Source organism: Notamacropus eugenii, chromosome 2 (assembly GCF_028372415.1).
Source record: "Notamacropus eugenii isolate mMacEug1 chromosome 2, mMacEug1.pri_v2, whole genome shotgun sequence".
Taxonomy (NCBI): Eukaryota; Metazoa; Chordata; class Mammalia; order Diprotodontia; family Macropodidae; genus Notamacropus; species Notamacropus eugenii.
The window spans coordinates 384,320,616-384,392,704 of record NC_092873.1 but is presented as its reverse complement, the minus strand read 5'-3'; the positions used below and the strand labels follow the sequence as shown (position 1 = coordinate 384,392,704).

Sequence of the window (72,089 nt, the reverse complement as noted above, 5' to 3'; positions counted from 1 at the left end):
TAGTCTAGAGCATGGAGCTACGGGTGGGTTGATATGGTGCAGTAATGGAAGGAAATGTTCACTAGGAGGGATGTTTTCATTCCCAATATTTAGAGTCACAGAGCAGGTGAAACTCTACCTTCTGAAAAGTTAAAAGAAGGTCCTACTTCTAATCCTCTTTCTCTATTGCAGACATGAGAAGGAAAGTGTTTGTATTCCCTAAAGAATCATCTGATGCCCATGTCTTCCTAATCCTTCAGATGGAGAAACCACTGCAGAATCTCACTGTGTGCCTGCATGACTTCACTGACCCCATCCGTTCCTACAGTCTGTTCTCCTATGCCACCAGAGCCAATGACAATGAAATTCTCCTATATAGGTCCAGGGTTGGGGAGTACAATCTGAACACTGGGAATGAAAAGGTTTCTTTTAGAATCAATAATGACCTTTCTTTCCCAATCCATATTTGTGTAAACTGAGAGTCAGCTTCAGGCATATCTGAACTGTGGATAAATAATAAGCCCCTAGTGAGAAAGGTCCTGAAGAAGGGGTATTTAGTGGGAGCAAAGGCAAAGATTGTCCTGGGGCAAGAGCAAGATTCCTTTGGGGGAAGTTTTGATAATAAACAGTCCTTTGTGGGAGAAATTGGAGAAGTTCACATGTGGGATTTTGTACTTTCTCCAGATGAGGTTCATTCCTCGTACAGTGATGAGAACTTTGGTGGCAATATCCTAAACTGGGAAGCATTGAATTATGAGATAAAAGGTTATGTGGTCATCAAACCCCAGCTGTGGTCCTGAGTCTCTTGACCATTAGCATGCTAGTAAACATAACTGATCAACAGTGGATGATGTCTTCCCTAGGAGATTAGATCTCATGTACCTAGATCTGAGGGTCTCTGTGCTACCCAGTTGAATAATAAAGAATTAAAATACCCTTAATTTGTGTGTTATAGTATGATAGTAGCAATTCAGTTATTCACAAGTTATTTATGTGAAATCTCAATTATCTGGACCCTATCCAGAAATTAAGATATTGATAAAGAACTCTAATTAACATGAGTTCCCACTGCACTGATGTACATTTCTTAAAAGTATTTGTGATTTTATTTTCTTTTTTGGTATGGATATGTACTTCACTGATACTGATCACAACCTCTCTATAGCTTAGTAGATGGTCTACAAGCTATCTTATGCCCTTCCTCCCACCCCAAATCATGACTTGAAACAATCAGAGTATGAGTCTCTTTGAAGAGACTTGATGTAAGGGGGGAAAGTTCCTAACAATTAGAGTTATCCCAAAGTGAAATGAATTTCTGTGAGAGGTAATAGGTTTTCCCTCACAAGAGAACACTGAACAGAGCTGACTTGTTGCCTAACTAGCTCACTAACAGAACTGACTAACCCATGCTCCTGTGTGTTGTAGAGGAGTTCATTTCCCAATCATGGATAGCTTGAGTTGACCTCCAAAGTCCCCTTTTAACACTGAGGTGCTGCCATTCTAAATTTAACGAAACTTATATGGAAGACATAGTAAATCATGGAGACAGGGTAATAGAGTGCCTAAGGAGGGGTAGATCTAAAACCCATCACTGAGTTCATTGTGGTACCTTTCCTCCATGACAGTTCTTGTTTTCTCCTGGCATAGTTTTTGAGAACCAGAGTTACTTCTTTTTTTATTAATTTATTTTTAGTATTCAACATTCACTTCCACAAGATTTTGAATTACAAATTTTCTCCTCATCTCTCCCCTCTGCCCACCCAAAGGCATCACGCATTCTGATGACTTCTTCCCCCAATATGCCCTACCTTTTATCACACTTCTCCTTTCTCTAATTCCCTTCCCCTCTATTTTCTTGTAGGGCAAGATAGATTTCTATGCTCTACTGCCTGTATGTCTTATTTCCCAGTTGAAAGTAAAAATAATTTTTTAACATTAATTTTTAAAACTTTGAGCTCCAACTTCTCTCCCTTCCTCTCTCCCCACCCATCCCCACTGAGAAGGCAAGCAATTTGATATAGCTTATACACGTATAGTCATGCAAAACACTTCCATAACAGTCATGATGTGAAAGACTATATTTTCCTCTCTCCTAACCTGCCTCACATTTATTCTATTCTCTTTTTTGATCCTGTCCCTCCTCAAAAGTGTTTACTTCTAATTACCCACTCCTCCCATTTGCCTTCCTTTCTATCATTCCTCCTACTTATTCCCTTCCTCCCTACTTTTCTGTAGTGTAAGATAGATTTTCATGCCAAATTGAGTGTATATATTGTGCCTTCCTTAAGCCAAATCTAATGAGAGTAAGGTTTACTCTTTCCCTCTCACCTCCTGCCTCTTCCTCTCCATTGAAAAAGCTTTTGCTTGCCTCCTTTATGTGAGAGATAATTTACCCCATTCTATTTCTCACTTTCCTCTTCTCCCAATATATTCCTCTCTCACCCCTTAATTTTATTTTTTTGGATATCATCCTTTTACATTCAACTCACCCTGTGCCCTCCAACTACCCTAATACTGAGAAAAATCTCAAGAGTTACAAATTTTGTCTATCCATATAGGAATGTAAACAGTTAAACTTTAATAAGTCCCTTATGATTTCTCTTTCCTGTTTAGCTTTGCATCCTTCTCTTGATGCTTTTGTTTGAAAGTCAAATTTTCTATTTACCTCTGGTCTTTTCATCAAGAATTCTTGAAAGCCCTCTATTTCATTGAGTGACCATTTTTTACCTGAAGTGTTATACTCAGTTTTTCTGGGAAGGCAATTCTTGGTTTTAATCCTAACTCCTTTGACCTCTGGAACATCATATTCCATACCCTCTGATCCCTTAAAATAGAAGCTGCTAGATTTTGTGTTATCTTGATTGTATTTCCACAATACTTGTTTCTTTCTGGCTGCTTGCAATATTTTCTCCTTGACCTGGGAGTACTGGAATTTGGCTACATTATTCTTAGGAGTTTTCCTTTTGTGATCTCTTTCAGGAGGCAATTGGTGGATTCTTTCAGTATCTATTTTGCCCTCTGGTTATAGAATATCAGGGCAGTTTTCCTTGATAATTTCTTGAAAGATGATGTCTAGGCTCTTTTTTGATCATGGCTTTCAGGTAGTCCAATAATATTTAAATTGTCTCTCTTGGTCTGTTTTCCAGGTCATTTGTTTTTCCAATGAGGTATTTTACACTGTATGCTATTTTTTCATTCCTTTGGTTTTGTTTTATAATTTCTTGATTTTTCATAAAGTCATTAGCTTCTATCTCTTTCATTCTAATTTTTAAAGAACTATTTTCTTCAGTGATCTTTTGGACCTCCTTTTCTATCTGGCTAATTCTACTTTTTAAGGCATTCTTCTCCTCATTGGCTTTTTGGATCTCTTTTGCCATTTGGCTTAGTCTATTTTTAAGGTGTTATTTTCTTCAGTGTTTTGGGAGTCTCTGTTAGTAAGCTATTGACTTGTTTTTCATGATTTTATGATATTGCTCTCATTTTTATCCCCATTTTTTTCTCTATTTCTCTTACTTGATTTTCAAAATCCTTTTTTGAGTTCTTCCATGGCCTGAGATCAGTTCATATTTTTTTTTGGAGGCTTTGGAAGTAGGAACTTTGACTTCCTTGTCTTCTTCTATTCACATATTTTGATCTTCAATGGCACCAAAGTAAGATTCTATAGTCTGATTCTTTTTTCCAGTTTTTGCTCATTTCCCCACTCATTTGTTTCACTTTTGAGTTCTTTGTCAAGGTAGTTCTCTGCTTCCAGTGGGGTTTGGGGGTGTACTGTCACCTGCCTGATCCGCCCACAATCTGTGGGTTTAGCACTTCAGAAATAACTGCTGCCTCTGCCCTTGCTGCAGCTCCCACGGGGTCTTCCACCTCTTCCTCCCCTCTGGGGCTGGATTTAAACTACTTTACTCTCTCACACAGGTCTGACACGTTTTTTCCACTGACCTTCCAATTTGTCCTTGGTGTTTTTGGGTTGTGAAGTCTGGAAACCACCATAGGTGCCAGAGATTCACTTCTCTCAGACCTGCTCAGGTTCCATCTCTGCTGGCACAGCCCATGCTGGACTGCACTCAGCTCCCTGGTGTGATAGATGCTTCCTGTCAACCTTCCAGGCTATCTTGGGCTGGAGATTTGCTTCACTCCATCATCCTGGGGGTTCTGCAGGTCCACAATTTGTTTAAAGTCACTTTTTATAGGTATTTGGCTGGGCTTGGGGGGAGAGCTTTAGCATATCTCTGCTTTTATTCTGCTATCTTGGCTTCCTAGAGTTACTTCTTTACTTTGATGAGAAATCAGGGTACGACTTCAGGGGACAATTGATAGGGTTATATGATGTTATATAATATTAGTAGTAATCAAACTTTACATAACTAGTCAGTTAAATCAAACATTTTATCAGTGCAGCACACTTGGGAAAGTTCCATTCATACAGAACTTCAAGGTTTACAAAATATTTTATATTATCTCCTCTGATCCTCACACAAAAACCCTGTGAGGTAACTAATACAAACTTATGCCCATTATTCTACAGATGAAAAATCTGATGCACAGAGAAGTTAAGTCATTTGTCCTAAGTCACAAAACTGTTAAGTGGTAGATTTGGGGATTTATACTTGGGGATTTATTTAAGGAATGTTTGAGCTAGATATAGAAGGGACCTCAGGCATTAGCTAATCCAATTCTTATTTTACTCATGAGGAAACAGACTTCGAGAAGTTTAAATAACTTGTCCTAAGTCATGGAAGTATCAAGAAACAGAAACGAGGATTAAGGGGCAGAATCCAGTTAACTCTCTGATTCTAGAACCAGTGGTCTTTTCATTATACCTCTAAACACTGGACTTTTAATTTCTGGTTCACTGTACTTTCCATTGCACATTGCTGTCTCTCTAAATGAGTTATTTCCCTTTTGGGAAGATTGATGTGTCCACTACCTCACTACCTATTGTCTGCTCTATCCTTGGCAAACAAGCTTCCTCTTCACGTACTCCAATGAACCTGCTCTCTCCAAGGTTTCCAATGACTTCCTTGTTGTCAAACCTAATGGTCTTCTTTCAATCTTCTCTCTAGACATCTTTCTAGCTTTTGCTACTGTTGATTACTACTCTACTGAAAACCCAGAGAGGAGCTTTGTAATTCTTAAAGTTTTTTATACACTTAGGTAATATTTTTATTCTTCAGCTACAGAGGGGGGCCACACTATTCTGGGTTTCACTACACTCCCCAAATTACTCATTTTCTGTCTCTTTTGTTGGCTCCTCTTCTTCCTCCCAACACCTCAATATAAATGTTTCCCCATGATCTGTCTTTTATGATTTATCTTCTCTCTATGTACTGTCTCCCTTGAGAATTTCATTTACACTCTAGAGGTAACCATGCCAATGATTCCAAGTCAATATATCTAATCTTCACAACTCTTCTGAGCCCCAGACCTGTATCTGTATCTCTGATTTCAGGACATCTTCCCCTGTGTGTTGCACCAGCAGCTCAAATTTACTAGAACAAAGAAAGTTATCATTGCCCATAAGCTTGTTTTTCATTCTGATTTCATTCACTATATTAATCTGTAGCTCTTTAATAATAGCTGCCTTCCACATTTACAACTTTGGAGATACAAATTCTTTCCTCTTCATCTTCATATCTGACCATTTGCCACAAGATCATGCAAGTTAATTAACTTCTGTCTACTTCTGCTACCATTAACCTAATATAAATCCTCTTGGACTATTTCAATAACTTCCACTTTTATTTCTGGTCTCTATTCCTTTCTCCCTTTAATTCATCATTAATGCTATTGTTAAAATAATCTTTCTTTCACACTAATTTGGTCATATTACTCCTCTACTCAAAAATCTTAGGTGGCTCATTATTACTTCCCAAAGAATGTTCACACATGGAAGTCTAATCAAGGACTTCTGTGACCAAGAGATACCCTACATTTTCAGCTATATGCCATGTCTGTGTACTCTTCCATATATTCAGTACTACAGTCAAATAAACAAATGTTTAATCCTTAAATATTCTCTGTGCTCTCTTATTTCCACACCTCAATTCAGTCTGTTCCTCATGCCTGGAACCCTCTCACTCCATTTTTCTACTTGTTGATTCTGAACCAAACATTAAAACAGGGGTTTTTAATCTAAAATCCATGAAGTTGCTTTTTAAAAGACTTTTAAAATGTATGTCGTTTGGTTTCATTTGTGAACCTGTGTATTTACATTTTGGGAGTGAAAGATATTATTCCAAGAAGGGGCTTCATCAGACTGTCAAAGAGATTTGTAATGAAAAAAAAAATGGCTAAAAATCTTTACTTTCAAACCCTGGTCAAATACCATCTCCTCAGGAAAACTGATACCAGTTCTTGATAAAAATTTTCCCTCTCAGACCTCAGGTAGAATTTTTAGATTCTCTAATCCAGTAGCCTAGGAGCAACCTGAGTGTGGAAACTGTTTAGTTTTTGTCTTTGTATCACCAATACCTAACCCAATGAATGTTTAATAAGTGCTTACTTGAATTATTCATCAAAAGTGCTACCCTCAAGGCAAAATGACTACCAGAAGAATTAATGTCAACAAATTAGAACTCTTCTCTGAGTATGAATAGTTTGTTGCTAACTTGGAGGGAAAGTTGAGCCAACACATAGCTGGCAACAGTGGAACAGAAAAGGAGTGGGCAGCTTTCAGAGCTTTGGTATATGGCACTGCATTTGCTCATCTGGGTCAGAACGCTCGCAAACACCAAGACTGATTTGATGAAAATGATGGGGAAATTCAGAAGCTGCTAAACGAAAAACAAGAGCTCCACAGGATATACCAGCAGGATTGCTCATCCACCTCTAAGAAGGCAGCATTTAAATCCACCCAAAGCAAAGTATGAGCAAAGCTTAGGATGCAGTATTCCTGACTCAGTAAGAAGACAGATGAAATTCAGTATTGTGCTGATAATAACAATTCAAAGTGCTTTTATGATTCCCTGAAAGTTAGTTGTGGACCAAAAACCTATGGTGCATCACAACTACTCAGTTCTGATGGAGCCAGATTGAATAGTGGTAAGGATGTGATCCTAGAGAGATGGGCTGAACACTTCCATAGTGTTCTCAATGCTGAGGCCATTGACTGTTTACCTCAGGTTAAAGTCAATCCCTTCTTAGCTAAACTTCCAACTGAAGAAGAGGTTTGGAGAGCCATTAGGCTCCTTTCATGTGGCAAAGCACCTGGTGCTGATTCTATTCCAGCTGAGATTTACAAGGTAGGGGGACCATTACTCATACAAAAGCTGACTGAAATTTTCCAGGTTATATGGAAAGAGGAGGTTATCCCCCAGGAGTTCAAAGATGCCTCCATTGTCCATCTCTATAAAGGTAAAGGGAATAGATTGTCCTGTGACAATCACAGGGAGGTCTCTCTGGCAAAATTCTTGCTAGAGTCCTCCTTAATAGGTTGATCCTTTACCTGGAAGAGGGTCATCTACCTGAGAGCCAGTGTGGCTTCAGAAAGGGCTGAGGAACAGTCGATATGGTGTTTGCTGCCCATCAACTCCAAGAGAAATGCCAAGAGCAGGACAGAGGTCTCTACACAATGTTTGTAGATCTGACCAAGACCTTTGACACTGTTAGACATGAGAACTTATGGACAATTATGTCAAAATTTGGTTTCCTGGAGAAGTTCATCAATATTGTATATCAATTGCATGATGGCATGTTTACCCAGGTTCTGGATAGTGGACAATGCTCTTGTGCCTTCCCAGTCACCAGTGGAGTGCAACAGGGCTGTGTGCTTGCTCTCATGCTTTTTAGCATGGTGTTTTCAGCCATGTTGTCAAATACTTTCAATGAGGATGAACACAACACCAAGGTCAACTATGGTACTGATGGTAAATTCTTCAATTTGCAAAGGCTACAAGCCAAGACCAAAATGGAGGGAAGGTTGATGCATGATTTTCTGTTTGCAGATGATTGTGCACACAGTGCAACCTCTGAAGCTGAGATGCAACAAAGTATGGATCAATTCTCTGCTACCTGTGCTAATTTTGGCCTAATAATTAACACCAAGAAAAGACAGGTGCTCCATCAGCCACCACCTCACCATCCATATGTGGAAACATCAATTACAACAAATGGAGAAGTTTTGAATACTGTGGATAAGTTTTACCTTGGTAGCATTCTTTCCAGGGATACACACATTGACAATGAGGTTGATGCATGCATTGCCAGAGCTAGCTCAGTGTTTGGGAGGCTCCGAAGAAAGGTTTGGGAGAGAAGAGGTATTAGATTGGCTACCAGACTGAAGATCTGCAGAGTCATTGTGCTGATCTCATTGTTGTATGCCTGTGAAACATGGACAGTCTACCAGCACCATGCCAGGAAAGTGAATTGCTTTCATTTGAACTGTCTTAGGAAGATTCTGAGGATTACCTGGCAGGATAAGGTACCAGACATTGAATTCCTTGCTTGAGCTGAACTGCCAAGCATTCAAACTATGCTTCAGAGAGCCCAACTCTGATGGCCTGGCCACTTTGTTCCAATGCAAAATGTACACTTGCCAAAAAGACTATTTTATGGAGAACTCACATGGGGCAGGTGATTACATGATGGTCAGAAGAAGCAATACAAGGACACTGTCAAGGTCTCTCTCAAGAACTTTGGATTTGACTGTGCAACATGGGAAACACTGGGATAAGACTGCTCAGCATAGTGTGCTCACATCAGAAAGGGTGCTGTGCTCTATGAGCAAAGCAGAATTGAGACAGCACAAAGTAAATGTTGGATGCACAAATTTGGAGTATCCACTTCAAATATTCACACAGACTATCTGTTTCCAACCTGTGGTAGTGCATTCCGAGCTCATATTGGTCTGATCAGCCACAGTCGGACACACTGAAATTTTATTTTATCATGTTGATGTCATTTTGGTCCTCTGAGAATGAAGGACAACAACCAACCAACCAACAAACTTGAATTATTGTGTAATATTGTGTATTATAGCTATGTTTGTGTCTTGTATGTTCTAGACTAGAAACCCTTTGAAAAATGAGATCTTCTCCTTTCCAAACTTATAACTATCTACTGGTAGATGGTAGTTCTTACTAAGAAACTTTTTGCTTTACTCTCTTGTCCTTTAACCTAGCAGCAGAAAACAGTCTTTTCCTCTTTATATAGTCTTTCCTTATGGCTGCTTGTTTGTATTATTCCAATTTTGTACTCACAGTATTCCATTTTCTATGATTGCCATTTGCATATCCTAATAGACTGATCTATCATCAAGAATAGGTAACCAGCCTTATTTCACTACCTATCCCAGCCCCCAACCCCTTTCTACCATCCAGTGACTTAAATGGTAGATCTGAGATCTCATCAACATGGGTAATAATATATTCACAGGTGCAGACTCCTACAAATCCATACCTCTTCATCCTGTGCTATTTCCGTCTATGTTCTTTCATAAATCTTCAAGATTTTCTCTGTTTATGGAAATGTTTCTCTAGTTCTGTTACTCCTCCCCCTTGAACATTTCTTCCTTTCTTTACTTTTAACATTCATTTAAACTTTTTTGAGTTCCAAATTCTCTCCTTGCCTCTTTCCCTTCCTCTCTCCACTGAAAAGATAAACATTATGATGTCCATTATACAAGTGAAGTTATGCAAAACATATCTTCACTTTAACTACATAGCAAAAAAGCAAGAAAAAGGAGAAAAATTATGCTTCAGTCAACTCAGAGTTCATTTGTACTCTCTCTAGAGGTGAATAGCATTTAAAAAATCATAAGTCCTTTGGAATGATCCTGAATAATTGTATTGTTCAGAGTAACAACTATCACAGTTGATTATCATTATCATGCTGTTACTGTGTATAGTGTTTTGGTTCTGTTCACTTTGCATCAGTTCATATAAACCTCAGGCTTTTCTGAAATCAGCCACTTCTTTATGTAAACAATACATTTGATTTGTCTTGGCAAGTAGACACCCAAATGTTTTATACCATTTACATTTATTTTAAATGGAATTTATTCATCTCTTTCTGCAGGATTTTGTTGGTAATTTGTAGAAATGATGATACTTATGGTTTCATTTTGCATCTTGCAACTTTGTTAAAGTTGTTATTTATTTCAACTAGTCTTTTGGTTGATCCTCTAGGGTTCTCTAAGTATATCATTGTATCATTTTTGGAGTGATAGTTTTATTTCCTCATTGCCTGTTCTTATTCCTTCATGTCTTTTTCCTGTCTTATTGCTGTTATTAGCATTTCTAGTACAGTATTGAATAATAACGGTCATATGGACATTTTTCATTTACTCTTGATTTTAGTGAGAAGGCTTCTACCTTGTAACCATTATAGATAATGCTTGCTGTTGGTTTTAGATAATACTACTTATCATTAAGAACAAAACAAAACAGAACAAAACTCCACTCATTCTTATATTTTCTAATGTTTCTTTTTAAAATAGGGATGAGTATTAAATTTTGTCAAAAGCTTTTCCTTCATCTATTAATATAATCATATATTTTTGTTGATTTTATTATTGATATGGTCACTTACACTTGAAGTTTCCCTAATGTTGAACCAATTCTCTATGCCTAATATCAGTCCCATCTGGTTATAGTGCATAATCTTTGTGATATATTGCTGTGGTTTCCTTGTTAGTATTTTATTTAGAATTTTTGCATCAATACTCATTAGGGAAATTGGCTCATAGTTTTCTTTCTCTGTTTTTGCTCCCCTTGGTTTAGATATCTGTACCATATTTGTGCTGGAGAAAGACTCCTATTTAACTCTCCCCCCAGTAGTTTGTATATAGTATTGAAATTAATTGTTCTTTAACTGTTTGGTAGAATTCACTTGTAAATCCATCTGTTCCTGGGGAATTTTTCTTAGAGTGATCATTTATGACTTATTTAATTTCTTTTTCTAGGATAATGTTATTTAAGTGCCCTATTTTAATTTCTGTTAATCTGATATATTTATATTTTCATAAATATTCATTCATTTCACTTAGTTTGTCAGTTTCATTGGCATGTAAGTAGGCAACCTAGCTCCAAATAATTCCATTACTTTCATTGGTGATGTATTCACCCTTTTCATTTTTGATACAAGTTATTTGGTTTTCTTCTGTTAAAAACAAATTGACCAGTGACATATTTATTTTATTTCCCCACATAAAACCAGTTCCTAGTTTTTTTAGTTTAATTTACTTTTACTTTGAAATTTATTGTTCTCTAATTTGATTTTCAGGATTTCTATTTTTGTGCTTAATTCAGGATTTTTAATTTGTTTTTCCTAGTTCTTTAGTTTGACTAATTCATTGATCTGCTCTTTTTCTCTTTTATTGACATAAGTCTTTAAAGACATAAATTTTCCCCTAAGCATTCTTTTGGCTTCATTCCACAAATTTTAAAATGTTGTCTCATTGTTGTCATTATCATTATCATTAAGATTATCAAATTATCATTGAGATTATCAGTTGTTTATACAATTTGTTCTTTGACCCACTTATTCATTACAATTAGATAATTTAGTTTCCAATTAAATTTTAAACTATGCTTCAAAGGTCTGCTTTTCTGCATTTGTTTACAAGGTTTTTACGACCTAATACATGGTCATTTTTTGTAGAGGTGCCTTGTACAATTAAGAAAAATGTGCTTTTTCTATTATCATTAATTTTCTCCAGAGATGTAGCATATCTAACTTAAAAAATTCATCTCCTTAACTTCTTTATTATTTATTTTATGGGTCAGACTTATTTGGTTCTGAGAGGAATAAGTTGAAGACTCTAACTAGTACAGCTTTATGATCTAATTCTTCTTGCAAATCATTTACCTTTTCTTATAAGAATTTGGATACAGTACCATTTGGTGCATATATGTTTAATATTTACATTACTTCATTGTCAATGGTGCCTTTTAGTGAAATGTATTTTTCCTGATTATTGCTTTTAATTAGGTCTATTTTCATTTTTGCTTCATCCAAAATGATGATTGCTGCCCTTGCTTTTGTTACTTCAGCTGAAACATAACAGATTCTGCTTTAGCCCCTTAGTTTAACTCTGTGTGTATCTATTTCAAGATGTCTCACATAAAGAACATATGACTGGATTCTAATTTCTAATCCATTCTGCTACCCATTTCTGTTTTATTAGTGAGTTCATTCCATTCAAATCAAGAGTTATGTTTATCAACTGCATTTTACTCCTTCCTATTTTTTCTATTTATCCTTCTCCCCCTCCTCTCCTTTCTTCACTCCTCCCCCTCCTCTTTCTTCTCCTCCTCCTCCTGCTCCTCCTCCTCCTCTTCTTCTTCTTTCCCCTCTCTCTTCAAAAGTCCATTTTGCTTCTGATCACTGGCTCCCTTGATCTGTTGTCCCTTTTATCAGTCTTTTCTTCTCTTTTCTCCTTCCCCTTAAAACTTTTCTGTTTGGTAAGATAGATTTCCATACCCAAATGAGTGTGTGTGTGTATGTATTCTTCTCTCTTTGAACTAGTTCAGATGAGAGTAAAGTTTAAGGTTTATCGCCTACCACCCCCACTTTCCCTCTCCACTATAAGAGCTCTTCTTTGCACATTCCCTCTATGAGATAATTTTTCCCATACTTATTTTCCCTTCTCCCATCTTCTAGTACATCCCTCTTTCTCATCGTTTCATTTTTAAAAAGGATCATCTCAACACAGTTGACTCACATCCATACTCTCTCTTTGCGCAGACTCCTTCTAACTGCTATAGTAATGATGCTCTTAGCAGTTACGTGTATCACCTTTCCACAAATGAATGTAAACAGTTTAATAGTTAAACTTTAACCTTATTAAGTTGTTTATGATTTTCCTTTCATGTTTACCTTTCTATGCTTCTCTTGAGTCTTGTGTTTGAATGTTAAATTTTCTATTCAGCTTTGATATTTTTCTCAGGAATACTTGAAAATCCTCTATTTCATTAAATGTCCAGGTTTAACCCTGAAGTATTATATTCAATTTTATTGGGTAGTTTATTCTTGATTATGGTCCTATCTCCTTTGCCTTCCTGAGTATCATATTCAAAGCTCTCCACTCCTTTAATATGGTAGCTGATCAGTCTAGTGTGATTCTGAATGTGGCTCCATGGTATTTGGATTATTTCTTTCAATATTTTCTGCTGAACCTGGAAATTCTAAAATTTGCCTACAATATTCCTGAAAGTTTTCATTTTGTATCTCTTTAAGGAGATGATTAGTAGATTATTTTAATTTCTACTTTGTCCTCCGAGTCTTAAGATATCAGATCAGTTTCTTTGATAATTTCCCGAAAGTTATTTTCCAGACTTTTTATTTATTGTGACTTTCAGGTAGTCTAATAATTCTTAGATTATCTCTTAGATCAGTTTTTTTTTTATCCAATGAGACATTCACATTTTTTCCTCTTTTTTTATTCCTTTGACTTTTTAATATTATTTTTTGATGTCTCATGGAGTCAGTAGCTTCCATTTGTCCAATTCTGAATTTTAAGGAGTTCTTTCTTTAGTGAGATTTTGTACCTGTTTTGTCATTTGGCCAATTGTGTTTTTTAAGGGGCTATTTTCTTTAATTTTTATGCCTTTTTTTTTTTTTTTTACCAAGTTGTTAATTCTCTGGTTAATTTGTTTTCATTGCTCTCATTTCTTTTCCCAATTTTTCCTTTACCACTCTTATTTGATTAATTTTTTTACTCTTTCTTTATATTTTCCAGGAATTCTTGTTGGGTTTGTGTCCAATACACATTTTTTTCTTGAGATTTTGCTTTTAGATTGTAAGACCCAAGAAGAATCCTGGAAGGGTGGAATGTGATGGCAATCAAATTAGAATCTTTTGCTGTTTTTGTTTTAGTATAATCAAGAAGTATAATGTCTCTATTTGAATGTGATTAAAGATCTTTCCCACCCATTGATGGACCTGGGAAGATTTATAGAAAGGCCCACACCTTTTGTAAATAAGGCACTGGTTCTCAAGGGATGTGTTGGCCTGTGGCTCTAAAAAGTGTATAAGGACTCTGAGATGAAGTTTTACTTTGGGGCTTAGTTTTTGAAAGGTTTCTTTCAGATGAGACTCTGGGAAGCCACTAAGCAGCCCTCCAGCTTTGAAAATCTAGATGTTGGTGCTTCCCTCTCTGGTAACTATGATCAGACTGTTGGACCAATCTGTTGATTTATCATGTATGTATTGCTTACTGTTAGAATCTTTGGAAGATTTGTCTGCTGATTTTGATTTTTCTGTACTTTCTTTGAAGTTCAGGGTTTTGACTTATTCCCCCGAACTAACTGAATGATACATGTGCTTGATTAAAGTGATTGTTAACCCCTCAAAATGTGCCTTTTCTTTTAGAGAAGCAGATCAAAGAACCTGTGATAGCAGCTTCCCCTGTGTATGTTGGGTTGCTTACGGATACACTGCTTCAGAATTTGTTTTGAGGCATTATTTTAAAGAAGCTTGAGGGGAGTGTTGGAAGAGTTCAATTGGAATACTCCTTCTACTCTGCCATTTTAGTTCTGCCTACTTTAAAAAATGCCAGTTTGTTACTTTTTAACTTGCCTTTTTAAAAAACAACAACAAAAAAAACACTATCTCTTTCCTTGCCTGTGGGGCCAGTCATCTTGCTTGCCATATTCTCTAAAGCTTATACCAATGATTCTTACTGTGTAGTTCATAGACTCTTTTCAGGGGGATCTGCAAAATCAAAACTATTTTCATAATAATATTAAGATGTTACATATCTGTTAAAATATTCCTCCTTTTTCCAACTACATATCTGTGTGAAGACAGATTTTCTTTACATACTTCAAAACAACATATCAAAACAGATTGAATCTAGAAGCAGATAGGAAAAATCTAGCTGTCTTCTATTAGGTCAGACATTAAAGAGATTTACAAAAAAAAGTGAAAGGGTACCATTCTTTTCACTATTTTTTGGAAAGTATAATTGTTTTTCATAAAAATGTTATATATGTTAACACATAATGTGTTTGTGATTCTTTTAAATGAATAAACATATTAAAATTAAAATTTCTGATACATATCTGATGCACAATGTCTATTGATATTTACCAGTATCTCTTGGTAAATGGATAGAACTCACATGAGCACAGACTCTTGGGGGTCTTTAATAATTTTGAAAAGTGCAAAGGGATTTATGTTATGGAGTTTTGGCAGAGAGTAAAATGTTTAAGAACTGATGCCTTCTACTATGGTTTTCTGAGCCTGAGGTTCTTTTGTTTCCCTTCATGCCAGGGCATACACATTGTCTTGAAACTTTGAGGAAGCTCAAGGAGACCTTAAGGAAGCTATGAAACATTTTTGGAAGAGGTACAAGCAGTGAGTTCTCTGCCAGCATGTCGGCCTTTAAAGGAAAGTCCTTGTCTCCCTTATGTGGGCATATGATAACAATGACCACATATTGATTTTGAAGAGATGGGCTTTGGGGGTAAGGAGGAATTTGGGGAAATTGAATGAGAGACACAATTACAGAATCCTAGGATTTTAGATTCGTAAAGGGCTGAGTAATACAATTGATAACTAATTCCCCACTGTAATATACCTCATAAGTGGTTAACCAGCCTCTTCTGGAATACCTTCACTGAGGGGAAGCCCAGTACTTCCTACTCTACTTTTGGACAATTCTAATTGTTAGGAAGTTTTTCATGCAATCAAATCTTTTTTTTTTTTTTTTTTTTTTACTGCTTGTAACTATCACTTTTACTTCTTCCATCTGGGTCAAGAAAAACAAGTATAATTCCTCATCTAAGTACCAGTCCTTCGTATATTTGAACACAGCTATCATCCTGTCTTCCCCTTCCCAAAATCCCCTACAGAATCTTTTTCTTCAAGCTAAACATCCTAGTACCTTCAGCAAGTCCTTAAACAACAGAGATTCAAAGTAATTGGCAATTTTTAAAAATTCTCTTCTAGATGCCCTCCAGTTTATTCACATCCTTCCTGTATTGTGGTGCCCAGAACAAAAGGCTACAGTCCAAATATCATCTGAGCAGGCCTGAAGACAATAATATGATCAGTTCCTTGTTCCTGGAAGCCATAATTCACTTTAATCAATCAATCAATAAATCAACATTTATGAAGCACTTGCTATGTGCCAGGCACCGTAATAAGTAAGCATTGAGGGCAGAAAAAGAGACAAAAGACAGTCTCTTGCCCCCAGGGAGCTTATATGAGAGCTGTGATCATATAAATTTTTAGGCTGCTACTTCACATTGCTAATGTTATTATTAGTCATAAATGGCAGGGTTGGGATTTAAAACCAGGCCTCCTGATTTTACAGGCAGCAGCATTCTTTCCATTCATTATACTACACTGCAGAAGCATTGTTAACTCTTTGATAACCACTTCATGAAGCTAGGTGGTGCAGCTAGGTGGTGCTATAGAGTACCAGTGCAGGAGTCAGGAGGACCTGAGTTCAAATCTCACCTCAGACACTTGACACTCACTAGCTGTGTGACCTTAGGCAAGTCACTTAGCCCCAGTTGCCTCATCCTATGTCATCTCCAGTCATCCTGATGAATATCTGGTCACTGGATTCAGATGGCTCTGGAGAAGTGAGGCTGGTGACCTGCACAGCCTTCCCTCACTCAGAACAAAGTCAAGTGCAAGTCATGTCATTACTTCTCTGATGGCATGGTCTTCTTTAGCAATGAAGGATGAACACACACACTATTACTTTAATAATGATATTATAGAATCTCTCCCATTCACCATAGTGTATAAAGGATCCTTGGCAGTGGTCAACATCAGGTCTGCTAATTCTTTCATTACCAAGGGTATAGCTGAGTAGGCCAGTGGCTTGTATTTGTAAAAGGCGACAAGATGCTCTCCTACTTTCACCCTACTTAGTATTAGCTAACATTTTCTTATTATCTTTTCTATTCTTTCTTACTCAGCGATAATTTTATTTGGCAAAACCATGCATCAGAAGTAAAATGAGAGTTAAATAGCCTTACCTTTCTTTTTCACTCCTTATGGCCATACCACCCATCTTATTCAGCCCTTCCATCATTTCCTTAATTTTTTTCTTTCTTTCAATATAACAAAAATAACAAAATACCTAAATTGTCCTTGTTAGCCTTGTCTCATTTTGAGTTTCAATGCTTCAGATCCAGTTCTTATGGTATTACCACACACCTTTGTATTTATTCTTCAGTATATACTCTTTCTTCAACTTCTATGTCTTGTTGAAATTTAATTTGGTTTATGAGCATCTTGTAATCCAGTTATGTCTTTTAACAATTTCCTCTTTTTTATCATCATCTGTATACTTTTTCTAAATCATTCTTGAGATATTCCCATTCTTCCTGGACTAACTTCTCATAGACATTAGTTAATGGGATCCTATCTGTTCTTTCTCAAATATCTTTGAAAACTGTTATACCAAAGTCTAGGATGAAAACCCAAGTTTCCCTACTACAAATTCCAATAACACCCATGAAGTCAAATTTTCCTTCTTGTCTTAAAATCTCTGAACAGATCTTATTCATTATCTATTCTTTGTGTATTTTTGTAGAGCCATCTGAGGTTATGGTTTCTATTGATGATCCTTTTCTTAGATGTTTTATCCTGTTCTCCTTTCCATTGTAGCTATTCTGTAATGTATTTGGCTTGGTGAGTATATGTCAACAATCCCTTCTCTTTCCCCTTCTTTTCAGCTTAAAAACCCTTTAAATCAGTTCAGCAGGACTTCTTATTACACTTCCTCTACCAATTGAGGTTTCACATTTGATACAATGGATCGCTCAGAGTCTCAGGGATCAAATAAATTCTACCTGTAATTTAATTTAATAAATACTTTATTATAAATTTAATTTAATAAAAAATTTAATTTAATAAAAAAACATGTTCAAATACCCTCAGGTAAAAATAGCTCTGAGGTCATTAAAATCAATTCACAGGAAGATAAAAGCAGGGAAAAGTCACTAGCAAGGTGGTTAAAACCATAAGATGGGAAGTCTCTGAGGTCTCAAGAGCTCATCAACAGAACAAAGTCCCAGGAGTGACTTTATATCTTCTTTTCTCAGAAGTCCCACATTTGGATCCCAAATGAATGTATTTGGGGCAAAATTAATCCAAAGCACTCCATAACTTCTTCAATCTCCACAATTCCAGCTAGTGGTGCGGAAGTTTGAGGCTTTAACAAAAGCCTTACTACAGACCCATGACTTTCCTTATCTAGCTTAATAGGATTTCATTTTTATATTTTAGTTATTTTCCAAAATTCAAATCCAATGCTCAGAACCTATCTTTTTCAAAAGCTGTTCACTTCCCCAAACAGCTTTTCTCTTTTGAAGTCTTTCTGCCTTTGATCAACAGCACTGATGAGGATACTAACCCAAGGCCCTGAACCCCTGAGGTCTTCCATTACCTGCCTAAGGCCTGAAATTTAGCAGTATTTTCTAGGGTCCTTCCAGAAGTACAACTTGTAATCACATGAACTAAGAGAAAAGGGTAGTAGTCATTTTCTTCAACAAATTTTTGGGGGTTATCTCTCAATCCTGGATTTATACCCTAGAAAGCCTGTTTCTCTGTTACGAGTAGATAGTCAAAGAACTTCTTAGTCAATAGTTAGTCAGTAGAGATTTATTAAGCACCTATTATGTGCCAGGCACTATGCTAATTCTCTCTTTTTTAAATCCCTCAGTATGGATTCATCAAGCACCACTGCTCTTCTGTTCTTCCTAGGAGTCTTAGTGGATAGTTTGACATTTAAAACTCTATATTGCCATTCCTTGGTGAGTGAGTAGTTGCTTCTTCCTCAGTGGATTCTGATAAGAAAGCATTATTTCTCTTGTTCATCTCTTAGTGTTCAATGGTATTTCTCTTCTTTCTCTTCTTTGTGATATTTTTCCATCTTTTACTATTAGACCAAAACCAGAATTCCACTTTGCTTTGTTAAACTGTTTTTTTCATTGTTTCTTTCACCTTGAAGCCCTATTCTGTTAATTTTGTTAAAAAACACATTTTTTTTTTATAATGTGGAAAGTGGAGAGGTGTTCTACAAATCTCTCTGCCATGTCTTGTAGAAGATAAGCAAGACTAGATTTTGAGTTCAGTCAGTCAGTCAACAAATATTTACTAAAATCTTATTATGTGTCAGGGACTGTACTGGAGACATAAAGAAAGGGAAAAAATAAAACGCTTGCTGTACAGGAGCTCACATTCTAATGGGAGAGACAACATGCAAATAGTTATATACGTATATTTTCACACAAAATATATAATGTAAATGGAAGGTAATCTTAGAAAGGAGGAACATAATGTGTATTTGTATGCAAGTGTGTATGTTCCAATAGAGCAGGTGAGTGGTGATGGGGGTCTGAACTAGGATGGTGGCTCTGTGAGTAGAGAAAGGGAACTGATGTAACAGAAATGCAGTTAGAACCAACATGATTTAACAGTGGATTGGATTTGTGGTTTTGGGGTGAGATAAAGTGAGGAGTTAATGATGACACTGAGATGGTGAAAAACTGGCTGAGTGGAATTATGATGCTGACTTTGATGGTAGTAAGAAGTTTTTGGAAATTCCTGGGTAGGAAGGAAAAATAATATGTTATATGCCATCCAAATCATACTCCTGGTCAACCTGCTCAATCGCTCACTTACTCAACTTGTGTGACTCTGTCACAACCAAAATGAAAAGGGGCAAGGTACTGCATGGCTCTTATTTACAACCCACTGCCTCTCCTTGTGTAGAACCTATCGTCCAAGGAGGAAATCAGTTGTAGTCCACAGGTGATCCAGATATTAGGAAGGGCATGGTTTGTTTTTTTTTTTTACTGGCACCTGCATAGTTGTTGTGGGTAATAGTGAAGATTATAACTGTTTATAGGGGCTGACACCCATATAGAAAGGGAGAGTTTGGGAACTTGTCCAAAAAAGAAAGGAGTTGGAGTGGAAAAGTGTTGGTGGATAAGTGTAGGTGTGTTTCTTTTTTTTTTGGGTGGGAGAGGAACAAATTTCACAATTGGCTACTAGGGGAAGGATCAAATGAGATTCGTTTATCTGTTCTCCAATTGTTTGATCACACTTGGGGTGTGTGAGGGACCACAGTCCCTCTTGGGTGATGACAGTGGCTTCCATTTTGGAAACTTCTGCTCTAACAAGGATAGGACTTCCTCTTGGGATAGATGGAATGACATATGACAGATAGGTGACAGAGGTAGAATTAATCAACTCATTTTATTTCTGTTATCTCTAACAAGGGAAACTATCTTTGGATTGGCAAGAGCAGAATGAAAATGGACAATAAGAGTTCATACCCATGATAAATAGGGATATAAAGAGTAACTAGTTACCTTTGACGAATTTAAGGTACTAGACACTAATCAACTACATTGTTAGGTACTGTAATCTCTTTGCCATGGCTGCCAGAAACTCTACTTCTGCCTCTTCCCACTACTTCCAAGGTAGACTTTTTACCCTATCTGGGAACCAGGTCACCATGCTCCCTCTCCATCACTTCTAACATGTTTTTATATATTTTCTCACTCTGTTAGAATGTGAATTCATTGAGACCAGGGACTGTTATTTTTGCTTTTACATTATTGTTATTTTTAATTCAAAGTTCTTGAGAGAGAGAGACCTTGAGAATGTCCTTGTATCACTTCTTCTGACCACCATGTGATCACCTTTCCCATGCGAGATCTCCATAAAATAGTCTTTTTGGCAAGCGTACATTTTGCATTTGAACAATATGGTCAGCCCATTGGAGTTGTGCTCTCTGAAGCATAATGTGAATGCTTGGCAGTTTAGTGTAAGATAGATTTTCATACCAAATTGAGTGTGCATGTTATTCCCTCCTTAAGCCAAATGTGATGAGAATAAGCTTCACTTTTTCCCTCTCACCTCCACCCTTTACTCCTCCATTGAAAAAGCTTTTTCTTGCCTTTTTCATGAAAGATAACCTGCCTCATTCCATTTCTCCCTTCTCTCTCAATATATTCCTTTCTCAGCCTTTGATTTTATTTTTTTAGATATCATCCCTTCCTTTTCAACTCACCCTATGCTCACTGTGTGTGTGTGTGTGTGTGTGTGTGTGTGTGTAATCCCTCCAACTATCCAAATAAATATATCCAAAGAAAAGTTTCAAGAGTTACAAATATTATCTTTCCATGTAGGAATATAAACAGTTCAACTTTAGTAAGTCCCTTATGATTTTTCTTTCCTGTTTACCTTTTCATGCCTCTCTTGATTCTTGTGTTTGAAAGTCAAACTTTCTATTCAGCTCTGGTCTTTTTGTCAAGAATGCTTGAAAGTCCTCTATTTCATTGAATGACCATGTCTCTCTCCCCCCCTCCCCCCACTGAATTATTATACTCACTTTTGCTGGTCAGGTGATTCTTGGCTTTAATTCTAGTTCCTTTGACTTCTGGAATATCATATTCCAAGCCCTTTCGATCCCTTCATGTAGAAGCTGCTAGATCTTGTGTTATCCTGATTGTATTTCCACAATACTCGAATTGTCTCTTTCTAGCTGTTTGTGATGTTTTCTCCTTGACTTGGGAACTCTGAAATTTGGCTACAATATTCCTAGCCATTTCTCTTTTCAGATTTCTTTCAGGAGGTGATAGGTGAATTCTATCAATATTTATTTTGCCCTCTGGTTCTAGAATATCAGGGCAGTTTTCTTTGATAGTTTCATGAAAGATGATGTCTAGGCTCTTCTTTGATCATGGCTTCCAGGTAGTCCCATAATTTTTAAATTGTCTCTCCTGGATCTATTTTCCAGGTCAGTTGTTTTTCCAATGAGATGTTTCACATTATCTTCTATTTTTTCATTCTTCACTCTTTCTCACCCTAGGACTATCACTCAGGGCTGAGATCCAGATCATCCTTTCAATTCCCTCATGGGCTTTAGGCCGAGGGCTCCAAGAAGGGATGCTGCCACTGCAGTGGCTGCTGCTGGTGGGGCCAGTTCAAGTTCCCTTCTCCCTCAGATGAAAGAGCTTTCTCTCCGACCTTTGAAGCTATCTTTGACGTTTGTGGGTTAAGCAATCTGGGAATCACAGTTGCTGCCAGGGATTCTGCCCCCTGAAACCTGTTCCAGTCCTGTCCCTGCTGTGCTGTGGCCAAGGCCAGGCTATACTCTGCTCCATGCTCGATGTGATAGACCTTTCCTGTTGACCTTTCAGGCTGTCTTGGGCTGGAAATCTCTTTCACTCTGTTGTTTTGTGACCTCTGCTGCTCTAGAATTTGTTTAGAGTAATTTTTTTACAGATATTTTATGGACTATGGAGGGGAGCTTCTACAAGCCCATCTTTCTATTCTATCTTCTTGGTTCTACCCCCTGCTTTGCAGTTTAGTTCGAGCAAGGACTTCAGTGTCTGGTACCTTATCCTGCCAGGTGATCTCCAGAATCTTCCTAAGACAGTTCAAATGGAAACAATTCACTTTCCTGGCATGGTGCTGGTAGACTGTCCATGTTTCATAGGCATACAACAATGAGGTCAGCACAATGACTCTGTAGACCTTTAGTGTGGTAGTCAGTCTAATACTTCTTCTCTCTCAAACTTTTCTTCGGAATCTCCCATACACTGAGCTAGCTCTGGCAATGCATATGTCAACCTCATTGTCAATGTGTACATCCCTGGAAAGTACACTACCAAGGTAAGTGAACTTATCCACAGCATTCAAAACTTCTCCATTTGTTGTAACTGATAGTTCCATGTATGGATGGTGGATATGGGAGACACTGGTACAGGACCACTCAACATGGTGTGCCCACATCAGAAATGGTGCTGTGCTCTATGAGCAAAGCAGAATTGTAACAGCACAAAGGAAATGTAGGATATGAAAATTTGGAGTAACCACCCCAATTGCTCACACAGACTTTTTATGCCCAATCTATGGTAGAGCATTCCAAGCTTGTATTGGTATGATCAGTCACAGTCATACACATTGAAACTTCATGCTGTCATGATGATGACATTTTGGTCTTCTCTGAGAATGAAGGACAACAATCCACCAACCAACCAACCAATTATTCTTAATAGTATATAAGAATAAGTAGCATTTATATGGGTCTTTACATGCTCCTTCTCATTTCATTCTCACAATAACCTTGTAAAACAAATGCTATTATTATCCCCATTTTGCCAGGAAAGAAACTAACACTAGAAACTTGCCCAAGGTTGTATAGCTAGAATGTGAAGCAGGAATTGAACTCAGGTTTTCCTGACTCCAAGTCCAATAGTCTAACTGCCTTTATTAGCATACCTAATTCTTAGCATAGTGCTGGCACATAGGGAGTGCTGCTTAATAAGTGTTCTCTCTCTCTCTCTCTGCCTCTCTCTCTGTCTCTCCCCTACTATTTATCTGAGCCACTATCATAAGGGACAATTTGTTTAGTAAAAGTCCCTACCTCCAAACCCCCAAATCTGTCCCCATCACAATGAGTGGATTACCTTGTGGATACCTTTTGGGAGACAAGGAAAAACATTAGACAGGAAGAACAGGCATGGATAGAGTTCCATTTGCCTTGTTAGAAGGGTATAACTCTTCATCAATGAGATCTTAGGTCCCTCACAACATTAAAATATATTTTAATATTATTTTATTTTTTCCAATTATGTGTTTATATGTTTCCAATTATTTTTAACATTCATTTAAAATATTTGAATTAAAATTTTCTCCATCCCCCTTGAATCTCCACTTCCTAAGATGGTAAGCATATATATATCATATATATAACATACAATATATATTACACACACAGTCATGTAAAACATATTTTTATGTTAGCCTGGCTGTAAAAGAAGAAGCAGAAGAAAAGAAAAAAGCCATGAAAAAAATACTTTGAACTGGATTCAGACTCCATCAGTTCTTTCTCTGGATGTGTATAGCATTTTCCTTCAAGAATCCTTTGGTATTATCTTGGATCATTGTATCGGTGAGAATAGCTAAGCAATTCATAGTTGATTATCATATAATGTTGCTGGTCCTGTGTACAATGTTCTCCTGACTTCACTTGATCAAAGTATATTTTGAGGAATAGTAAGTGAAGATCTGGAAGAGTCAGCACCCACAAATATCCAGGAAAGCTTTGTCAAGAACACTTTTTTAGATTAACCTCATTTCTTTTTCTTAAATTCATCCTAACATTGTAGCTCATTTAGAACTTTTGGATTTTGATTCTGTAATCAAGTGTATTGATTATTGTTCTCATCTTTTAGTCATCTTCAGATATGATAAGCATACCATGGATGTCTTTAAGTCCTTGATAAAAACGAGAGACAGCTACGAAATAAGAATAGATTCCTATGACATTCCATGAGAAAACTCTTAAATAGACATAAAACCACTAATGAATTCTTTAGATCTGGTCATTTGGCCAGTTTCAAGCTCTTGTAATTGAACTAGCACTTAACTCCTATGCTGCCATCTTGCCCACAAGAGTAACATGAGACATTTTTTTCTAAAGCTTTGCTAAAATCTAGGCAAACTTTATTTATCCACTGAATTCCTTTCATCTACTAGACTAGTCACACTGTCAAAAGAGAAAATGAGGTTAATTTGGTACAATATAGATTTTTCTTGAGGAAAACTTCTAATTAATACCTCCTAGGAATGTAATTGTCGGTTCTGGTGCTGCTAGTGCTGCTGGTGTTGCTGGCCTGTTAATGGCTTTCTGGTAAAGTGTTGGCACACTGGTTGGAGTGTAATTGTTTTTATTGTTGCTGCTACTGCTCATTCTGCTGCTGCTGGCTTTCAACATGAAGTGCTGGGGTATAGTTGGCTTGCAATTGGTGTGTTGTTGGCTTTCAGGTAAACTGTCAGCTTGTTGTTGCAGTGTAATTGCTGGTGCTGCTCCTGCTGGTACTAGTGCTGGTGTCTTGTTGATGGCTTTTACTGTAAAGTGTTGGGGTGTAATTGGTTTGCAATTGGTGTGTTTTTGGCTTCCAGGTAAAGTATTAATTAGCATGTTGGAGTATAATTGTTGGTGTTTATCCTACTGGTGCTAGTGGCTTGTTGCTGGCTTTCAGGGAAAGTCTGTTGTTGAAGTACAATTGCTGGTGCTGATAGTGCTAGTGATGCTGGTGGTGCTGGTGCTACTGCTAGTGCTGGCTTTCAGGTAAAGTGTTAGCATTTTGTTGAAGTCTAATTGCTAGTGGTCCTCTGATTTCTTTCTTTCTTTTTGAAAATCTGTATGATGATTTTTGTAGAACCTCTCCAAACAAAATTTGGAAGTTTACGGATAATTGTAGCAGCATGACATCTGCTAGTTCCTTCAGTACTACAGGGTGGGCCTAGTGACTGGAGCTTTTGAAAGGCCAGCAAGTCATTCTCTTGCTCTCCATGTTGGCTATCAGTTTCCTATTATAAATTTTCGTTCTCTTCTTCCTAGATGAAAAATTATTTATCTTAGTTTAAAAAAGGAAAGCCCAAAAGTAAAATAATCGTTTAGCAGTTCTTCTTTGCCTCTATGATCTCTCACCATGATACCATCCATCCCAAACTGTTTATCCCTTCTTTAATTGTTGTCTTCCTTCTAATAGCAACAAGAGGTGCATGCTTTTTGTTGTCCTGAACTTTACTTGGAAGGAACTTTCTAGGTTCCTTCTGCTTCAGTTCATTCTGACAATATTCTTTCTTTTATAAGACTGAGTCTCAAGGGTCCAAGATGGTGGAGTAGAGGTATCAACCCCAGCTTAATTTTACCAACATTCCCTCCCAAAAAACTTTAAAATACTATCTCAAATCAAATCATGGGGTGTCAGGGTCAACAAAAAGTCAAGGCAGACAATTTTGCAGCTTAATGCAACTTATAAGGCCACCAGGAGAGGTCTGTGACTCTGGAGGAGAGGCCTGCTCAGAGCACATGCCATGCAACATCAGAGGTGAACCTTGGAAGTGGCTATAACATTGGCATCAGTCTAGAGGGTTAGACAACTGGTCAGAAAGAGATTACAGGGATTCTTTTCTGGTCCTGGGTGCAGCTGGTACTGATTGACAACTCTATTGCACATGTGAAGTTCTGGGTCACAGTTCCCTGGTAGAGAGTAGGGCTTGTGGTCAGTCATGAGGGAGTAGGAGCCCTGGTCTAAGTTTCAAGGCAGAGAGAAGCAGTAGTGCTGGTGGCTGCAAAAGATCAAGAGACATGATCACAGTTCCATGGACAATAAGATCTCTGGTGCTTGAAGCTTCAGGGGAGCAATGAAACTTTCCTGGGTAAAGAGCAAGCTATCAACCAAGAGAACAGTGACTACACTGCCTTGGAATCTTGGAAGTGCTGAAAATAAAATACTCTGGATGCAAAGGAGCTAGGATTACAATCAAAGATAACTTACCCAGCAGAACAGTATAATCCTTCAGGAGAAAAAAACCAGATATTTAATGAAATAGAGAATTTTCAAGAATTCTTGAAAAGGTTAGAATTGAATAGAAAATTTGACATTCAAATATAATACTCAAGAGAAGCATAAAAAAGATAATCATGAAAGAGAAATCATACGAGATTCAATAAAGGTAAACCACTTATATTCTTATATGGGAAGCTGATACTTGTAATTCCTAAGAACTTTATTATTAGGGTGCTTAAAAGGAGCCTACATAGACAGAGGGCATGGGTATGAGTTGATTATGTTGGAAAGATATAAAAAAATGACGGGATGAGAAAGAAGGATCCATAGAGGGGAGTAACAGGTAGAATGGGGAAATTTTCTCACTTTAAAGAGATATGTAAGTTCTTTTTGTGGTGGCAAAGAATTGGAAACTGAGGGCATGCCCATCAATTAGAGAATGGCTGAACAAGTTGTGGTATGTAAATATATTAATGTGCTACAAGAAATGATGAGCAGGCACATTTCAGGAAAACTGAGACAGACTTAAAATGGATTGTTGCAAAGTGAAGTGAAAAAAACCAGAAGAATGTTGTACACAGTAACAGCGACATTGTACAACAATCAACTATGAATGACAGCTAATCTCCGCAATACAATGATTCAAGAAAATTCCAAAAGACCCATGATAGAAAATGTTACCCATATTTAGAGAAGGAACTGATGGTGTTTGAAGGTGGCTTGAAGCATACTATTTTCACTTTTTTTACTTTTTATGTTTTTTTCTTTTGGTCCATTTCTTCTTTCACAACATGATTAATATGAAAATATGCTCTATAGCACAGTCCATATATAACCTTTTATCAAATTGCTTACCATCTAAGGGAGGGGAGAAGTGAAAGAAGGAAGGAGAAAATTGAGAACTCTAAAAAAGTGAATTTTAAAATTTGTCTTTATATGTAATTGGAAAAAAATAAAATATTATTTAAAAAAAGAGATTTGTAAAAAAGAAAATGGGGGTAGTGGGCTGTGCTTGAACCTCACTCTCATTGGAATTGGTTCAAAGAGGGAAGAATATATGCATACATATATACCTACACACACATATACACACATATATACATACATATACACACAAACATACATAATACATATACACATTCAACTGGGCATAAAAATTCATCTTACTCAATAGGGAAATGGGGGAAAAGGAAATCAAAGAAAAAGGATCTGTATGATAAAAGGGAGAACAGATTAAAGGAAACAGTGGTCAGAAGCAAAACAGACTCGAGTTTACTGTTCATAAGCTAAAAAGATATAGAGAGCAGAATAAGCAGGAGAAAATGGAGAGGAGGGAAATATTCAGTTAGTAATTATAACCATGAATTTGAATGGGATGAGCTCACCCATAAAACAGGAGTAGAATGCAGAATGGATTAGAAACTTAAATCCAACAATATGTTGTTTATAAGAGACAAACCTGAAACAGAAAGACACAGACATGGAATTAAAATAAGGGGCTGGAGTAGAACCTATTATACTTCAGCTGAAGTGAAAAAGACAGGAGTAGCAATTGAGATCTTAGACAAAGCAAAAGCTAAAATAGTTCTAATTAAAAGAGATAATTAGAGAAATTATGTTTTGATAAAAAGTATCATAGATAATGAATTAATATCAGAAATTTTTCAGCAAGTTTCTCTGATAAAGACTTCATCTCTCAAATATATAGAGAACTGAGTCAAGTTTATAAAAATAAGAGTCATTCCCCAATTGATAAGTTGTCAAAGAATATGAATAAGCTGTTTTCAGAAGAAGAAATCAAAACTATCCATAGTCTTGTGAAAAAATGCTCTAAATCTCTAAATTAGAGAAACGCAAATCAAAGTAACTCTGAAGTGCCACCTCACACCTATCAAAAATAACAAATGCTGGAGGGAATAAGGGAGAAGAGGTACACTAATAAACCATTGATAGAATTGTGAACTGGTCCAAAGATTCTAGAGAACAATTTGGAACTATACCCAAAGGGCTATAAAACTATGCATACTCTTTGACCCAGCAATACTACTACTAGGTCTGTATCCCTAAAAAATAAAAAAAAAGGGACCTGTATGTACAAAAATATTTATAGCAGGTCTTTTTGTGATGGCAAAAAATTGGAAGTTGAGGTGATGCCCATCAGTTGTGGAATAACTAAACAAGCTGTGGTAACAATTATGACAGAGTACTATTGTGTTATAGGAAATGATGAGAGGAATAGTTTTTTAAAAATCTAGGAATACTTAGATGAACTAATGCAAAGTGAAGTTTCCAAGAGACCATTATACATACTAACAGCAATATTGCAATGATGATCAACCATGAAACACTTAGCTACTCTGATAAATACAATGATCTAACACCATTCTGAAGGACTTGTGATGAAAAATGCTATCTACCTCCAGAGAGAGAAAACTGATGAACTCTGAATGCAAATTTAAATATAATTTTCTTATATTCTTTATTTTTCTTGCTTTTTTTGTGGTATAGCTAATATGGAAATATATTTTGAATGATATCACATGTATAATTGATATCATATTGCTTGACTTCTCAGTGGGTCAGAAAGGAGCAGGAGGGAGGGAGAAAATTTGGAACTCAAAAATTAAAAACAAAAGAATGTTAAAAATAATAAATTAAAAAAAAGAATAAGTCACCTGATCTCACCTAGGTTGGAAGTGCAGGAGTTACCCATGGTCCAGTCCCACTACTGATCATCATAACAGTTTTGAACTGCTGCTTTTCTGATATGAGCTACTTAGCCCTCTTTTTGGCAGCCTGATGTCCCTCCTCCTACTCTCAGATGTTTACCATCTTGATTCTGAATTTAATGTAGTCACCCAATCTGCACAGGCCACTCAAAACTCCTGAGCTTAAGAGAGCTTCCAACTTCAGTCTCCTCTATAGCTGGGATTACAGGTGTCTGTTATAAAATCTGGATTCTGACAATATTCTTACAGGACCATGGCATATCTTCATATTCGTCCTTTGATACCTACTCTTGATTTCTTCATCTGTTTATATCTTTTAAACATTTAGTTTGTTAGCTCCTTATACATTCCCATTGGTCTCTTAAGACAATTGCCCATCCGTCTCCTTATCTAAATGGTTCTCTTCTTTTAAAATAGGGATTCTCTTCTGTCCTGTGCTGTCTTCCAGAGAATTTAGTTCACGGTATTCTCCATTTTCTTCCTTTAGGCACTTCAAAATCTGTTTCCCAAATTCTGGGATATGTATTAGATAGTGGCTGGCTTTTTTTTTTTCTACAGAAACTCAAAGAATGGTTACTTCCCTCCAAGATTCTGGTCATTTTACACCCTAGCAAATAGCTCCTCCTTGTTGATGAAAATCAAATATATAATAGACTTTCCTCCTAATGGATCATCTACATTTTGAAGGATGATATCATTAAGGCTAGTCAAGAAGTTAATAGCTGCTTTTCATTTACCTGAGAACCCTAGCAGATAACCTGTATATTTTCCATCTGTTTTAGCTTGAGATCTGTCTGCTGAGCTCCTTATTTATATCCTCTTTCTGTCCAGATGGTCTGTAACAAACCCTTATAACAATAACATTTTTATCTCTCCTTGCATTGATTTTTTAAGTAAAAAAATTATTCTTAGATTAACAAACATCAAATGAAATTAATATTTCCACATATATAGTAGAATAGAAAAAAAGAATATACTAACCTATAGATTTTATCCTATGCAGCTTTCTGTTAAAGTATTGTATATAACAAATTCAATCTATAGCTTTCAAAGAAGTCCTACTTGTCTCTGAATTCTTTCTATTTTCTTCTCTGCCTTTTAAAGAATTTAAAAATTTTAAAGAATATTTAAAAAATTTTTTTCAATTACTTGAGTTCCAAATTCCCTTCCCTTTCCTTCTGTTCTCCATTCCCCAAGAAAGCAAGCACATTGATATAGATTGTATGCATGTAGTCATGCAAAGAAAATTTCCATATTATCCATGTTGCAAAAGAGAACACAGACCAAAAATGGAGAAAAAAATACTTTGATCTGTATTCAGACTCCATAATTTTTTTTTCTGGAGGTGGATGGAAGTTTTCATCATAAGTTCTTTGGAACTGTATTGTTAAGAATAGCTAAGTCATTCAAAGTTGATCATTGTGCAATATTGCTGTTGCTGTGTACAGTGTTCTGGCTCTGCTCACTTTTACCGGTTCATATAAGTCTTCTTTTTCTGAAAGTATTATTTCATCATTTTTTATAACATGATAGTATTGTGTCATAATCATATATAGCAAGTTGTTTAGCTTTGCTACACTTTTTTCCCCTTTTTATTTACTTATTTAACTTTTAACATTCATTTTCACAAAATTTTGGGTTCCAAATTTTCTCCCCTTTTGTCCCCTCCCCCCACCACAAAACACCGAGCATTCTAATTGCCCCTATCACCAATCTGCTCTCTCTTCTTTCATCCCTCTCTGCCCTTGTCTCCATCTTCTCTTTTGTCCTGTAGGGCCAAATAATTTCTATACTCCTTTACCTGTATTTCTTATTTCCTAGTAGCAAGAACAATACTCAACAGTTGTTCCTAAAACTTTGAGTTCCAACTTCTCTTCCTCCCTCCCTCCCCACCCCTTCCCTTTGGAGGGCAAGCAATTCAATATAGGCCATATCTGTGTAGTTTTGCAAATGACTTCCATAATAGTAGTGTTGTATAAGACTAACTATATTTCCCTCCATCCTATCCTGTCCCCCATTACTTCTATTCTCTCTTTTGATCCTGTCCCTCCCCATGAGTGTTGACCTCAAATTGCTCCCTCTTCCCCATGCCCTCCCTTCCATCATCCCCCCCCCCCCGGCTTATCCCCTTATCCCCCACTTTCCTGTATTGTAAGATAGGTTTTCATACCAAAATGAGTGTGCATTTTATTTCTTCCTTTAGTGGAATGTGATGAGGGTAAACTTCATGTTTTTCTGTCACCTCCCCTCTTTTTCCCTCCACTAATAAGTCTTTTGCTTGCCTCTTTTATGAGAGATAATTTGCCCCATTCCATTTCTCCCTTTATCCTCCCAATATATTTCTCTCTCACTGCTTGATTTCATTTTTTAAAAATATGATCTCATCCTCTTCAATTCACTCTGTGCACTCTGTCTCTATGTGTGTGTGTGTGCATGTGCATGTGTGTGTGTATAATCCCACCCAGTACCCAGATACTGAAAAGTCTCAAGAGTTACAAATATTGTCTTTCCACGTAGGAATGTAAACAGTTCAACTTTAGTAAGTCCCTTCTGACTTCTCTTTGCTGTTTACCTTTTCATGCTTCTCTTCATTCTTGTGTTTGAAAGTCGAATTTTCTTTTCAGCTCTGGTCTTTTTATCAAGAATGTTTGAAAGTCCTCTATTTCATTGAAAGACCAATTTTTCCCCTGAAGTATTATACTAGTTTTGCTGGGTAGGTGATTCTTGGTTTTAGTCCTAGTTCCTTTGACTTCTGGAATATCCTATTCTATGCCCTTCGATCCCTTAATGTAGAAGCTGCTAGATCTTGTGTTATCCTGATTGTATTTCCACAATACTTGAATTGTTTCTTTCTGGCTGCTTACAATATTTTCTCCTTGACCTGGGAACTCTGGAATTTGGCCACAATGTTCCTAGGAGTTTCTCTTTTTGGATCTCTTTCAGGCGGTGATCTGTGGATTCCTTGAATACTTATTTTGCCCTCTGGTTCTAGAATCTCAGGGCAGTTTTCCTTGATAATTTCATGAAAGATGATGTCTAGGCTCTTTTTTTGATCATGGCTTTCAGGTAGGCCCATAATTTTTAAATTGTCTCTCCTGGATCTATTTTCCAGGTCAGTTGTTTTTCCAATGAGATGTTTCACATTACTTTCCATTTTTTCATTCTTTTGGTTTTGTTTTGTGATTTCTTGGTTTCTCACAAAGTCATTGTCCTCCATCTGTTCCATTCCAATTTTGAAAGAACTGTTTTCTTCAGTGAGCTTTTGAATCTCCTTTTCCATTTGGCTAATTCTGCTTTTGAAAGTATTCTTCTCCTCATTGGCTTTTTGAACCTCTTTTCCCAATTGAGTTAGTCTATTTTTCAAGGTGTTATTTTCTTCAGCATTTTTTTGGGTCTCCTTTAGCAGGGTGCTGACCTGCTGTTCATGCTTTGACTGCATGTCTCTCATTTCTCTTCCCAGTTTTTCCTCCACCTCTCTAACTTGATTTTCAAAATCCTTTTTGAGCTCTTCCATGGCCTGAGCCCATTGGGTGGGCTGGGATATAGAAGCCTTGACTTCTGTGTCTTTCCCTGATGGTAAGCATTGTTCTTCCTCATCAGAAAGAAAGGGAGGAATTATCTGTTCACCAAGAAAGTAACCTTCTATAGTCTTATTTTTTTTCCCCTTTTCTGGGCATTTTCCCAGCCAGTGACTTGACTTCTGAGTTTTCTTTCCACCCTCACCACGCCTCCAGATCCTCCCAGCCAGGGCTTGGGGTCTGAGATTCAAATGCTGCTTCCCAGCCTCAGGGCTTTGGGCGGGGGCAGGGGTGCTATTCAGTGTGAGATTAAGTTCAGCTGCCCGGGTAGGGGCAGGGCCACCTCAGGGGCTCAGTTCCCTCAGGGGGTTTATGCAGAGACCTTCAACAATGGATCTGGGTTCCTGCCTGCTTGGGGAGCCCTGGTCTGCTCCCGCCTCCACTGCTGCCTCCCGAGGGGGCCTGAGTTATGGGGGCACCCCACTCCCCTCTCGGCAAGCCTAGAAGACCCTCTCACCAACCTTTGGGGCCCGTGGGTGGAAGGACCCATGCAGCCGCTGGAGATTCTGTCCCTGAAGCCTGCTCGGATTCTCTCCTCTTGGTGCCATCCAAGGCAGGGCTGGGCTCGGCTCCTAGTCTGGGGCGCGAAGGACCTTTCGCATCAGGTCTCTCTGGAACAGAAATCTCCTCCGCTCCGTTGTTCTGTGGCTTCTGCTGCTCCAGAATTTGTTGCTCCAGAATCTTTTTTACAGATATTTTATGGGCGGTGGGTTCAGAGCTAGCGTATGTGTGTGTTTCTACTCCACCATCTTGGCTCCGCCCCGCTTGCTACACTTTTTAAAAGAGATTCTCTTAATCAACCCTCCTTTTTCGTTTTCTTTTGTTTTCTGCTGTCCTTTATGTATCTATTCCCCTCTTGGCCCTCCCCCTCCTCATTGCAAAAAATAAAGAAACAAAAGCCTTTGTAAGAAATATATATTACAAAATAAATTACCACAGTGACTGTCTGAAAAGGCTTGTCTTATTTTGCATCTAGAGTCCATCACTTCTCTATCCAGAGGCCAATTAAAATGTTTCATTATCACTTCTCTTGAATTATGGTTCATCCTTACAATGATCAGAGTTCTTAAATCTATTGAAATATATTTTTTCTTTATACTATTTTTGTTATTGTATATGTTGTTCTCTTAGTCGTTCACTCTGCATCAGTTCATGAAAGGTCTTCCCAGGTTTTTCTGAAACTATCCCTTTTATAGTTTCTTATGGAATATAAATATCCTCTTATTCATAATTTATCATTTATTTAACATTTTCCACACAAAATTAGTAATATTCAACTACTTACCAATATATACTACAAACAGATATGATAGAAATATTTTTGTACATACGAGTTTTTTTTATCTTTCTTTACACTCTTTTGGGTATAGACCAAATGGTTGCATCATTGGCTAAAGGGTGTACACAATTTGATGATTATTTGTGCATGGTTCCAAAATATTCTGCAGAACACTTAACAGCTCCACTAACAATATATAAACATAGCTCCTTTGGATTCTAGTTTTTGATCAGCTTTGACCATCTGAGGGATGTGAGATAGAACTTCAGAATTACTTTAATTTGCATTTCTCCAATTATTAATTATTTGGAGCAGTTTATATGACTATTGCCAGCTGGGTTATATTCCTTTGAAAACCATCAATTCATAATGATTGCTCTGTTGGGGAAATAACTTCTAGTTTTATACATTTGAATCAGTTCCTTTTATACCTTGGATAGGTGGACTTTATAAGAGAAACTTACTGTAAAGTCCACCCCCCCGACCCCCAGTTACCTATTTGCCTTCCATTTATTTTTTACCAAACTCCTTTTGTTTGTCCAAAATCTTTAAAATTTTATGTAAGTCAAAGTTGTGTATTTTATCTTATGTGATCTTTATCACTTATTTAATCACAGATTTTTCATTCATCTATAAATACAAAAGGTAATTTCTTCTTTGCTCTTCTAATATATGATGTGAACCTTTATAATCTATCCATTTTGAGGATATTTTGGTTTATGGTGTAAAGTACTGGCCTAAACCTAATTTCTTCCAGATTGTTATCCAGTTTTACTAGGAAATTTTATCAGATAATGTCCTTTTCCCAATCATTGGAGTTACTTGAGTTAACCAAATGCTAGGCTACTGTATTTGTTTGTTTCTATATGTTGTGTATCTAATTTGTTCCACTTGTTACCTCTCTTAAAAATAACAACCTAATGCCAAATCAACTTTTTATTTCTCAAAAGAATATTTTGTAGTTGAATCATACAGTTTTTATATACAATTTGGCAGACTCCCAAGTATTTTATACATATCATAATAATGTTAAATGAAATTTTTCTTTTCATCTCTTTCTATTAGAATTTGTTGGTAATATATAGAAATATTATTGTAATGTGTACATTTATTTTATGTCCTGTAATTTTGCTAAATTTACTGATTAATTTTTATTTTACACTTTAGGGTTCTTTAGATAAATAATCACATTATTTGCAAAAAGTCATTATTTTATTTCATATTTACCTGTGCCTATTCTCTCAATTTCTTTCTTGCCTTTTTTTGCTAGAGCTTGAGATTTTAGCGTATATTAAATAGTAATGATGTTAAGGGACATCCTTGTTTTATTCCTATTTTTATTGGAAAGACTTCTAACTTTTCCTTATTACATATAATGTTTGCTCTGGGTTTTAGAGAAATACTACTTACCATGTTAGAGAAAAGTCCATTTTTTCCTGTCTTTTGTAGTGTTTTTTTTTTTTTAACACAAATAGATGTTGCATTGTCAAAACTTTTTTTTTAGCATTTATTGATATAATCATGTTTTAAAATTATTTTTACTATGAATATTTTCTAATATGTTTATAATTTTCCTCATATTAAAAATCCTTACATTTTTGATATGGATTTAATCTGGTTATGGTGAATAATATTTCTTTGCAGTAGCCTCTTTGCTAATATTTTATTTAATATTTTTGCAGCAATGTTCATCAGGCATATTGGTCTGTTTTTCATTCTCTGATTTTTCTTTCCTTGGTTTAGATATCAACACCCATATTTGTATCATATAAAGAAGTTGGAGGGGTCTCCTCTTTTCCTAGTGTCCCAAATAATTTATGTAATACTAGAATTAGTTTTCTTTTGATGTTTGGATTCACTTGTAAATCTCTTTGGTCCTTTCATTGATCTTCACCCAATTGCTCTCAAGAAGTTGATTCCTGAAGTGTCTCACATAAGTATACCTTCTTAATATTCAAAGCTGCCCTTCCTCTTGCTTTTTATCTGTGAATAGGGTATACCCATCCAAAACCAGGTCTAGCTCCAAGCAGTATGTGTTATTTCAGATTTTTGTCTTTGTGTTAGAAAGTTTATCTTATGGGGAAGATGGCGGAGTAGATGCTACAGCTCTCCCCCAAAAGCCCTTAAAATACATGTAAAAATGACTCTAAGCAAATTCTAGAGCAGCAGAGGCCACAAAATGACAGAGTGAAACAGATTTTCAGCCCAAGAAAGTCTGGAAGGCCAATAGGATGGGTCTATTGCACTGAGCTTGAAGTGGAGTGGATCCCATCCCAGCATGGACCCAGCAGGCACAGACTAGACTGGAATAGGCTTCAGGGTGTGGGCAGCTGCTGTGGGTTCCAGATTTCTCAAACCACAAATGCCAAAGATAGCTTGAAAAGTCAGTGAAAGAGCTCTTTCACCTGGGTGAAAAGGGATCACAGCTGGGTTCCAGTCCCAGCCCCAGGGTGGCTGAAGCCACTGGTATAGCAGCTGCCACTTTTGAACCTCTTGGCTTAGAGACCCTGGGGGAATTGAGCAGCTGATCTGAGTCCCAGTCCTGAGTGGCAGTCCTGGGGTGAGGAGGAGCCCTGGTGTGGTGGAGCTGGTGGTAGGTGGGGAGAGGGAATCTTACTTGCAGTTCCAGGACAGAAAACAATGCTTTTGGTTGCTCAAAGACCAGAGTGCAGGCCAGGAGAGGACTGATACCTCTCCCTTGATTATGCCACTTTGGAGGAACTGAAAACTTATAGGTTTCTAGAGATATCTCAGAGAACAGCTGCACAAAGCCTCTGAAGCCTGGGGTAGTATATGCTGCACTTGAGAAAAGACTCAAAAGTCAAGTAATTGGCTGAAAGAATGCCCCAAAAGGTGAAAAATAAGACTATCGAAGGTTACTTTCTTGATGAGAAGGTATTTTCTTCCATTCTTGCAGATGAGGAAGAGCAAAGCATACAATCAGAAGAAGACCAAAGCATACAACTGGAGGAAGACAGCAAGGTAAAAGCTTCTATATCCAAAGTCTCCCCAAAATATGCAGTGGCTTCAGGCCATGGAAGAGCTCAAAAATAATTTTGAAAATCAAGTAGGATAGATGGAGTAAAATCGGGAAGAGAAATGAGAGTGATGTAAAACAATCATGAAAAAAAGTCAATAGCTTGCTAAAAGGGACCCCCAAAAATGCTGAAAAAAATAACATCTTTAAAAATAGACTAACTCCAATGGCAAAAGAAGTCCAAAAAGTTAATGAAGAGAAGAATGCCTTAAAAAGAAGAATTGGCCAAATGGAAAAGGAAATCCAAAAATTCACTGAGGAAAATAATTCTTTAAAAATTAGAATGGATCAGATGGAAGCTAATGACTTTATGAGAAATGAAGAAATTATGAAACAAAACTGAAAGAGTGAAAAAATAGAAGACAATGTCAAACATCTCATAGGGAAAACAACTGACCTGGAAAATAGATCCAGGAGAGATAATTTAAAAATTATTGGTCTGCCTGACAGCCATGATCACAAAAAGAGCCTAGATGTCATCTTCCAAGAAATTATCAAGGAAAACTGCCTTGATGTTCTAGAACCAGAGGGTAAAATAGAAATGGAAAGAATTCACTGATCACCTCCTGAGAGTCTGAAAGGAAAACTACTAGAAATATTGTAGCCAAATTTGAGAGTTCCCAGGTCAAAGAGAAAATATTACAAGCAGCCAGGAAGAAACAATTCGAGTATTGTGGAAATACAACCAGGATAACACGGAATGAGCAACTTCTATACTAAGGGATTGAAGGGCTTGGAATATGATATTCCAGAGGTCAAAGCAGATAGGATTTAAACCAAGAATCATCTACTCAGAGAAACTCTGGGGGAAAAATGGAATTTCAATGAAATAGAGCACTTCCAAGGATTCTTATTAAAAAGACAGAGCTGAACAGAAAATTTGACTTTCAAATACAAAAATCAAGAGAAACATGAAAAGGTAAACAGGAAAGAGAAATCATAAGGGACTTACTAAAGTTGAACTGTTTACATTCCTGCATGGAAAGATGATATTTGTAACTCATGAGACCTTCTCCAGTATTACAGTAGTTAGGTGGAATACACACACACACACACACACACACACACACACAAATATGAGAAATGAGCCCATCTAACAAATCCCCAACTGTGAGAAACATGTTCATCTTAAACAAAGAACAATACCTGCTCTGAAATCAGGAAAGCTTTTATTAATCTTTAAATCCATTTTCCCTGAACAGATGGGTAGCCTCCCCAGTAGATGACTACAACATGTTCAGAAAAATGGAAACTTCTTACACTGTTTTCCCAGTTTTGGATCTCCTGCCACACCATCCCCTGGCCATTTCACTTTATGTTCTCCTCTCTGATAGACTTTCCCTCAAACAGCTCATCAAGCCTGTATAGTTTCTGACCTTTACCTGACCATCCTAGGTTGTGACTGTGGAAACAGAACTTCCTTGTTTCATATATAATGTATGTATACACACACACACACACACATATATACATATATGTGTGTGTGTTTGTACATATGTTCCTCTATATATATATATGTATATAAAGTTTATCTTATTCATTACCTATATTTTGCACATTTTCATATGGTTATTTGAGCCTATGAACTTTAGTGTTGACTCATTTCTGGATTTCATCTTAGCATTTCTTATCATGTCTGCTTCTACTGTTTTACATTTTTACTATTCTCTTAGGTATTGAGTTCAGTAGTGAAAACCACCTGGTGTAGTGGAACATGAAATAGTTCTCTAGTCAAAGCCCTGGGTTCAAATCCGAAATCTGATGCTTACTACCTTTACGATTTAGGGCAAGTTATTTAACCTCCCTCAACTTCAGTTTCCCAGTTTGTAAAATGGGGTGGTAGTGGTGATGATGAACTACTTGGCCTCTGAGGTCTCTTCTACCTTTGAATCTATGGTCCTATGAGAGCTGTTTTCTTTCTTCCCTTTTTTCCTTTCTCTTTCTTTTCTATGGGACATCTTCCACCTTATAAATGCTAAATACAGACCTGGATTTCCCTTTGTGTTTAAAATTTCCCAATTTTTTTCAACTAAAATCCCTTCTATATATTTAAATGAAAACTCCATTCTACTTGATAACCTAGAGGGAGGGGAGGTATTCTGTCCCTCTACTATCTCTTCTAGGCAAGAGATCAGATTGCATTTTGAGAACAGATAACTGTCACTTAGACATGACATAGATTCAAGCATTATATACCATGTGCACATGAATATTGAAAAATTCTTCATTTCATAGTTATTCAAATTCCACCCCCACCCCCAGCAGCTTTTCTGCCACTCTTCTCAACTTTTCAGGACCTTCTTAGTTCATTAAGCCTTTAACACTTTGTATTCCTCAATATCCTTTGAATAATTTATTATGACATATTTTTGTAATTTTTAAAAATTGCTTTCCTGGTATTTCATCAAAATTAGACTTTCCATCTATCTGTCTGTCTATCTATCTATCTATCCATCTATCTATCTATCTATCTATCTATCTATCTATCTCCTCCTTGAGTGCAGTGACTGTCTTTTTCCTCTTTTTGTATGCCCAACACTGTGCCTATCAGATAATAGGAACTTGATAAATGGATATACAAAGAGCAAAAGTCAGTCCTTGTCCTCAACACACACACACATACATACATATGTACAAATACACATACATATCTAGGTATTGCCTACATAGATGTTGCCTACTCTATTAAAATGTCAGTTACTTATAGGAAGGTATTACTTTGCTTTTGATTTTATATCCCTAGCATCTAGTCTGGTGCTCAGAACATAATAGATGTTTAATAAATTCTTATTGGCTAAGCAATTATTCCCATTGGTCCTTATAACAATTCTTTCTGGTAAATTGGGTTCTAGAAGGTATCTGCCTTCTCTTTAAGCTTATAGGGGCAAATTTCACTGAGGAGGTTATAGAGTTCTTCAAAGAGTATTGCACAAACTTTCATTCTGGTGTATTCTTCTCAATGTCAATCACTAAATATCTCTTCAACTGAGTAGTACTTTATTATCAATTTAACCAATTAACATCATTTAACATTTATAAAAAAAGATATTGACTGAAGAAATACACAGGAATAACCTAAGTACAAAAATATTTGCCACTCCCCAGACATTTTTATTATTATTCCCTTCTCTCAGAAGAATGGGGTTGGAACTTGACAAGGTTGTTCCAAAGTGTTCACCAGACTAAGTTCACTCTTGAATGGGGCATGGCCACTGGATGAGTTCTTCCTTTGCTGCAAGAGATGGTCTATCAGCTATCAGCTTCATAGCTGGGCAGGGTCAATCAACTTCTTAAGGTTGTGTTGCCACTGGACAGTGGTTGCTGGATTGATAGCTTTTCTTAGGGTTCTTCCCAGGGTCTGGTGTCTCTCCAAGATTGGTGAATACTTTGCATTCATCAAATTTGTGCTTCTGTGGGCGGTTGCAGTCTCTTCTACCTTTAACTACTGTCTTGGCTAGATAGTATTGTTCTATCTGCATTTGGAACAGTGAGGTGTTCTTTTCATCTTGAATTCTATAGAACACTTACAGCTAGATCAATGACAGAAGGTTTAGGACAGACAGAAGCCTCTTTCCTTTAACTTCTTCCCTTGTTTGTTTCTCCTAGGCAGGAGAGAGGAGAAATTTTGCTTCTCTTATTTGATTGTTCTTGACTCAAAAGACCCTGTCTTCAATAAGCCACTCCATGCTTTCGTTGGGTGATCAGTTTCAATTTAGTGAGTTTTATTTTCTTTATCATTTGGAAATCTTAAGTATGTAAATGGCTGGGAACAAGTGCATCAATTCACTCTGTGTAACAGAAGAAAATTTATTATCTTACTGGCTTTTTCATTTGCAATTGAGCTAGTCAAGGCTCCAACCTTTTCCAGGATGGGAAATGACTATTTTGCATATGAAGTCTTTTGCCTTTATATTTCATTGTCTTTCTGCATGTAGACTTTCAGCTTTTGCTAAATCTCACTGGGAAATGTTCTTGTAACAGAGGTTATAGCAAGTGAGATACCCTGAAGACTTGACCCAAAAAGGCTTACAATTGCACATGATTCTCCTCATGCTTCCCCTACCCAAAGTAATTTTTAAAAGCATTGTATGACATTCAAGTTTTAAGCTTTAAGTTTCTAACTAATTAATTTCTCTGAAACTAAATCCCTTCAGCACTGCTTTTTGTGGACTATCTTTTATTTAGAAAGTCAAACTTTATGGATTCAATCATTTGAAAAGAACATTATTTCCCAAACTCTCATTCTATCCTTAGGTTCATTTTTCTATTGTGGTTGAGTCAAGGACCACATTACTTGCTAGGAAGAACTGAGCTTTTAGTGACTTCTGGGGTTTAATGCTCTCAGATCATTGTACCTTTCCCCTTAATTTGCTATCTGCCTCCTGGAAGTGAAGATTTAGGGACAGGGGGAAAAGTATGGAAGGAAAGGTAAAGCAGACATTTTTTTTGATTTGCTGTCATTCAAAGAGAAAATCCAATCCCCTCATTTGGCCATTGTTGAGGTATGATACGTTATATTATCCAGTTGATAAATCTATAACTGAATTCTATCTTCCAGTTGTACCTATTGACTTTTCATAATCAGCTGTTAAAAAATTCAAATACAAATAGAAAAATGAAATGCCCCTCTTCTGACTTAACTGGACACATTTCATGTGAAAGGAGTGCTTTACCTGCCGTCAGTGATCTAACTATGACTATGTTTGTATTTTCATTTCACAATTGCCTTGGCATACTAAAGGCTCTTTAACTGTTAATTTGATTTTCTGTACATGGAAATAGCTATCTCTAGTAAAGTATCTCATTCCACAGTTTTTATGATAAGAAGCAACTCTAATCAGAAACTTCCAGGGATCAGAATCTACTTAAATAATTACCAATATTCTTTCCCAATATACAATAGAAGTCTCAAGCAGGGAATAGGTACATTTCTTTAACCAAAGCAATTGAGAAAATTTTGTGCTCCAGAGTGAGAACCGTGGTCAAAAACTAAAACTAAGGGAGCAAACATGTAGTAAAGTCTTCCAGCACAATGCATTCCAGTTATCTGCTGGTAAAGAGACTGAGAATCAGGTCAGATACCTAGACTATGTCAAATTTGTAAGAAGAGTCATAGGCATCTATACTTTGAAAATAATATTTATTCTGCTACTTAAGACAGGAGAGAGTACAGTGGAGAACTTTATACCTGGATTTGAATAATTAACTTCACAAATACAAGATGAGGGACTGTGACTAAAAAGCAGTTAATTTGAAAAAAAAAATTGTGAGTTTGAGTGTACTACAGGCTTTATAGAAGTCTGCAATATACCATGAGAGTCAATAATTATAGTTACCCCAAAGTGGGATTGGTGGCTTTTCCTCCCACTAGAGGTCTTCAAGAAAATGTTGGGTGCAGGAGATAGTAGGCATCTTTCAGAGAGGATTTTTGTTCAGAAATGGTTTGGACTAGTTGACTTCAGAGATTACTTTTGTTTCTGTTGTTAAGAGGCATTGAGGGGTTGCAGTGGACAGAATGTTAGACTTGGAATCAGGTAGACCTTAGTTTGAGTCCTGTCTCAGATACTTGCTAGCTGGGCAAATCAGTTAACCTCTCTGTGCATCAATTTCCTCATCACTAAAATGGGGATAAGAATTGCACCTGCTTCACAGTGTTTCCATAAGAATCAGAAGAGTTAGCATGTATAGAGTGCATCATAAACCTCAGAGCACTCTACATGTACAGTTATTGTTGTTATTATTGATTGTTACCATAGTAAACCCTCTACAGGGGGATTCACGGATGTCTGGAGGGACTGCCTATTGATCAGCACATGTCTGGAGAATTTCCTATAACATTTCATGAGGATGTCATAAGACAGAGACCATATAAGTCTATTAAGTATCTCTCCTCATGCTACCTAACTTGCTTATTTTGTTTGATGCTTTTTTATTATTGATCAATAAACAAGTATTTAAAAAGCACCTACCTGTATGCTAGACGTTAAACCCAGAGCTACACAAATACAACAAATTAAACAATCCATACCCTCAAGAAGCTGATATTTTTTTTATTGGGGAATATGCAAGGGTGTGCTAGTAAATGTTTAACAACTGACTGAAAAAAATGTACTTTTAATATACTTTTAAATTTAATCTGCATTATTTTTTTCTCCATCACTTTCTTAAGCCCAGAGAGACAACAAAAGAATAAATTATGCCCTAATTTGTAGCCTTTGTTAATTTCTAAGGTGTAAATATTTATGTTAAAAATGTAACTGCTATTGTTTGTCATTTGTTCTCAAAGAGGACCAATCAAATCAGGAAGGTGATGACTTGCAAGTGATTTGGTTTTAAGTGAGAAAGGGCTGTGCAAAATCGACAGCCTCACTTTCTCTTCTGGTGCCATCTGGGTCCAGTGGCAGATGACTGGAGATGGCCCTGGATGTAGTGGGAGACCTTGGCCTTTGTAAACTAAAGTTTTTCCCAGGTCTCAATTTAACTGAGGGAATGCCCATTTAGTCATTGAGGCTAAGTAAGAAATAAGGCTAAAAAAGGCCTCTTTTATGTAGCTGAAAAAAAAAAGTCATTCTGGGAGCGTTTGACTCTCAGGATTTCTGGTCAAAACAGAAACAATTGCTATTTACACTCATCCTGAGGCATCTAAACCCAAACAAGGACCAAGTGAGGCTTGGGTTGGGACCTATTGTTGGCCAATCAGTGAGAGACAGAATGATTTGGATTTCAATTAGCTCCATTGAATCCCAATAGACTTTATCAAAACCTGGGTTTCCAATGCTGTATTTCAAGAGAAATAAAATGAAATCCATGGGGCAAAAGAGTTAATAGTTCCACTAAGCCATTCACAGCATTGCAAGGACCTAAAACATTTGCAAAAGACCATCCACATCCAGAGAAAGAATTATGGAATTGGAACGCAAAATGAAGCAGACTATTTTCTCTTGTGTTATGTTTTGTATTGTTTTGTTTTTTTCTCATGGTTTCTCCCATTCATTTTAATTCTTCCATGCAACATGACTAATGTGAAAATGTGTTTAATAAGAATGTCTGTGTAAAACCCATATAAGATTGCATGCTGTCTTGAGGAGGGAGGGGGGAAAATTTAAGACTTATGGGAGTGATTGTTGAAAACTGAAAACAAAGAGTTAATAGTCCCAATTTTTTTAATGATAAGATAAATAAGTAGGGAAAAGAAAAAAAGAAATCTACCCTGTAAACCCCAAGATACTCTGTGAGATTTCAGCAATCAAAATTTATATTCCTTTGGGCACAGCACCAGCAGGTAAGGCTTTGTGGGCAGAGAAAGAGGAGGATTTAACAACAGGCTTTGAGAGTCAGTTTCAGCTGACTCCAATATACCTCGAGAATATGCTACTTTTTGCATACAATTTGTCATTGGTAATGTGCTGTAGCCTATCACATAGGTCTCTATCACTCTGGTTGGTCTGAAAACTTGGTTCTTTGAAGACTTTACCAGTTTCACATCTAGCTCCCCCAACCTACAGCTCCTTAATACCTGACACTTCTCAGAGAGTCCTGTATCAGCCCCAGATTTAGGCCTACTCATCTCCCAACCAATAGCTTCAGCCCAAGGCCTTCTCCAGTGCCCAAGAGTCCTTTCTCAGATCAGACCCATCCTAATTAACTATGCCCTAATCCTGTCCTGACTCCTATAGGCCATAATGTTGCCTGTTTCTGCTTATTGTGAGGTGAGCCTCTGAGTCCACAGGATTCAACATCTTTGCCAGCTATGAGGTGAGATAATTTAATCATCTTCAGCCACTGATACTCTGCTTGGATTTGTTCTTCAGTGGTTAATATAATTCCACCCCATCATTCTATTCCCATTCCAGTGATCTTGAACTCCAAGTCGTTATTACACACACACCTCCTTCCCTATCTCCCACTGCTCACTCTCTTACTCCCATCCTCCTTAACCCTTCCACTCAAATTTTCCATCCCATACTAGGGAACTTCAATGTACATATTGATATTCCCTCAAATACCTTCATTTCCTAGTTGTTCAATCTACTCAGTTCCCATAATCTACTCTTTCATTTTGCTTCAGCTATACACAATCAAGGGTGGGTCATACCCTGGATCTTATCACCACTTAGAAGTATTCCGTTTCCATGCTCATGAACTATGAATTTTTTTATCTAATTATGACCTTTTATTCTATCTTTCCTTCTGCCTTATGACTCCAACCTTGTTCTCTGTCCTTGTTGTTACTTATAGTTCCTCTACTCTTCAGTTCTTTCCCAGACCATCACCCCTTCATTGGCTATGCTCTACCCCACTTCCCTATCTCTATCCCTTGATATCCCAATTCTATCTTATCCTCTTGAATACCTTGTTCCTTTGTCCTTTTGCTATAATATCTTGCTAAGTCCCAACCTTGGATCACTTCTGCCACCCAATGTCTTTGGTCTTATTCACATGCTGCTCAGCAGAATTGGAGAAAATCAAGAAATCATGCTGACTCTATAACAAGCTTATGTTGTTTAATCTTAGATAGGCCCTCACTGTATCAAGGTAATTCTTTCATATCTTTCTAATTGATTCACTATTCCACTCACAAAAGTGGCTAGTACAAACTTTTTCATTTTTCCTGAAGTCTCCTCTCTAAGCACCTTGCCTCACATTTCATCAAAACACACACACACACACACACAGATACATACGCACACACACACACACACAAACACACAGTCATGCTTCCACTTACAATTAATGTTCTTGGGATTATTTTAGTTAAATCCTTGTGTAGAAATCCCTTTACTTTTCCCTCACGACTATTTTTTGATGCTTCATTCTTAATACATTATACTCCTACTCAATATTTTGCACGAGTTTATCTCTAAATTGGTACTCTTCATGGCTGCTACATCAAAGCCAGTGAGGTGGTACAATAAATAGAGTGCTTGTCTCGGAGTCAGAAAGAACTGAATTCAAATCTTGCCTCAGACACTTGCTAACTTCCAGGATCATTATGTAAATGTGAATTATTATTACCTTATATTTTTGAAGAGCAGATTTTTAAAAGATCAGAGAAAAGAAAACTTCTCATGGTTGAAGACCCTGATTAGAATACAGCTCAAGAAGAAAGGGAGGCTTTCAAGAATGAAATTTTGATAATATAAAAAATGAATGATCCAACCATCTGCCAAATTCCATCTGTTCCTTTTCCAGATTTCTCAAATATAGCTTCTTCTTTCCATTTATACAGCTCCCATCCCACTTCAGGCCTTCATCACTTCTTGCCTATATTATTGCAATAGCCTCCTAATTGATCTTTCTGCCTCAAGTCTCTTCCCATTCCAGTCCATTGTCCACATAGCTAACAAAGTAATTTCCCTAAAAGCACAGGTTTGGTCAGGACACTACTACTCAGTAAACTTCTGTGGCTTCCTATTACTTCTAGAATCAAATATGAATGAAATGCTTGTCACTTACAAGTTCTTCACAGCCTGATCTTGTTCTATATGGTAGCGAGGTGGTAAAAAAGGATAGATTGTTAGAGTTGGAGTCAGAAAGACGTGAATTTGAATTCGAACTCAGACAACAACTGTGTGTCCCTGGGAAAGTTGCTTAATATCTCACAGTCAGTTTCTTCATCTGTGAAATGGGGATAATAATATCATCTAACTCAGAGAGTTGTTCTGAGGACTTAATGAGATATATATGTAAAGCACTTTGTAAATCTCAATATATATACATATATATCGACAACATATAAATATTGTTGTTAGTTGTTATTATATTTCTAATCTTCTACATTAATCCTCTTTATGTATTCTATGGACCAGCCATGTACAGTTGTTTGTTATTTCTCACACAGAACTCTCCATTTCCCCTCTCCTTGTCTTTGCACTGGCTCTCCCCTATGCCTGGAATGCTCTTTCTCCTCACCTCTACTTCTAAGATTCTCTGGATTCCCTCAAGGTGCTGCTCAGACATTACCTTTTATGGGAAATCTTTCATAATCTCTTTAGCTGTTAGTATGTTCCCCTCAAAGGTTACCTTTTATCTCTTCTGTATGCATCTTAAATCATATATGCTTATTCATTGACATTTGAGAGGGAAAGAAGGAAGAAGAGGGAGGATAAGAGAGAGTCACACAGAGACAGAAATAGAATGAGAGAGACAGAGAGACAGAGACACAGAGAGAGACAGATACAGAGACACAGAGACAGAGAGAGATAGACACACAGAATGTTCAAGTTCCTCAGAAGGGAAGGAAGGGGATGAAGGATACAAATATGCAAATAGATGAGTTGGCCTTGGGAAAGAGGACAACTTCTTTTGTCATGGACTGGAGCAAAGTAGGAGAGAATGAGGGATGCCAAAGAGGGATTTTTGAGGTATGAATTAAAGGAAAAGAGAAAAGGTCCTCTTTTAAAGGACAGCAGGACACATGGGGTTTGAGGGAAAAAAAGAGTTTGGAATAGCTATTATTCCAAATTGGGGGAGAAGAAAAGTGTTCCCTTTCTCCTTCCATTTGCTCCTTATCCATTTTTCCCAATTTAAGTTCCTGGGTTTCTTCATATGAATGTATCTTTTAAAAATATGGTTCTGTTTTACCCCCTCTTATTCATTCCTTTTGAATAACGTATGATTTTTCAGTTTTGAGTCTCATTCTATCAAGTTTCAGTGATACTTACAAGGTCACTGCTAGCTCTTTGTTTTAGGAGCTCTAATGCAATCTGTTTATTACTTTCAATTTGTATATTCATATGCAGAAGACACACTGGATTGGATCTGGCCCTGGGATTTCTGGGAGATTGTCTCTCCAAAAGCTGTTTGGTGAAACACTTTCCAGACTGAGAGAAGCACTGTCATTTGTGATGTAGCCCCCAGCGTGGACGAGATACTCACTGCAGAACCCAAGTGATAAAGCATCCTGGAAGACATGATAGAAAAGCTAAGTTGTCGAGTGAAGGTAAAGAGGGAGCTTAGGTCATAGCAGTGAATGGCTGCAGAGTAAAAAGGGGACTTATGGCCATGCCCCATCCCCTCAATGGTTTGGAGATATTGCTTTTTTTTTTTTTTTAAAGCAGGCGAATAGTTTGAGTTGAGAGCAGCTGGGGAGAAAGGCTTTCTGAAATCCTTGCCTATCATTCTGTTGAAAATGATCAAACCCCAGCTAAGAGATCCAAGAAACATCTGGTTCTAGAGGCAAGTCTATTAAGAGTCAATTAGAGTTCACATGCCTCCCTAGAAAGTGCTGTGAGTGACTGAGATAATCCCCTTCTGCAGCATGTAGAGATGGGAGGTTTATGTTACAGCAAAGAACAGTCTAATATCTTTAAGCTTGGGAGTAACTGGAGAAAGAAAGAGGTTAGACTTATGATCTTCTGTTCCCTGTGGATATGGGATGTTGTGAAATACCTTGCTTGGGCCACAGCTGTTGGTGTGGGTTGCTGAGGTCTTGTTCTTTTAAGAAAGTTATCTTTATTCTTTAGTATTAAGATGAAATCTAAGTAACTTATTAAATCCTGAATCAAAAAAGCAATTAAAAGATTGTAAATGGGTGGGAGCAAAAAGAATACCTAGTACTAAGGAGAAGTAGAAGGAGAGCAGGTCCCCATTCCCTCCTCTCCCATTAAGAATAATAACTAACATTTGTGTTAGTTATTATTGTATGTTGTATTAAGTGTGTTGCACTTACTATGTGCCAAGAACTGTTCTAATTGCTTTACAATTATTATTTCAGTTGATCCTCATAACCACCCTGGAAAATAGGTACTATTATGATCCATATTTCACAGATGAGGAAACTGAGGGAAAAAAAAGGTTAAGGGATTTACCCAGGGTCACATATCTAGAGTACCTAAAGGTTAGATTTGAACTTAGATCTTCCTGACTCTAGGTCTGTATTTTTTCCAAGGCACCACTTAGCTATCCCATTATATCCTGTTCCCTCTTCTTTCTCTTCCTCTTCCCCTTCCCTCTTTCTTTTCTTCCTCTTTCTTCCTCTCCCCATTCTTTCTTCCCTCCCCCTTCCCCATTCTTCTTCCTTTCTCTTTCTGTATATATATATATACACACACACACACACACACATTTTATACAAATACATTGTTTTTATCTATCTGTCTATCATCTATCTATCTATCTATCTATCTATCTATCTATCTATCTATCTATCTATCTATCTATCTAATTACCATCTGAAGCCATGGGTTCTGTTGCAGTCTATCACCTCAGATATTTTCTTCTGTGAATTACTTGTCCTTTTGTCTGACAGTCTTACTCAACCACAGGGTAGTAGCAAGACCATTGGATTTGGAATTAGAAGACCTGGGTTCAGTTCTGGCTCTGTCTCTACTTGCCTGAACTTAGATAAGTCATGGAAACTTTCCAGACCTGAGTTTCTTCATCTATAAGATGAGTGAATTAAACTGGATTTCCAAGGCATCATCCAGCTCTATTGTTGTACATGCTAATCTCTGATTCTAAGATAACTACTCTTCTTTTTTTGACCACAATTCTCCATCGTTGTTCTTTTCTGCACAAGATGCTTCATCCTCCAAAGATGAGCTATTCTTCTGTCTATAGGAAGAGTGCGAAATGTATAATATACCTCCAAATCTTCATTTCTTCCTCTTTATCACATTTTTCCACCCTCCAATCTCTTAAACTGCCCTCTGCCTCTTCACCTCCTCTCTCTTCTTTGATTCTTGGTTGAACTATTTTTTACCCTATTTCTTCAAGGAAATCTTTATTTTCTCTGACAACCTGAAGAGCAAAAAACCACATTTTTTTAGCCCTTTCATTTTTTCTTCCAGGAAGGAGAATAATTTCATACCCTTATAAGTGCTTCTTGATATGAATGGGGAGCCCAACATAATATTCTCTGCAGGTTATTGGAAAACTCCTTCCCACTGTAAGGATTTGGTTGCCTTGCAGCCCTGTTAAATGAAGCAACTGCAGGGCAGTGCAAGACCCCTGACTCACCCCATCAAAGTGAGATTTGCAATAATGGCCAAAAACTACGTTTCCCGCTCTGTTAATTTCAGTTTCCTCAACTGAATGGTAATAAAATGAGAATGGTAATAACAGCTACCTTACAGAGTTATTGTGAGTATCAAATGACATGGCTAGTTTCTGGAATGTAGTAGGTGCTATATAAATGCTTATTCCTTATGCAGTTCCTCAGTCTGAGGAACTTTTTTTTCAAATCTCTGTAATTATTACTTTGTTGGTATCATCCAAGATTCAGATGTTCAGTATTCCTTTTGGATCATACATAAACAAACACAAAACTGACAAGGAATATGAAAGCAAAAAATTGTCTAACAAAACAGTTGTTCAGTCATGTCCAGTTAGTTCTTTGTGACCCCATTTGGGGTTTTTTTGGTAAAGATACTGGAGTGGTTTGGTTTGCCTTTTCCTTCTCCAGCTCATTTTACAGATGAAGAAACTGAGGCAAACAGGGATAAGTGACTTGCCCAGGGTCACACAGCTACTGAGTGTCTGAGACAGGATTTTAATGCAGGTCTTCCCAACTCCTGTCCTGGTGCTCTATCTACTGTGCCACCTAGCTGCCCAGTACTTTATGACAAAAGTCTGTAAAATTATAAGAAGACTGTTTTTAAAACATTGACACTTAAGAGAACCATAATTTCAAAACCACCAAATTGCCAAATTGTTCCACTAAGTTTTAAGTAGGTAAATGTGTGCATGATTAGTTTTAATAAATATGCTGTTAGCTTTGGTTTTGGAAGGAAAAAAATATTTGATCAAATTAGACAGTTGGTCTAGAAACATTTTACATTAATACCAAGTTGAGGTTAAAAAAAAATTAAATTAATTCCACACCTAGTAGGAGTCAGGACTAAACCTAAACTTTGACCTACACCCCAGCTCCAGGTGCCCTTCTCTCTCCCCCAATGCCCAGTTCTTCTTTACCCAGATAGAAATCTGATAAAACCTCCCCTAGTTCTATCTTCCTTCCTTTGTTCCTTCGTTCCTTCATTTGTTCGTTCGTTCGTTCCATCCTTGCTTTCTTCCTTCTTTTCTTCCTCCCTCCCTCTCTCTCTCCCTTCTTTCTTCATTTGTTTTTTATTAAATAATTACCAATCAAAATAAAAAACATTACAAAAATATGCATAGATAAGTGAAGCAAGCTTCTTCGTGGGCCATCATGTCCAGAAATGTCAGTCTTATTCTCTATTTTGAATTTGTCAGGAGGTAGGCAGCTTACTTCATCCTCTGGATTACTGATTTCTTATTGCACTCATGGAGCTCAGAGGTCTAAAGTCTTTCAGAATTATTTTCCTTTATGATAATGTTGTCATTGTATAAATCGCTCTCCTGATTCTACTCAGTTGACTCTGCATCAGTTCAGAACTTTAAGAACTTGGTCATTTTTTATGATACAATAATATTCTATTTTTCTTTATGAATTTCTTTTTAATTTTTATTTTCAGCTCTAAAAATCTCTCCTTCCCTTTAGCTCCTCCATCAACTATTGAGAACGCAAGCAACATGCTACCCATTGTACATGTGAAGTTATGCAAATCATATTTCTAAATTAGAGACTTTATTTAGCAAAAATAAGCAGACGACACATAAATATACAAGGTATAATACAATATAAAAATTAGTCACCTAATGAATCCTATTCCCCAATTTTCTTTCTTGTTTACTTTGATGCTAATCTTTAAATATCTCCCTCTACACTCCTGGAAACATGGCTCTTTGGAAGATTAATTAACACTCTCCTTCATCCTCCATATATGTTGTGCAAACTATAGGTCACTGCAGAATTGCCTTACACACATGTTGAAAGCAAAATTTTTATCCTCAGCCATTCTTGTTGGTAGAGCTGTCATGGTTAACTCTTCTGGTAAACTGATTGACAAAGTGACTGTTTTCCATATCTGTTTACTCCTTCTGAGACTCAATATCTGGGAACTCCCAAGTGAGGTTTAATTTATTTATTGCAGACTTCCTACCTTTTCTCACAATGTGATATTAGCTTGCTCGTCCGTCTTTGCTTGGCAATTAGCAGATTCCTGCCAAGCTCTAATGAAATTAGAAGCTTCCCTCAGCTGTCCTCTGTGCTAAGATCTGAAGCAGAAATACAATTGTCAGCAAGGTTTTATCAAATCAATCTTTTAATTAAATAAGATAATTGTCCACCTCTCCTTTTCCTGTTAGATATCGCCTCATTCCTTACTGGTCCAAATATTCTCTTTTTTTTCTCCTGAATCTTGCTCCTCCCACTTTTAGTTACCTCATTCTCCCTGGTCTTTTTCATCTGTTTAAACATCTCCCTTGGTGTCAGAGAGCAGGCAGGTTTGGCAAAGCTGAAAAGGATGGAGTCATATAAGGGAAAGAATTTTCTCTTTTAATAGTTTTCTGAAGAGTTTGAATTATTCCTGGGTTGCCATGCCTCCTCCCTCCTTCATGCACTCCCCCAACTGAATTGCTGAACACGAGCAATTTAAGGTGGCAGGAAGTGAAGTAGCCTGGTAGTCAGATGACTAGAGTTCAAATCCAGGCACTGATATCGTCCGTGTGACCTTGGGCAGGTCATTTAACTTCCCTTTCATCATCAGTAAAACAGGGCAGGGGATTGAACTAAATGGCTTCTGAAGTCTCTTCCAGACCTCTCATCCTATGGTATCTTCTGCAGGATTCCCATTGGGAACTAGCTTCTTCATGGCTTCTATTGGTTGTATCTCTCTTAGTGAGTGAGGCTGTATCCCTCCAGGACCAGGGGATCCAGTCATGGACTTATGGCATGATCTTTTTGTCTGTGCCCTTGAAAGAAGGTTTGAATTTTGAAGCCCCATTGTGCACTACTTAACCTCTATTTGTCTTACTTTCCTCATCTGTAAAATGGGAATAAGAATAGTACCTACCTCTCTCTCTTGGGCTTGTGACAATCAAATGAAATGATACTTGTAAAGCATTTGGCACAGTGTTTGGCACATGTTAAGCACTGTATAAATGGTAGCTATTATTATTATTATTATTATTATAAAACGCTTGTTATTATCTTATTAGTGGAGCCAATTTAGTATTTTATAGGGCACCTTGATGGCACAGTGGATAGGACATTGGGCTTGAAATCAGGAAGATTCATGTTCATGAGTTCAAATCTGACCTCAGGAATTTACTAACGATATTTCACTTAACCCTGTTTGCCTCAGTTTCTCTTATATAAAATGAGCTAGAGAAGGGAACGACAAACTAGTATCTTTGTCAAGAAAATCCCAAATGGGGTCATGAAGAATCTGAAATGACTCAACAACACATGGAGTATTTCAGTGGTTGTGTTACCCTGGATAAGTCACTTAACCCCTGTACTACAGGCAACTTTCTAAGATTATTTAAATTGCTTGCTGAGGTTGACCTGCATCGATAGGGTGAATTTCTTCACTGAGAGTGCCCTGTACCAGTGAAATCATAGCCCTAGTGCTTATACCTATTCAATTAGTGGACCCAATAGCACAAGGGTGTGATGTGGGACCAGCTGATATTTGTTGGTTGAAACAGATGTGAAAAGCCAGGGGCTTATGGAACACCATGAGCTTGCATTCCAAGAGTCACCCAATTAGTTGATCTACAAGCACCCACTATGTGCCAGGCACTGTGCCACAAAGACAAAAAATGAAACAGCTCCTACCCCCAAGTTACTAAGTTACTTGCAAGATCCTTGGATATGTTTCCCCTTCTTGGTGAGCTTTTGTCTTTGATATATAGTAGCTTTGTCTTGCCACTAAGATAAAATAAAAATTCTTCTGCTTAAAAGACACTTACAATACTCTTCCAGCAAACCTTTCCAGTCTTAATTTACATGAATCCTCTTCACATCCTCTATCTTAGAGTCAAATTGGTCTACCTGCATTTTTCTGGACTCAGAGAACCAAATCCCATTTCTATATGTGTTCTTTATATCCTCAGTACCTTTCATATATAACCACTAGACAGCTAGGTGGCACAGTAGATAGAGTACTGCACCTGAAGACTGAGAGACCTGAGTTCAAATCCAGTCTCAGACACTTACTAGCTCTGCAAATCTGGACAAGTTATTTGACTACCGTGTGCATCAGTTTCCTCAGCTGTAAAATAAGAATAATAAAAGTACCTACTTCCCAGAATTGTTAAGACAATGAAATGAGATATTTGTAAAGTGCTTAGTAACACAGTATAGGAGCTTAAGAAATGTTTGTTCCTTCCTTCTTATCCCCTGTTGGATTGGTTAGGATAAGACCTCTGACTAATTGAATTTTGAATGTCTTTACTTTCTTGGCATTTGTCCCTGTAGTTATAGCCTTATACTTCCTCATTCCTCCAGACTGATGGCCTGCCTAATGACAAGCTTCTGGGACTGATGAATACTGTAGGACATCCCTTTCTTAGCTGTCATCTTGTTGCTCATTCCTGAGATGATTGTTGGCAAAGCACTGGGCTTTGTACCCAGAACCTCCCTGTTCCGTTAACCAGCTGCTTCTACAGATAGGCTAGACCCTAATCAGTTGTCTGTGTTAAAGGTTGACTCATAGGTGGATGTTTGACATAGAACTAGTCTGCCACCCCATGTTATTATGAAACAAGGCAGGAGGAACTGAGTGGACAGTGGTTTACCTGGATCCTGACATCCCTTTAATAACCTGGGCTCTCAATGATGAGATTGACTGATTAGCACTATTGATTGGCCAGCTGAAGAGCAACATGTTTTCTTGCAGTTCAGAAGCCTGTATTGTTCCTTTATAATGAAAACTAAAACTATTTAAAATGAATTTACTTGGAAAGTATGTAATTATTATCTGAATATACAATTCTTGTTGTTGCCCAATTATTTTTTGCCACCAGATCAATCCACTTTTTTTTCTGTTTTCTCTTTTTTTTCTTATACCATCCTTTATGCTTCTTCTCCTACAAAATTCTTGTTGATTAATGAGTTGCAACCTGCTCATTCCAACCAATTCTCTGTTGTACTTTGGGTCACTCTCAACTTAAATTCTTTGGATTATAGGCTCATAAGATCAAATATTTGGAAGTTTAAAGGACCTCTCATCATCTATTCCAATATCCCTTTTAACATAGGAAAAAACTGAGGTCCAGAAAGGGTGACTGAACAGGTTTATATGGATAGGAAGTAGCAGAACATCATGCTGTATTTCCTGAATCTCAACCACATATCATCAATAGAAAAATGTCAATGCTAAAAAAGATGGCTTTTGTTTCTGGGAGAAGCTTATAATCATTACAAGAACTGTGTAAATTATCCAAGACAATACAACTGGCTTTACTTTCCTTTTTTTTCATTCTGGACCCAGGATTTTATAGATAAGTTAATGAAGTTTTAGAAAGAATAATAAAAACAAATCCCACTGTATGTATATCTTGGTCTGAAACTATAAGTAGTCTAATTCCATGTAGGCTGACATCTGTTGAGTGATTATAAATCTCATTTATGAAGCTCTGCAATGTTTCATTCTTATTTTTTCTTTTTAAAAATATTTTATTGATATCTTTTGTTTTTATATAACCTAAATTTCCCCAGAGAGCTATACAATTTAATAAATATTATTTTTAAAGAACACAAAAAAGAGGAAAAGAAAAAATCAGCAAAGCTGATCAATACTTTGAAAAAGCCTGAAAATATATATTATGTTCCATGCCCATGGGACCTCCCACCTCTGCAAAACAGAGTGTCTGTGTGTGTGTGTGTGGGGGGGGGGTGTTGTTTTCTCATATCTTCAAATTCAGTTTTGATTTTTTTTGTGGTTATTCTTTCCATTTACATTATTGTGGCCATTATGTATTGATTTCTGGATTCTGTTTACCTCACTGATTCAGTTCATGTCTTTCAAAGTTTCTCTGTATTATCATATTCATCATTTTTAAAGCATATTTCTTAAAATAATATTTCATTATATTCATATACTACAATTTGTATAGCAATTCCCCAATTGATGGGTATCTATTTTGTTTCCAGTTCTTTGTTACAACAAAACATGATGTTATAAATATTTTGGTCTATGTGAAGATTTTCTTCTTAGCTATGACCTCCTTGGGGGTATATGATGTATTATTTTTCTTGTTTTTTTTTTTAATTTCTAGAAATTTTATGTATCTGTGCCTCAACTACTATACTTGTTACTATTGCCCAGTTTCCTAGCCTCCAGTCTCTTTTCCTTCCAGTTTTTGCTGTAGGCAACACTGCTGCCTAATTGATCTCATTCATTGTACCACTCTGATTACATCACTCCCCTACAGAGAGCTTGTCAATGTTGGATGTTATAGAGAGGATTTTTATTCAGGTAGAGATTGGTACAGATAAGCCTTGAAGTCTTTTCCATCTATGAGAATCTATTATTCTGAGAGTTGACATATTAATAAAGAAACTGAGCTTTATAATTAGTCTAAAACCAGAAGATATAACGAAATAGTAGCTGAATGTATTGATAACTCCTAGATTCTAATTGGAGAAACAAATAAAAAAGCTGGTAGAAGTCTTTGCATTGTGTACCCAAAGGATGCAAGAAATGTGAATTCATGTAATGCCTTATCTTATAACCTTATAGTGCTCAAAGTGAGTATGAACAAAAAAATGTTTACAAAGAGAATTGCAACCTACAGGTCAACACTCGTTGTAGTGGCTATAGAGGTAGAGAAAATCTATGAAGAAGTCAGCAAGATTTTCCAGACTGAGTCATTCTGTGTTGTGCCTGCATGTGTGCATGCCTGCATGCATATGTGTGTATATACAGTAGAACTAGGTAACTTCAGTGCAAAGGTGAGTACGAAGGAGGATCTTGAAAAATATTTTAAGTTATATGGTTCTGGACTAAGAAATGAGAGAATCTACAGGTTTGTAAATTCCTCAGAAACCTCATCCCTACATAAACCTTCTTCCAGGATGAATGTCGGCAGATTCTGAACATGGTAAGCATTGTACAAAAAAAGTTGAATAGACAGAAAATTATAGGATAATGATATGAAGGTTATGACTGATTCAACTGTCTCCATGCAGTCAGACAACAACTGGTAAAAGCAAAGGTTGAAATAAGTACTAAATAAAAAGAAAGAAGAAAGGGTAAGAAGAAACTTCACATAATAATGAGGTAGTTTTAACCTGACTTATTCAAATAAGCTATTGACACTAGAAATGGAAAATGGATAAAAGAGAAGTCATCAGTAGGGACTACCACCCTTTCCTATAGAAGTTTAATTAGTATAAATCCAAGAGGAACTGCCCCAAAGTGCCTAGAAATTGTTTTCCCTAGGAAAGAGTTTCCTTTTCAAGAGGGGAGACACAATAGCTGAAAGCAATGTTACTTTAAAATGAAATTTTAAAATGTTATATAGGATTTTTGGTAGAAAATTGTAAGCACACAAAGCACATAAAATATCTAAGTATGGGCAGCTAGGTGGTGCTGTGGATGAAGGAATCAGGAAGATTCAACCAGATGAGTTCAAATCTAGCCTCATTTACTAGCTGTGTGATCCTGGACAAATCACTTAACCCTGTTTGCCTCAGATTCTCATCTGTAAAATGGGCTGGAGAAGGAAATGACAAACCACTCCAGTACACTTGCCAAGAAAACCCCAAAAAGAGTCAAGAAGAGTTGGACATGATAGAAATGACTTGACAACAAAAATGGTCATTTGACAAGAGCAAGAAATGTATAGACCCCTATGTTTTGCTAGTACCCTAGTACTTGAGACCCAGAGGAAAGCCATGTCTGAAGGATTTTATAGTAAGACATGGACAAAAAAGAAACATGATTAGAGAGAATAGATAGGTTTGTTGCCTGTACCATTTGAGGAAGTACTCCCATGGATGACTACAGATTCCACAGAAACTTCCCAACGTGGCTTCTTCCTGTCTTTCCAGATGTCTCACATGTTGCTCTCCTCCACCCACTGTATGATAGAGACATATTGTCCTACTTGCTATTCAATACAAATGAGACTCCAACTTCCATTTCCATTCTTTTCTATAGACTGTCCCCAACCTGGCTGGAATGATCTCCTTCCTTACCTTTACCTCTAAGAATTCCTGGTTCCCTTCAAAACTCAGTTCAAATGCCATCTTGCACAGAAGCCCTTTGCTGGTCTTGTTCACCCTTCCCCTCCCCAAGATGCTAGAGCCTTCCCCTCTTAGGTTACTTTCCATTGCTTCTGGATGCATATTGTACATACTTAGTATTTTACATCTCACCAGCACATAAACTCCTTGAAGGCAGGGACTGTTTTTGCCTTTAAATGTATCCCAAGTGCTTAGCATAGCACCTGACACATAGTAAATGCTTAATAGTGGTTATTGATTGATACGTTTTAGTTATATTGCTATTTGGCTTTTCAGGGTTTTATATCTTGCCTTTCAAACAAGACTATGAGCTTCTTGAGGGCTACTATCTAATCTTAGCTGTCTTTGTAACTCTCTCATCCATTCTCCTAACCCCATAGTTCCTTAAGCAGTTTCTTACATAAAGTGATGGCTAAAAAAAAATGTTCTTTGAGCAATAATAATAGCTAGCATCTATATAGCATTTTATGGCTTACAAGTGACTTACACATACTAACTCATTTTATCCTTAAAACACTATTAGGTGTATTTATTCCCATTTTACAGTTGAAGAAATAGGCAGACAGAAGTTGTATGACTTGCCCAGAGTCACATGGCTAGCAAGAATTTGAGGCTGAATTTGAACTCAGGTCTTCCTGTCTCCAAGTACAGCACTCTATTCACTGTACCCATCTAGAACTACTTATACTTGGGGACTGGTCAAGTTATGATTAATTGACTCACATGAATTAAATTCACAAAAATCTAATTAAAACCTGAATGAAAATTAGATTTTGGAGGGCTACATTTGTCAAATGATCAGAATGCTTACAAATACTCTCTAAGATACCATCTGATTTCTGATTTCAAAGTACCTGGAGAACTGACCTAGTAATCAGAGTGTTATTTGGTAAGTAGTGAAGTGCTGAGGGATAATTTATCTTGATTAATTGTATTAGAGATGGATAAATGGATTCTATACTAATAAAAATATCTAACATTGTGTGTTTTAAAATTTAGAAAGTATTTTCCTCTCAACTAGCCTGTGATGATGTTAGCTAACTGTGTGCCAGAAACTGTAGTAAGTATTTTACAAATATTATCTCATTTGATCCTCACAACAACTCTGAGTGCGATTATTATCCCTATTTAACAGATGAGGAAATTGAGGCAAAGAGTTTAAGTGACTTGTTCAAGGTCACGTAGCTTGGAAGTGTCTGAGGATGGATTTGAACTCAGGGCTTTCTGATTTCAGGCTCAGTACTCTATCCACTTTACCACAAGTTACTTCTATAAAATATAAGTAAACTTATAATATTGTATGTGATAATAAAATTACATATATGTCATATATTATATAATTAAATAATATACATAGTATAATATGATATAATGTATTAAATAATATGCAACCTATAACATATGATATATAATATATTAGATTATATATAACCTTGAATATATTATATATTACATTTGTATACAGCATATCACATTGCATGTGATATGTAATATAAAACCTAAATATATTATCTATAACATGTAGTATTAAATATATAAGTGATATAATGTCATATATGCATAGTTACATATAGAATGCACATAATTACTATAATATACTATAAATGTATAACAATGATATATTTATTGTATTTTATTATGAGTACATTAATATATTATATCCTTATGTATGATGAATAAATATCTTTTTATCTCAATTTTATTATGTAATATATGATATGCTGCAGGTAGGTGGCGCCATAGTGCACAGAACACCAGGGCTGGAGTCAGGAATATTCATTTCCCTGAGTTAAAGTTTGGCCTTAGTTGCTTACTAGAAGGGTTACCATGGCAAGTCACCTAACCCTGCTTGGCTGTTTCTCATTTGTAAAATGAGCTGGAAAAGGAAACGGCAAAGCACTCCAGTATCTTTGCTGAGACAACTCCAAATGGGGTCATGAAGAGTCAGACATGACTGAAATGACTGAATATCATATGATTTTATATCCCATACATTACATAATTATATAGATTTATAATAATATAATATATTGATACGTTATAATACACAATATAAATAACATAATATAGTTATATTACATAATATAATTATGTTATTATAATACATAATATAATTATAGATTTTTAATACATTATAATACCTAATACAACAATCATATTATGGATTTATAATACATTATGATACATAATATAATTATACATTAGAATACAAAATTATGGTACATAATCTCCTTTCCTTTCCTTTCCTTTCCTTTCCTTTCCTTTCCTTTCCTTTCCTTTCCTTTCCTTTCCTTCCCTTCCCTTTCTTTTCCTTCCCTTCCCTTCCCTTCCCTTCCCTTCCCTTCCCTTCCCTTCCCTTCCCTTCCCTTCCCTTCCCTTCCCTTCCCTTCCCTTCCCTTCCCTTCCCTTCCCTTCCCTTCCCTTCCCTTCCCTTCCCTTCCCTTTCCTAAAGGAAACCAGTCCCTGCCCTCAAGGAGCTTATATTCTAACAGGTGGGAAGACAGCATGTATGTCTATGTATCTCTAGAAGATACATACAAAACAAATTCAAAGTTGCCTTAGAGGCAAAGTATTAGCAGAGGAAAAATGGTCCCTGCAGAAGGGGGTGGTGAAGTAATGAAAAAAGCCAGAGGTTCTAAGAGGCCATAGTTGAGGAGAGATAGCATTCCAGGGATAGGGAAGAGCTGGTGCAAAGGCCTTGAGAAGGAGTGTCATGAGGGAGAAACAACAAGTAGGCTAGTGTAGCTAGGCCATACAGAGAATGCATGGAAGGGAATGATGTGTAATAAGACTGTAAAGAGAGGGAAAAGGGGGGCAGAGCCAAGATGGCGGAGTGAAAGCAACGACTCACCTAAGCTCCTGGAAAAACTCTGGATATATCTGGGGGGAGAGTCTGACCAGACTTTGGAGGTGTAGAATCCAGTGGGAGACGGACTTTGACAGATTCGGAGCCCAGGCTGGACTGGAAGGTCCACGGGAGGGATCTGTTCCGCGGGGGTAAGAGCCCGGCGCACAGCGCAGCGCGGTCGGCGCGGCAGGGCGGAGGCGACCCGAGGGGCCCGAGAGTGGCGGGCGAGACCAGCGGAGCAGGAGATAAGCCAGGCCGAGCCAACGATATCAGCGCAACAGCCTTTGAAATCTTCAGCCTAAAGACGGGACTTCAGTGGGTCACTACTTGAACATCCAGGAGCTGGGATGCCGGAGTGATCAGTAAGTGCTCTCCCCTCCCCCCCGATGACCGTGAGGGAACCATAAAATTCTTCCCCAGATTGATCCTGGATCAGTGGGAGCAGCAGAAGGGGGCGGGTGGTCTCATAACACCAGAGGCTGGAGAGGTGGCAAAGGGGGATTCTTCCCACCGTGGTGGAGGCTATCTGGAGGGACAGACCACCCAGGGCAGAGAAAAATTCGCACTGAGACCCAAGCAAGCCTCAGCCCGGGAGACGAGCCCCAGGAGGGGCGGGAACACGCATTAGCCTCTAGGCGTGCCCCAGCCCTCCAGGGGAAAGGGAAGACAATAGGGAAGCTGGGATCACCATCCCCGGACCTTGCCTTTGCCTCAGGCCAGCTGAGGAGATATCCTGAGACCAGACCACCCCTCGCACACACCTATCAAGCTAACCCCAGGGTTGATCTGGGAAACAACAACAACAACAACAACAACAACAAAAAAAAAGCCTGCTTTTAGCCTAGACAAACATCAACTCAACTTAAAAGATCTGTATCTTCTGACTGAAAGAACCAAAAGCTACAACACTCAGCCAACATCATGAATCGGAAAAAGCAGACGAAAAGTGAAAAAACCATAGAATCTTTCTATGGGGATAAGGACCAAAACACAAACACCAAAGAGGTCAGAGCTGAGACTGTACTTCCATCTGAAACCTCAGATGGGACTATGAATTTCTCGCAAGCACAACTAGATTACCTGGAACGTCTGAAGAAGGATATAAAAGAAAAACTGGCCAATGATTTTAAAACCATAAAAAAAGAATTCACTGATGAGAACATCAATCTGAAAAAGAAAATTGAAGAAATGGAAAAGGAAGTTCAAAAATTAACTGGAGAGAATAATTCCCTAAAAGGAAGAGTTAATCAAACGGAAAAGGAAACTCAAAACCTAATAGGGAAAATTGATCAGATGGAAAAGGAAACCCAAAACCTAACTGGGAAAATTGGTCGAATGGAAAAAGAAGTACAAAAATTAAATGGAGAAAATAGCTCCTTAAAGGGAAAAATTGGCCAGATGGAAAAGGAGATGCGAAAGCTAACTGAAGAAAACAATACGATCAAGATTAGAATTGGGCAAGTAGAAACTAATGACTCAATGAGGCAACAAGAATCAGTCAAACAAAATCTAAAGAATGAAAAGATAGAAGAAAATCTAAAATATTTAATTGGAAAAACAACTGACCTGGAAAATAGATCCAGGAGAGAAAATCTAAGAATTATTGGCCTGCCAGAAACCCATGATGAAGAAAAGAGTCTGGACAATATCTTCCAGGAAATCATCAAGGAAAACTGCCCAGAAGTACTAGACTCAGAGGGCAAAATAGTCATCGAAAGAATCCACCGTTCCCCACCGGAAAGGGATCCCAAACTCAAAACCCCAAGAAATATAGTTGCCAAATTCCAGAGCTATCAAGTGAAGGAGAAAATACTACAAGCAGCCAGAAAGAAACAATTTAAATATCAAGGTCACACAGTCAGGATCACACAGGACCTTGCAGCTTCTACATTAAAAGATCGAAAGAATTGGAACCCAATATTCCGTAAGGCAAAGGAGTTGGGACTCCAACCGAGGATCAACTACCCAGCAAAGTTCAGCATAACATTTCAGGCAAGGAGAAAGTCATTCAACGAAATAAGGGATTTCCAGAGCTTCCTGACCAAAACACCAGAACTCAATAGACAATTTGATCTTCAAATGCAGGTCTCCAGAGAATCATAAAAAGGTAAACAGAGGGGGAAAAAACAAAAACAAAAACTTGCAACTCAATTAGGGCAATCTGTTTACCTCCCTGTAAGGGAAGATGATACCTGTTAATCTTGAGAACTGTGCAGCTATTATGATAAAAGGGATATATGTAGAGGGAACGGGCATAAAGTAAATGATGTCATGGCAAAAATATGATTTAAGTATGAGAAGGGAATGTAATAGGAGGTGTGGAAAGGGGGAAGCAGAAAATGGCAAATTATATCACAGGAAGAAGTACAAAACCATAGTAGAGGGAAGGAGGGGAGGGAGATGAGCATTGTTTGAGAGGTACTCTCATCTGATTTGTTCAAAGGAGGGAACAATAACCTTAAGCAGATAATCCTAACTAGCTCTATAGGTAGTAGGAGGGGAAGGGGGAAGAAAGGGGAGGGTGGCTAAAAGGGAGGAAAGAAGCAATAAGAGTAAAGGGGACTAAAAGGGAGGGGGGCTAAAAGAAGGAGGGGAAGGCTGCAGGAGGAGGGGGAGAAAAGTGAATACTATTGAGGAGGGGAAGGGAGACGGGAGAGTTAAAAGCACAAATGGTGGGAAAGAGGGTGGAGGGAAATACACAGATTGTAATCATAACTGTGAATGTGAATGGGATGAACTCTCCCATAAAACGGAGACGGATAGCAGAATGGATTAAAAGCCATAATCCAACAATATGCTGCTTACAAGAAACACATTTGAAACGGGGGGATACACATAGGATAAAGGTCAAAGGATGGAGCAGAATATATTGTGCTTCAGCTCATGTAAGAAAGGCAGGAGTAGCAATCCTAATCTCAGACAAAGCAAAAGCAGAAATAGATCTAATCAAAAGGGATAAGGATGGAAACTATATCCTGCTAAAAGGCACCATAGACAATGAAGCAATATCATTACTAAACATGTATGCTCCAAGTGGTATAGCATCCAGAATCTTAGAGGAGAGGTTGGGGGAGTTGAAGGAAGAAATTGATAGCAAAACTATACTAGTGGGGGACCTCAACCTCCCCCTCTCTGAACTCGATAAATCCAACCTTAAAATAAACAAGAAAGAGGTTAAGGAGGTAAATAAAACTCTGGATAAGGTAGATATGATAGATCTTTGGAGAAAATTAAATGGGAATAGAAAGGAATATACCTTTTTCTCAGCGGTACATGGAACATTTACAAAAATTGACCATGTACTAGGACATAAAAATCTCACAATCCAGTGCAGAAAGGTAGAGATAATCAATGCATCCTTTTCAGATCATAATGCATTAAAAATTACATGTAATAAAAGGCCATGGAAAGAGAAACCAAAAATCAATTGGAAACTAAATAATCTAATTCTAAAGAAGGATTGGGTTAAAGAAGAAATCATAGAAACAATCAACAACTTCATTCAAGAGAATGACAATAGTGAGACAACGTACCAAAACTTATGGGACACTGCAAAAGCAGTTATTAGGGGAAGTTTTATATCTCTGAATGCTTACATAAATAAAATAGAGAAAGAGGAGATCAATGACTTAGGCTTGCAGTTGAAAAAGCTAGAAAAAGAACAAATTGAAAATCCCCAAGTAAATACCAAATTAGAAATACTGAAAACCAAAGGAGAGATTAATAAAATTGAAATAAAGAAAACTATTGAATTAATAAATAAAACCAATAGTTGGTTTTATGAAAAAACTAATAAAATTGATAAACCTTTGGTTAATCTGATCAAAAAAAAGAAAGAAGAAAACCAAATTACTAACATTAAAAATGAAAGGGGTGAACTCACCTCCAATGAGGAGGAAATTAAAACAATAATTAGAAACTACTTTGCCCAACTTTATGCCCACAAATTCGATAATCTAAACGAGATGGATGAATATTTTAAAAAATACAAATTGCCCAGATTAACAGAAGAGGAAGTTGAATACTTAAACAACCCCATCTCAGAAAAAGAAATTGAACAAGCCATCAATGAACTCCCTAGGAAAAAATCTCCAGGGCCAGATGGATTCACAAGTGAATTCTATCAAACATTTAAAGAACAGTTAATTCCAATACTACATACACTATTCTTGAAAATTGGGGAAGAAGGAGTCCTCCCAAATTCTTTCTATGATACAAATATGGTTTTGATACCCAAACCAGGAAGAGACAAAACAGAGAAAGAAAATTATAGACCAATTTCCCTAATGAATATAGATGCAAAAATTTTAAATAAGATTTTAGCAAAACGAATACAGCATCTAATCACGAGATTAATACATTATGATCAGGTAGGATTCATACCAGGACTACAGGGCTGGTTCAATATTAGGAAAACTATTAGCATTATCGACCACATCAACAACAAAGCTAACAAAAACCACATGATTATCTCAATAGATGCAGAAAAAGCTTTTGACAAAATACAACATCCATTCCTACTAAAAACATTGGAGAACGTAGGAATAAAGGGAACTTTCCATAAAATAATAAGCAGTATCTATCTAAAACCTTCAGCAAGCATTATATGCAATGGGGATAAGCTAGATGCATTCCCAATAAGATCAGGGGTGAAACAAGGTTGTCCATTATCACCACTATTATTCAATATGGTACTAGAAATGTTAGCTGTAGCAATTAGACAAGATAAAGATATTCAAGGAATTAGAATAGCCAAAGAAGAAACTAGGTTATCACTCTTTGCAGATGATATGATGATTTACCTAGAGAATCCCAGAGATTCAAGTAAAAAATTACTTGAATTAATAAACAACTTTGGCAAAGTTGCAGGGTACAAAATAAACCCACACAAATCCTCTGCATTCCTATATATTAGCAACAAAGTTCAACAGCAAGAGATAGAAAGAGAAATCCCATTTAAAGTTAGGTTAGACAGTATAAAATACTTAGGAGTCTACCTGCCAAAACAAACCCAGGGACTATATGAACACAATTACAAGACACTTTTTGCACAAATAAACTCAGATTTAAGTAAGTGGAAAAACATTAGTTGCTCATGGGTAGGCCGTGCTAATATAATAAAAATGACAATTCTACCCAAATTAATATACTTATTTAGTGCCATACCAATTAAACTATCAGACAATTACTTTCTAGAGCTGGATAAAATAATATCAAAATTCATTTGGAAAAACAAAAGGTCCAGAATATCAAAGGGACTAATGAAGGGAAATGCTTGGGAAGGTGGCCTAGCGCTACCAGACCTCAAACTGTACTATAAAGCAGCAATTATCAAAACCACTTGGTATTGGCTAAGAAACAGAGAGGTAGACAAGTGGAATAGACTTGGCACTCAAGATGCAGTAGGCAAGGAATATAGCAACCTTCTGTTTGATAAACCCAAGGACCCCAGCTTCTGGGATAAGAACTCATTGTTTGACAAAAATTGCTGGGAAAACTGGATAACAGTGTGGCGGAAATTAGGCATAGACCCATACCTGACACCGTACACAAGAATAAAGTCCAAATGGGTACATGATTTAGGTATAAAGATTGATACCATGAATAAACTGGAGAAGCAAGGAATAGTGTATTTATCAGATCTATGGAGAAGGGAAGAATTCTTTACTAAAGAAGAGATAGAATGCATTATGAAATGCAAAATGGATAACTTTGAATACATTAAACTGAGAAGTTTTTGCACAACCAAACCCAATGCAACCAAAATCCGGAGGGATGTAGTAAATTGGGAAAAATTTTTTACAGCTAAGCTCGGGGATAAAGGCCTCATTTCTAGAATATATAGAGAACTGACCCAAATGTATAATCATACAAGTCATTCCCCAATTGATAAATGGTCAAAGGATATGAACAGGCAATTTTCAGAGGAAGAAATTAAAGCTATCTATAATCATATGAAAAAATGCTCTAAATCACTATTGGTTAGAGAGATGCAAATCAAAACAACTCTGAGGTACTACATCACACCTATAAGATTGGCAAACATGACAGAACAAGAAAATGATAAATGCTGGAGAGGATGTGGGAGAGTTGGAACACTAATTCATTGTTGGTGGAGCTGTGAGCGCATCCAACCATTCTGGAGAGCAATTTGGAGCTATGCCCAAAGGGCTACAAAAGTGTGCATACCCTTTGACCCAGCAATATCGCTACTAGGACTATATCCCCAAGAGATCATAAAAATGGGAAAGGGTCCCACATGTACAAAAATATTTATAGCAGCACTCTATGTAGTTGCCAAAAACTGGAAGTCAAGGGGATGTCCATCAATTGGGGAATGGCTGAATAAATTATGGTATATGAATGTAATGGAGTACTATTGTGCCATAAGAAATGATGAACAAGAAGACTTCAGAGAGGCCTGGAAGGACTTATATGACCTGATGCTGAGTGAAAGGAGCAGAACCAGGAGAACTTTATGCACAGCAACAACCACAGTGTGTGAGAGTTTTTTCTGGTAGACTTAGATTTTTGTAATAACACAAGAACTTCTGAAAAAAAAAAAAATCCCATTGGTGGACCTCAAGGCAAAAAGCCTTCCACACTCAGAGAGAGAAATATGGAAGTCACTCGCATAATGTAGCAGATCATGTTTGTGTATGTGTATCTGTTTGTGTATCATGTTCTGATTTGTTATACGGATTCTTTCATTTATCTTAGTCTGACTACATAGCATGACGATAGTGAAAATATACTCAATAGGAAAGTATATGTAGAATCTATACAGAATTGTATGCAGTCGTGGGGAGGGAGGGAGGTAGTGGGGGGTGGGTGGGGAGGGATATAATCGCAATTGTATGGCAGTGATTGTTAAACATTAAAAAAAATAAAAAAATTAATAAAAAAAAAAAAGAGAGGGAAAAGGCAGGTTGGGAAGGGTTTTCAATGTTAAAGGTTAATGTTTGATCTTTGAAGTAGTAGGGAACCACTTAAATTCATCGAGTAGGGAGGTGACAGGGGGAGATCTTTGTTTTTGCCTGCTGGGCAGAGGCTGAAGATTTGAGGCAAGGAGACCAGAGTGGGGCAATTACAATATTCCATCTGCTGGATGATGAGGGGCGAAACTTGCGTGGTGGCCATGTGAGCTGAAAGGAGGAATAAGAGAGATGCTGTGGACATAGAAACAACAAGATGTGTGGTAACTGTTACGACAGATGAGAGAGAAAGAGTAAGAAGCTGTCACCCAGACTGTGTCTTTGGTTGGTGGTCCCTTGGCTCCCTGATCACTTCTTAAAGGGGCCTATCCACTCAATGGGCTTTACCTTCCACTAAGTGAGTACATGAAAAGGCTTAGCCTGAAAGTCCCAAGGTCTCCCAGTGCATCCTGGGTCATCTCCAGTCATCCTGATGGATATCTGGTCACTGGATTCAGATGGCTCTGGAGGAGAAGTGAGGGTGGTAACCTGCACAGCCCTCCCTCACTCAAAACAAAGTCAAGTGCAAGTCATGTTATTATTTCTCTGATGGCATGGTCTTCTTTGAAAGTGAAGGATAAACACACACAAGTACATAGTATAACACATTACATTTTTACATAAATAACATATATGTAATATATAACATATTATATGAATGTGTTATATTTATGCTGCTTTTGCTGACTAGTATTCTCACCCTCAGTCTGGGCTCACTAGGAGACAGACAGAAATTTGAGCACCTGAAGTGTATTGAGGTCATCATGAATGTCCTTAAGCCCCTGGAGGTAGGGGAGTGTGTCCTGGAGTAGGGGTCTGTCTCACTGGCAGCTATTGCTTGGTGGAGGGGTTATTCCTCATTGGAAGTTGGTGCTGAGGGTTGAGACACTGCTGATTCTGAGTGGTCTTGTACTTTTGGAGTGATCGGTCATCATGGCAGGAGATTAGCAGGGGTGGGAGATGTTGTTGCCATGGAACTGAATTCTCAAACAGAATAGCTAGAGGAAGATTCCCCAGCAGAGACCATGGTTACTCTCATGACATCACCATTCACAAGATGACTTCTCTTAATTGAGCCCAAGCAGCAAAGAACGAAGGCAACAATTTTTAAAATTATAAAAAATAAAATAGAATACATAATTATAAAATATAATATCTAATATAACATGTATATGACATAACTTATTATTACTTTATTTATAAATTTAGCTATTATACCAGTGTAGTAAGCTATATGAGGGCAGTTCAGATAGTACCAGTCCCAGAGTCAGGAGAACCTGAGTTAAAATACATCCTCAGACATTTCTTAGCTATGCGACCCTAGACAAATCACTTTAAAACAAGTTTGCCTCAGTTTCCTAATTGGTAGAAATAACTGGAGAAGGAAATGACAAAGTAACCTCATATCTTTGTTAAGAAAACTCTAAATGGGGTCACGAGGAGTTGGACACAACTCAAACAATTCAACAAGTTCTATATTGTACTGTATTAACTTCTTGACCTACTACTTATTGATTTATTATGAATGGCTTATATATGTAACATATCATACTATTTAACATAGCACATAAATGTACTATACATTATATAGCATATTACATATGAATATATTACATATCAGATACCATATTATTGCACTAACATACAAATGTATGTAATATACTATGAGACATCATAAAATAATATACAATTGCATATTATGATAGAAGCAGCATTCATTTTCTTGACTCAGAATTCTTGCGTTTCTTGATTTCCTCTTCCACATGCAATGTGATTCATTCCAGTTTCCTTGTCACAGATTCCTGGCTTGGAGACATAAAAGGTTCCAGACAGTGTATATGATAATACAATAAACTATATATTGTTATATGATATACATAATCTGTGATACATAAATGTTTTATAAATGTATAATATAAAGTATATAACTATAATATAATTGCATATTATGCAATATATTGCATAATATATTACATAATAAAATGTATTATGTATGCTATATTACATTACATAAATATCTTCTAAATTCCATAACTATGACATATAACAAACCACATGTTATGTATTGTATAAGACATAACATGATATATTATCTATTATATAAATTCTATATTCACTCTCTGATGGCATTGTCTTCTTTGGCAACAAAGGACAAACACAACAACAAATTCTATATTATATGTCATATATAATATATAATTGTGATGAAGGCTGCTGAGTGGGGAGGTCTTTATGTTTGCCTCTAAGCCTCTGGATTATACAGAGGCAGGTTGGGGGTCTTGGTGGGTGGAGCAGTGGATCCCACTGGAAAAAAGGTACCTGCCTCACTGTTAGCTGGCACTGGTGGTCCAGGTGCTTGGTGATTATGGTGAAGGCAAGGTATTCCTATGAAGTCTGCAATGAGAACAGTGAGAGTTGGGCAGGGCTCATTAAATGGACTAGCAAGGCCTCTGATTGAAGGAGAAGACTCATCTTTCCCTCCTCAGGGCAGGGGAGGCAGCAGTCACCTGAATGACACCAATGCTCTTGAAGAGATGTTTCCTCTTGATACAGCCCAAAAAACAAAAAAATAAAAGCAACAAATATTTTGTAATTCATATTTATAAAATATAATTTCAATTATATACTTGAACTGTACAATATATTGATATATGCTATATGATAAACAATCATGTAATTTATTATGCTAGAGTGATAATTACCTTATTATGCTGTCATTTATGCAATGATCATAACATTACATATTGAGTTAAGATGGCAGAGTAGAAAGATACACATATGCTAGCTCCTAACGCACAGCCCATAAAACGCCTGTAAAGAAGAACTCCCAACAAATTCTGGAGCAGCAGAAGCCACAGAACAATAGAGTGGAGGAGATTTCTGTTCCAGAGAGACCTGAAAAACTGACATGAAAGGTCTGTCATGCACTGGATCCGGAGCACAGCCCAGCCCTGCCTTGGCCACGCAGCACAGAGAGGAGCAGATCCGAGCAGACTTCAGGGACAGAATCTCCAGCTGCAGGGCAGGTCCCTCCACCCACAGGTGATGGGGGTTGGTGAGAGGGTCTCCTTGGTGGGTCGAGAGGGGAGTGGGGTGCCCCCGTAACTCAGGTCCCCTTGGGAGGCAACAGTGGAGGCAGGAGCAGACCAGGGCTCCCCAAGCAGGCAGGAGCCTGGATCCATTGTTGAAGGTCTCTGCATAAACACCCTAAGGGAATTGAGCCTGAGAGGCGGCCCTGCCCTGACATGAGCACCTGAACTTAACCTCACACTGACTAGCAGCCCTGCCCCCACCCAAACCCCTGAGGCTGGGAAGCAGCATTTGAATCTCAGACCCCAAGTGCTGGCTGGGCGCATCTGGAGGTGAAGTGGGTGTGAAGAGAATATTCAGAAGTCAAGTCACTGGCTGGGAAAATGCCCAGAAAAGGGAAAAGAAATAAGACTATAGAAGGTTACTTTCTTGGTGAACAGGCATTTCCTCCCTTCCTTTCTGATGAGGAAGAAGAATACTTACCATCAGGGAAAGACACAGAAGTCAAGGCTTCTGTATCCCAGCCCACTCAATGGGCTCAGGCCATGGAAGAGCTCAAAAAGAATTTTGAGGGTTTATGAAAAAAGGTTTATGCACAGACCTTCAACAATGGATCCAGGCTCCTGCCTGCTCGGGGAGCCCCAGTCTGCTGCCGCCTCTCAGCCTCTGCCTCCCAAGGGGGCCTGAGCCATGGGGGACCCCACTCCCCTCTCGACCCGCCAAAGAGACTCTCCCACTGACCCCTGTCACCTGTGGGTGGAGGGACCCGCGCAGCCGCTGGAGATCCCGTCCCCCAAGCCCGCTCGGATCTGTTCCTCTTGGCGCTGTGGCCACGGCAGGTCTGAGCTGGGCTCTGCGTCCGCAGTGCAACGGACCTTTTGCGAGAGGTTCGCAGGTCCCTCTGGAACAGAAATCCCCCTCGCTCCACTGTTCCATGGCCTCACTGCTCCAGAATTCGCCGTGAGTTACTTAATACAGATGTTGTATGGGTTGTGGGTTTGGAGCTATGTGTATTTGCGTCTTTCTACTCCTCCATCTTGGCTCCACCCCCTGAAGTCAACACTCTTGGGGAGGGACGGGATCCAAAGAGAGAACAGAAGCAACGGAGGGCAGGATAGGATGGAGGGAAATATAGTTAGTCTTATACAACATGACTATTATGGAAGTCATTTGCAAAACTACACAGATATGGCCTATATTGAATTGCTTGCCTTCCAAAGGGAAGGGGGGGGGGAGGGAGGGAGGTAAAGAAGTTGGAACTCAAAGTTTTAGGAACAACTGTCGAGTACTGTTCT

General features: G+C 37.5%; 1 protein-coding gene and 1 long non-coding RNA gene across 2 annotated transcripts; one reads left to right on the top strand and one right to left on the bottom strand.

The window, feature by feature from the left end:
• The first annotated feature begins 85 nt into the window (after window positions 1-85).
• Window positions 86-905, top strand: LOC140524083 (serum amyloid P-component-like). The gene is given in 1 exon segment (XM_072638584.1): window positions 86-905. A coding segment is annotated over 1 exon segment (606 nt). The 5' UTR covers window positions 86-173; the 3' UTR covers window positions 780-905.
• A 38,992-nt stretch (window positions 906-39,897) lies between these two features.
• On the bottom strand, window positions 39,898-68,725 carry LOC140524082 (uncharacterized). Its single transcript, XR_011973559.1, has 4 exons — window positions 68,508-68,725; window positions 51,848-51,962; window positions 47,549-47,787; window positions 39,898-40,672 (listed from the first exon to the last, which is right to left on the bottom strand). It is a non-coding gene; the product is annotated as an uncharacterized lncRNA (long non-coding RNA).
• Window positions 68,726-72,089: the final 3,364 nt, after the last annotated feature.